General features: G+C 40.6%; 4 protein-coding genes across 4 annotated transcripts; 2 read left to right on the top strand and 2 right to left on the bottom strand.

Annotated features, from left to right (window-relative positions):
* Positions 1 to 15,365: 15,365 nt before the first annotated feature.
* LOC311590811 (pregnancy-specific glycoprotein 22-like) lies at positions 15,366 to 26,412 on the bottom strand (the record flags this gene model as incomplete). The annotated part of the gene is made up of 5 exons (XM_084770069.1): positions 15,366 to 15,649; positions 16,629 to 16,985; positions 18,211 to 18,570; positions 20,838 to 21,197; positions 26,283 to 26,412. The coding sequence occupies 5 exons, from the start codon at positions 26,410 to 26,412 to the stop codon at positions 15,366 to 15,368; spliced, it is 1,491 nt and encodes a 496-aa protein (XP_084626195.1).
* Positions 26,413 to 37,620: 11,208 nt separating this feature from the next.
* LOC311590810 (pregnancy-specific glycoprotein 22-like) lies at positions 37,621 to 44,629 on the bottom strand (the record flags this gene model as incomplete). Its single annotated transcript, XM_084770068.1, has 5 exons — positions 37,621 to 37,895; positions 38,977 to 39,318; positions 40,081 to 40,440; positions 43,118 to 43,477; positions 44,566 to 44,629. The coding sequence occupies 5 exons, from the start codon at positions 44,627 to 44,629 to the stop codon at positions 37,621 to 37,623; spliced, it is 1,401 nt and encodes a 466-aa protein (XP_084626194.1).
* A 13,012-nt stretch (positions 44,630 to 57,641) lies between these two features.
* On the top strand, positions 57,642 to 58,598 carry LOC311590809 (vomeronasal type-1 receptor 4-like; the record flags this gene model as incomplete). The annotated part of the gene is made up of 1 exon (XM_084770067.1): positions 57,642 to 58,598. Exon 1 carries the CDS (start codon positions 57,666 to 57,668, stop codon positions 58,596 to 58,598), a length of 933 nt encoding a protein of 310 aa, XP_084626193.1. The 5' UTR covers positions 57,642 to 57,665.
* An 11,842-nt stretch (positions 58,599 to 70,440) lies between these two features.
* On the top strand, positions 70,441 to 71,361 carry LOC311590808 (vomeronasal type-1 receptor 4-like; the record flags this gene model as incomplete). The annotated part of the gene is made up of 1 exon (XM_084770066.1): positions 70,441 to 71,361. The coding sequence occupies exon 1, from the start codon at positions 70,456 to 70,458 to the stop codon at positions 71,359 to 71,361; it is 906 nt and encodes a 301-aa protein (XP_084626192.1). The 5' UTR covers positions 70,441 to 70,455.
* Positions 71,362 to 72,089: the final 728 nt, after the last annotated feature.

Genomic DNA, 72,089 nt, shown 5'->3' with positions numbered 1-72,089 from the left:
ATTTCTCAGGTAGATGGTGTTGGGATTTGGTGTCAGGGTTAAAAAGGAAAAATTTCACAGAAAAGGAGAGTTCTCCATTTTACACTGAGCTCAAGACTTTCCAGTCATGGTGAACTGCAGCTTTAGCAGCATGGGTTCTGGACAAACAATGACCTATTTTATGGGTGAAATATCTTGGACTCTCCTGACTATCAATTTAAAAGGAGGTTTCTTATCCTTGGCATTGTGATTTTTTTGTTTAAGGTTTTTATGGTGTTACTGCTGCTTGTTTTTTTTTTTGTGTGTGTGTATGACTTCTAGAGGTGAACATGGTCACACGAAGGAGAGTGAGGGCAGAATTGGGAAGAGCAGATGGAGGGTCCTGGGGTTGAGCTGTAAAGGGATTTAATAAATAAAATAAAAATTTCCTGTGAAAAATTAGTAAATGGCACAATAACTAAAATACACCCAGCTTTGGAACCAAGTGTTCCACATATACATCCTGTACTTTCTTTTCTGTGAGAGCCAAGCTTTGAGTCGAGCTTTTTTTGGGAGGCTTGGTATCTCCATCCATCCAATGAAAGTCCTCCTTGGCTAAAGCAGGTGGCAACTACAGGCTCCATATCTCCCTATTTTAGGGATCTGGGCTAGGGTCATTCCCATAGTCTCCCAGGGTCTCAATTGTCCCAAAGATGCTCCCCTACCAATTTAAATTCTCTCCCTAGATCCTGCCAGTCCCATTCTCTGGCCCTCCCCAACTCACCCCACACATGATCCCCACCAACATTACCTTTTCTATCCCCACTCCCTCACAGTTACCTCCTTCAATCTACTTCAGATACCTGCTTTATTTTATTTCCCTTTCCTCCAGGTTTATGTTGAGGTCTTTGATCCACTTGGACTTGAGTTTTGTGCACCATAAGTATAAATTTTTTGCTTACTTCTACATTCAAATAACCAGTAGACCTGCACCATTCGATCAAGGAGATGTCTTTTTTTCGTGGTATGCTTTTGATTTTTTGGGTCATCTTTTGACTCCATCCATCAACCTGTAAGTTTCTAGGCACTACCATGTGGCTTTTACTATTATTGCTCTACAGTTACAGCATGAAATCCAAGGTGGTGATTCCTCCAGACTATTTGGTTGAACAGAACAGTTTTAGTTATTTTTTTTGTCTTTTATTTTTCCATATGAATTTGTTGTTTGCTCTTTAAAGATCTTTCAGGAATTTTGGAGGGAATTGCAGTTAATCCGTCTATCGCTTTTGGTAAGGTGACCAATTTTAATATGTTAATGCTATCAATCTGTGATCATGGAAGACCTTTCCATCTTCTGATATCTTCCTCAATTGGTTTCTTCATAGACATCAGGTTCTTGTCATAGAAGTCTCTCACTTGCTTGATTAGAGTTACCTCAAGATGTATCATTTTATTTGTTGCCATTGTAAAGTGTGTTTTCCTCTAACTTTTTCTGGCCCATCTATAGCTGTATAAAGAAAGGCTACTGAAATTTTTAGTTAATTTTGTCCCTAGCCACTTTGCTGAAGTTTTTTTTGTTAGCTGTAAAAGAATTTTTGGGTCACTTATATATAATGTCATATCATCTGTGAATAGTGATACTTTGACTTCTTCCTTTCCAATTTGTAGTCTTCTAAGATCCGTTAGTTAGTTTATTGCTCTATCTGGGACTTCAACTACTATGTGAAATAGATATGGTGAGAATGAACAACCTTGTCTTGTCCCTGATTTTAGTGGAATTTCTTTAAATTTTCTCCATTGAATTTGATGTTGGCTGATGGCTTTTGATGTGTTCTTGGATTGGCTTATGGCTATTTTCTTGAGTATTTTTTGCAATAATATTCATAAGAGAAGTTGGTCTAAAATTCTCTTTCTTTGTTGCGTATTTGTGTGGTTTATGTAAAACGGGGAACTGTGACCTTTTAGAATTAGTTTGGCAGTGGTACTTCTGTTTCTATATTGTGGAATAGAGTGAGGAGTATTGATGGTAGCTCTATTTCAAAAGTCTGGTAGAATCCTGGGCTAAAACCATCTTCCCCAGAACTCCTCATGGTTGGGAGTCTTTTAAAGACAGATTTTATTTCCTTAGGCTTATTTAAATCATTTAAATGATATTGATTTAACTTTGGTAATAGGAATCTGTCAAGAAAATCATCCATTTCATTTAGATTTTCCAATTTTGTGAAGTACAGGTCTTTTTTTAATGTTCCTTTTTAACATACATATTTATATGATTACACATGATTAAAATAAACTACATATGTCAGGAAGAATCATGAGACAATTAGGAATTATGTAAATGTTACATTCTTAGTGTTTTGGCTACTTGTATTTTGCAAACTTGAAGTAAACATCTTTTCTGTCTTTTTAGGTCTAAATTTGTGAATAAAGCTCAATAAAAGTAAGACCTAATAATTGGATATCCTCAATGTCTGTTATTTTCCCCTTTCATCTATGATTTTGTTTCTTTGAATCTCTCTCTCTCTCTCTCTCTCTCTCTCTCTCTCTCTCTCTCTCTCTCTCTCTCTGTATGTGTTTGTGTGTGTGCACTTCTCTTCTTTTGGTTTTGCTTGTTTGGAATCGTTTATTTCCTTAGTATGGGCTTTTCCTTCTAGTATCAAATTAAGAGTGAGTATATACTGTACTTGTCTTTCTGGGTCTGGGTTACCTCTCTCAGGATGATCATTTCTACTTCCACCCATTTGCCTACACATTTTATGATTCCCTTGTTTTCAATCACTAAGTATATTTTATACCCATCACAATAGTGAATATCAATAACTCGAGTGACAGCACATGAAGGTAAGAATGAGGAGAAAGGGGAACACTCCTTCATTGCTGGTGGGAGTTTAAATCTGTCAACCACTTTTGAAATCCATCTGACACTTTGTCAGAAAATTGGGACTAGAGCTACCTCAAAACCTAGCTAGTCCACTCCTTGGAATGTACCCGAAGGATGATCCAGAACACAACAAAGACATTTGATCAACTATGTCCATAGCATCCTTATTCATAATAGGCAGAGTCTGGGAACAACCTAGTTGTCCCTCAGTGGGAGGACAAATACGGAAACTGTGGTACATTTACTACTGAGCTATGAAAAACAAGGAAACATTGAAGCGTACAGGCAAATGGATGGAACTAGAAATGATCATTCTGACTGAGATAATCCAGACCCAGAAAGACACACATGGCATATACTCATGTATTAGTGGGAATTAGGCCAACCTGGGTGTCCTCTGATAGACTTCTCTCAGTGGGGGATCAGGACAGATGCTGAGGCTCACCATTGGATGCCAAGTGAGGTGGATATGGAATAATGGGGAGATAGAAGGACCCAGGGTTTTCAGGAGCCCCACACAAAGACCATCAAGGCTGGAGGATCTGAACCCAAGTAGGCCTGCACAAACTGCTCTGCCATCCAAGGACAGTCTGTGCAGATCTAGCTGGTGGGAAGCTATTTTTCCATGGTTGTGGAGAGAGTAAGGACTGCCTCTGACATGAACTCTGGTGTTCTCTACTTGACCACTTCCTCTTGGTGGGGAGGACTGGTGGCCCTCAGAGGAAAGGGAAGCAGGCTATCCAGATGAGACCTGATAGGTTGTGATCATATGGTGGGGGAGAAGGTCCCCTTGTGTCACATGTCTAGGAGAGGGGAATAGGCTGAAAAAGGGAGGGAGGGGGAATGGGAAGATACAAGTGAGGGGATAGCAATAGTGATAAAATCTGAATAAATTTTAAAAATAGCTGAGTAGTATTCTATTGTGTAAATGTATCACAGTTCCTGTATCCCTTTCTTTAATTGAAGGACATCTAGGTTGTTTCCAGATTGTGGCTATTATGAAAAAAGCTGCTATGAGTGCAATTAAGCAAATGTCCTTGTTGTATGGTGGAGCATCTATTAGGTATATATCCAGGAGTGTTATATCTGAGTCTTGAATTAGAACTATCCTTAATTATATGAGAAAGGGTCAGATTGATTTTCTAAGTGGTTGTACAGATTTGCACTCCCACCAGCAAAGGAGGACTGTACCTTTTTCACATCCTTCCCAGCATGTGCAGTCACTTCAGTTTTTGATCTTAGCCATTATGATGGGAATCAGATGGAATCTCAGTGTAGTTTTGATTGGCATCTCCCTCATGTCTTAGGACTTTGAACATTTCTTTGTTTCTCAGCCTTTTGATATTCTTCAGTTGAGAATTTTCTGTTTAGTCTTGTACTCCTTTTTCAAATGTCATTAATTATTATTATCATTAAATATGCATTTATCTATTTATTTACATTAATTATTTCATTATGTTTCTTCTTCAACACGTATATTTATATTATTACTCATGAAGAAGATGAACTATATAGAGCCAGAAGAACCATGAGATAATCATGAATTATATGAATGTTACATTCATAGTGTTTTGGCTAATTGTATTTGTGAAGCTTGAAGTAAAGGTCTTTCCTACCTTCTTGGGTCTAAATTTCGGAATAAAACTCAACATCTATCATTTTTCCATCTCTGTTAACTTAAGTCAACTGTCTTGATCTAAAAAGATCTTATCTCCTAACCAACTAAATTTGATTGTAAGATTAAACTATCTGGTCTTCAACTACATCAGAGACTTAATAAGGAATAAAACTTAAATACCTGAGTGAACCAGAAGTGCAGTATATCAGATTCCAAAATGAAAAAATGACTGAGACAGTTACTGCCTGAACAGGCACCCAACACTCTCTGTGACTTTGGAGCATCATCTTCCCCTAGCCCTTTATCTCTGACAGAAATATTTGATGGGCAGGAAATATTGAGGATTTGCTTACTGTCTTGGCAGAGTTTGGCCACCAATCATGCCTGGATTTAAGCTTGCCCACTTTTGGGCATAATTCTGTTAGTGGCAGGAATGAGGGCATTTTCCCCAGTGGCTGGTTAGCTACATTTGAAGCAACCTCTATAAATAGGGTCTTTAATGTGGATCATCTTCTTTGAGGGAGGCTGGGTGCTGCAGGAGTAAATTTGTCTTGTGAAAGAATCTTTAGGAAAATGAAAATGTCTTTAAGTGCCATATTCTATAGGTCTCTGAGGCTTTTGAAGACATTATTGAACTATTTTAACCTTATATATATCTATAAAATCATATCTATCTGTTAGACCTAGGGTATATGTTCTTGTGATAAAATTAGGCTATTATTTGACATGACCATGATTTGAATCAATATACAAAACTCTATACCAATGAATTAAAAATAACTTTCTTTGTAACAGTGAAGCCATTGAGTTAAGAAATATGTTCGACTATCTACCTTTTGTTCTATCCTCCCTCTATATTTCTGCATCTCCCTTTTTTCCTTTTCATCTTCTATCTCCTTAGCTATGAGAGAAAGATAAAGGAAAAGAGAGATGTCCCTGAGTCTAACCTAGTTTTCACTTTGTAAAAGACCAATAATAATCTATAACCACCGCCTGATGAAAATAATCTTCTGTAGACCCAGAGAGTAATTGGAAACATACCCAACTCCCCTTAGAGGAATTGATCCATGATTATGGAAGATCTTCCTTTCTTTTGATATCTTCTTCAATTTCTTTCCTCAGAGACTTAAATTTTTTCATTCATGTTTGTCTTTTGTATAAAAAAGAGATACCATTTTTTGCATTGATTTTGTATCCAGCCACTTTAGTAAAGGGGATTATCAGTTTAGGAATTTCTTGGTAGAATTCTTAGGGGTCACGCATATTTACTATAGTATCATCTGCAAATAGCGATACTTTAACATCTTACTTTCCAATTTGTATCCTTTTTTTTTATCTACTTTAGTTGTTTAATTACTCTAGCTAGGACATCAAGTACCATATATTAAGGAGATACAGAAAGAGTAGACAGCCTGGTCATGTCCCTGTGGAAGTGTCTTAAGTTTCTTCTATTTATTTTCATGATGATGGTAGGCTTGCTTTATATTGCCTTTATTATGTTTAGGTGTGTGCCTTAAAACCCTGATCTTTCCAAGACTTTTAATATGAATGGGTGTTAGATTTTGTCAAATGCCTTTCAGCATCTAAGGAGATGATCATGTGGGTTTTTTCTTTCAGTTTGTTTCAGAAGGATTTCAATGTAGTTTCAACAGTCACACCTCTATGATTGGGATGAAACCTATTTTGTCTTAGTGAATGATACTTTTGATGTGTTCATGGATTGATTTTGTGAGAGTATTTTATTGAGTATATTTTGCAGCAATGCTTATCAGAGAAATTTGTCTGAAATTCTCTTTCTCTGTTTTGTTTTTGGGTGGTTTAGGAATCAAGGTAACTGTGGCCAAAGCCTGACTCACCTCTGCTGGTTCACTTTCTGTGACCCAGATGGGCCAGGCCATAAGCAATGGGCAGAGAAAGAACCAAGCCCTAAGCTTCTCTGGTATCACATAGGCCTCTTCAGGAGATCAGCTAATGTGGTTTGTGGCCCATTCCTGACTCACCTTGGCTTCTGTGCCCCAGATTGGACAGGAAAGTAAGCAGTGGGCAGGCAGAGAGAGAGATCCAAAACTAAAGCTGCTTGGAAGTTCTACAGTTCTTCCCATTATGACAATTAATGTGGGTTATGGCTAATGCTTGATTTAGCTTTGCCTGTTTCTTCTCTGTGTCTAAGGTGGTCCAAACTCATCCATAGTATGCATGTAGATAGGGAGCCAAGCCTAAAGCTGCTTGGGTGTCATGCAGACCTCTTAGTAAAATCACCTAATGCGAGTTGTGGACCACACCAACTGAGCTCTTCAAACCCAGTTTCTATATTGCTGCAGACTGCAGTCAGTGCTAATGCTAATATATCTAAAAAAATTTCTCTTTTTGTAAACTAAAAACATCCATGTAAACTTCAGAGAATTCAGGGAATCATAAGGTTTGAATCCACCAGCATCAAATTCCAGAGAAGTACAGCCTACGTTTTCCCACTCGTCTATTCCTGAGGATACTTCCTCTCTTTCTCTGCCCTAGTCTTGGGATTCCCACCAAAAAAACTACTAGGAATAAATTTCTGAAAGTTCCTGATATAATATTTTACTTTAAGATTCAAAACTGTAACATTTCACCTAATCTATATCTGTCTCCTCACATTCCCACTTGTTTGGCAGACACTGTCCAGTAAACTATCCACTGCAACTGTATTGATTCAGAAAAATTGGCATCATATTCTGTTTCTGATAAGGCTATAAATATCTGATTACTCTCAATACAGTTGTCACAGCTTCAGACTCTGTTCCCTCCTATCCGAATCTTACTAATATCTTAAGCAACCGTAAGAGGCAATCTTGGCACAGTAGTAAGCATGGGTGCTTATAGAATGGGTGACAGACAGGCTCCAACCACAACCATTGCTTTGCCCTGGCCTCAAATCCATGTCTCACATGGGTAAGGACCATGCAGAGATATTTCATGAAACAGAGGTGTCTGTTTTCTAGCTTTTAACTTTTTTTTTATGTTTTTATGTATTTTGCCTGCACATATATAAGTGAAATGCAAGCATCCCTGTTTCCCAAAGAGGCAAGAAGAGAAACTTGGATCCCATGTAACTGCAGTAACAATACGGTTCTAAATTTGCACGTGTGCGCTGGGAACTGAACTTGAGTCTTCTCCAGGAGCATCTAGTGCTATTATCCTCTCAGCTATCACTCCATCACACCCCAGAGTGAGTGTTTTCCAAAGCTGATCTGGCTGGCCGGAAGAGAATGGGTGTCTTTGTCAGATCTTAACCGGGTCATTGGGACTGTAGCTTTCTCTGTATGAGACCACTGTTACTAATACACAAACTCTAAGGGCAATACCTTTGAGGATTATTTCTCTAAAGAAGACAGTGAGGTAAGTTGAGAGGCAAAGGGAAGAGTTCTTTGCAGTTAGTGACTTCTTCAGCAGAGGGAGCCCTATATTAGAATCATGATGTGGTCCGACAAAAAAAAAAAAAAAAAAAAAAGAAAAAGAAAAAGAAAGCCAAATCCTACCACCTCTGTTCAAAGGAAATGACAGTGGCACAACATGAAAGATTCTATTTCCTCCCTTGTACATGGGCTTTGGCGTCCTGATTTCCTGAGAAAGTCTCCGTACATGGATGGCTTAGTTTTAGAGTCAGCCCTAATTGTTCATTTGTTTTCACTTCCTTAACAAAGTCTCTCCTCAAGCTGCTGCTGACCAAGAGTAGTGTCTCTGAAAGCAGCTGCTCCCTGTTCCACAGACACTTGAAAAGGCCTCCAGGGTAGGCACTCTAGATGTGTGTGTGTCTGCAGACAGCTAGCTAGTTCTCCTTCATATCTGCCTCCCTGTGTGATCCACGGAATAGAAAGCCCTATGTTAGAGTCAGGATTTATTGTACGAAAAACCAAAATGAGGCCCTTCACATTCCAGGAGGTGAGACATCTGTACAGTAAATAACACATGATTTCCTATCCAGTAGGTTGTCTGAGGGAGTACTACATTTCCACAGAAATTCTCCAGAGGCAGGAGTTTTTCTCTATCTCAGTCTGCTGGATACAGGGTACATGATTAATGAATGTTCCAATGTGTATAATGTAGCTTTATAATGACCAACGGACCTGACATTGGGACAGGGCAGCTGCCTAGATCAGCAGCATCAGTTACTATCTGGCCTGTGGGATATATTTTGCTAGCCTTAATCCCTAAAGGCAGGAAGTTGTCAGGAGAACCTATGTCCTATCTTACTTACCTTGGGGATCCTTATTGTCCTGTGAAGCCTCAACAATCATCCAAAGCTATGGCTAATAGCCTGGGAAGCTGTGCAACCATGCCTTCCATTGTTGAGACTCAGGGAGAGATGTCCAGGTGACTTAGGCTATCTGTGGCTCTCATTGCAGTACACTGGTGAGTTTCATGAACTATGACATTTAGACACTTACAAATTATTCTATTCTCCTATTCCAACTCAGCACATACTCACCCACAGTAACCTGAAATCTGAGGTCTGGGACAGTGACCTAGAATCACAATGTTGTGGTGGTCCCTCTTCTAATAAAGTTTGATAATTTTTTTCAGCCAAACCCTTCCTGAGTCCCAAAGTACTTTCTCATGGATACATTTAAGATGGGTTCTTCACAATCAGGACTTATTCTAATTCTCTGGCTAAATACCCCACTACACATCCTGATAGTCACACCATGGGAGAGAGCCAACCCAAATGCCAGAGTATTAACAATGCTCTGCTATGCTTGCAGACAGCAGGCTAGCATAGCTGTCTTCTGAGAGTCTCTCCACTCAATAGTGGATCGAAAGAGATACAGATACTCAAAGTCAAGCAGGAAGTATTGTGGAAAGGTGGGAGCAGGAGCTCTACAAGAGGACCCATGGAGACAACTAAACTGGGACCTGATGGGCTTGAGACTGAAGCACCAACCACAGACAATGCATAGACCGGACGTAGGCACTGTACATAGATGAAGCAGATGGGCACCTCAGGCTTCATGTGTAAGAAGAGCAGGGACTATCTCTGACATGGACTCGGATGCCTATTTTCTGATCACTCTCCTCTGGTGGGGCCTCCTCGCCAAGCCACAAAGGAAGAGATATGTTCAGTCCTGATGCAACTTGATGAGCTGGGGTGGGTGTGTCGGGTGGGCTCCACTTATCTGAAGAATAGAGAGGGGGGATATGGGAAGAGAGAGGGAAGGTGCGGCCAGGAGCGAGGAGAGGGGGGCTATGAGTGGAATATATAGTGAACGAATATATAAATTAATTAAAAATATTTACCTAGGCTTGTGTTTTAGAGAGATGGATTGGTCCTCTTTTCCCACATACTCATCAGCCCAGGAGCCCAGAGAGGCTTGTGGAGACTGAGGCACCAACCACTTACCATGAATAAACTGGACTTAGCAACCCTACACAAATGTACACAAATGGACAGGACAGGCTTCACATGGGTCCTCTAGTAAGGGGTGTGGGGAGTTTCTCTGACATGAACTCTGTTGTCTGCTTTTTTTTTTGGTTTTTTGAGACAGAGTTTCTCTGTGTAGCCTTGGCTGTCCTGGACTTGCTTTGTAGACCAGGCTGGCCTCGAACTCACAGTGATCCACCTGCCTCTGCCTCCCGAGTGCTAGGATTAAAGGAATGTACCACCACCGCCCGGCCTTGTTGTCTGCTTTTTAAAAAATCAATTCCCCTTGGTGGGATTGCCTTGTTGGGACACAGGGGAAAATAACACAGTCAGTTCTCATGCAACGTGATGAGCAGGGGAGGGTGGGAGGGCAGGGCTCCCCTTTTCTCAGCAATGGAGGAGAGGAGGGGGAAGAGGAAAGAGCCATGTCACTGAAAATGCTCTATCACTGAAAGAGCTCTATTGGAGAAGCCTCTCTCCCATACGCTCGGTATTCCCTGTGGAATTGATATCCCAAAGGACCAGCTAAGCTTCATTCCTTAGAGACCAGCATATGTAGCCATTGGTGCCTGGATACCCCAAAGGGAAAATGTAGACCCCAAGCTCCAGAATAATAACATTTGGGAAATATTTAGAAACATTATATACTGAATACTGATAGGCTACATCATGTTTTCTTTAAACAGTGGCTTATCTATTCTGAAATAAAAATATAAAAATGGGCCTAACTGCCTTGAGAGGCATGTGTCAAAGATTTTTCCGGTTAGAGACCATGGCTCCTGTGGCACTATGCACCTTAAATTTTCAGAGAAACCAAGGCACTCCTTCAGGCAGTGAAGAATTCAGACCACTTTGCATTTCTCTATGTTCTCTTAGAACAGAGTAAGGGACATAATTTGACATGACAATTACTCTTAGACATCAATCTTCTGTTTCCTAAATAGTTTTCAGATATCAGTGTATCCTGACAACTACAACTGTATTGATCCTGGAAATTGACATTATAGTTTGTTTTTGAAAAGGCTATATGAATTCTGATTACTCTCAATAAAATTGTCACAGCCTCAGTCTTGTTGTGGTCCCACCAACCAAAGCATGATTAATTCCCTGAGCAGCTGTAACAGGAAACCTTGATATAGTATTAAGCATCGGTGCTTATAGCGTGAGGTACAGATAGGCTTGAAACACAACCATTGCTTTGACCTGGCCTCAAATGCATGTCTCACATGTGTAAAGACCATGCCAAGACATTTCATAAAATATAGGTGGATATTTTCTCTCTAAGGATTTTTGGAATGTATGTTGTTATATTGGCTGCATGTATATCTGTGAAACACAAGCATGGCTGGTGCCCAAATAGGCAAGAAGAGGATATAACATTACTTGTAACTGTGGTAGCAAATAGTTAAAACCTGCCATGTATGTGCTGGGATCTGAATTTTGGTCTTGCACAAGAGTGCTATTAGCCACTCTAGCACTCCAGGGTGAGTATTTTCAAAAGTGGATCTGTCTGTCAGGAAGATAACTGATGTGCTTGTCAGAATTGTCTAGGGCTTTGAGATGCTAACTTTGTCCATATGAGACCATTGGCGCTAACTACCAAGGGTCTAGCTACCAATCCCTGTAAGTATTATTTCTTTAAGGAACACAATGAGGTAAAATGAAAGGCTGGTGGTTAAGTTGTTTAACATCAGTGACTGCTTAGCAGAGAGAGCCCTGTGTTAGAACTGCATTATGCTGAGACAGAAAGAGCAAAGATCTGTCCTTTATATTCAAGGTAAATGACAGTGGCTCACAAGAAAACATGATTTCCTCTTTTGTACATGGGCTATGGAGTCCTGGAATCCCGCAGAAATTATCCAGAGGTGGGTGGGCTAGTTTCAGAGTCAAGTCTAACTGTCCATTTGTTTTCACTTGGTGAACAGGATGTGCTTTCAAGCTGCTGATGAATAAGATTAGAATTTCTAAGAGCAGCTCCTCCCTGCTCCACAGACACTTGAGAAGAGCTCCAGGGTAGAGACAATAGATACGTGTCTGCAGACAGATAGACGAGCTTCACATCTGCCTTCCATGGTCTATGTAATTCAGAGCACTATTAGAATCAAGATCTATGGGAAGAATCAAGGCAAAGGGAGGTCTTTTGTATTCCAGGAGGTAAGATACCAGCACAGGAGAAGACATATGGTTTCCTATCCAGTAAGTAAAATGGGAAGTCCTGGATATCTCCAGAAATTGTCCAGAGGATGGAGTTTTTTTTTCTCTATTTCCGTTTCTGAGATATAGGACCTATGAGTGTTGTGATGTCTACAATGTATTGTTAAATATGAACGAGGATCTGACATTGGTGTGTAGGGATGATTCAACACCTGAAAACCCATCAATGTAATCTGTAATATAAACAAATTGAAAGAAAAAAACATAATCATCTATTAGATGCTGAAATGCCTTTGACAAATCCAACACTCCTTTATGTTAAAACTATTGGAAAGACCTGGTATACAAGGCACATACCTAACACAATAAAGGAAATATACAGCAAGCCAATAGCCAACATCAAAGGAAATGTAACAGAACTCAAACCAATTCCACTAAATTCAGCAACAATGCAAGGCTCTCCACTCTCTCCATATCTATTCAATATAGTGATTGAAATTCTACCTAGAGAAATAAGACAAATAAAGTAGATCAAGGTGATACAAAATGGAAGGAAAGAAATCAAAGTATTGCTATTCACAGGTCATATGATAGTATACATAAGGGACCCAAAAATTCTTCCCAGGAGCCCTACAACTGTTAAAAACTTCAGGAAAGTGGATGAATACAAAATTAACTTAAAAATCAGTATTCTTCCTGTATATACAAGATACATGAGCTAAGAAATAAATCACGGAAACAACATCCTTCAGCATAGCCACAAGCAATATAAAATATCTGGGGAGTGATTATAACTAAGCAAGAGAAAGATCTGTGTGACAAGAATAATAAATTTTTGAAGAAAGAAATTGAAGGAAATAACACAAGAAGGAAAGATATCTCATGCTCATGGATCAGTAGGATTAAGACAGTAAAAATGGTCATTTTTATCAACAGCAATCTACTGATTCAGTGCAATTCCCGCCAAAATGCCAACATAGTTCTTTACTGATCTCTAACAAGCAATTCTAACTTTACATGAAAAAAAAAACAAGATAGCTACAATAATCTGGTAGAATAAAAGTACTTCTGGAGGTATGACAATCCCTGATTTCAAGATGTACTGCAGGGAAACAATAAAAATTTGCATAGTATTGGCTGATCAACTGAATCTAGTCAAAGAGTCACATATAAACCGTTGTACTTTTCTCAGAGGTTACTCAGCCTGTCCTCGAAGCTCAATTTGTGAATAAAACTCTCAGGCAGGAGACCACAAACAGGCCTGTATTTCAGCTCAGTGATTCAGATAGACCACAACATAAGCCACTCCAATCAGAGGTTCATGATGACTGACATCAACCACTGATGCCAAAAGAATGAAACATGAATCTAGGAATAAACTCAAAATGATATAGACCCAGGCAGGATTTGCAACGGAGGCACCTCTTTGTTAGTGGAATTTAATGTCCGTTCTCTAATATACTTGGACCCTGTGGAGTGCTCTCTTGAGTTTCAGATGGATACCGATCATGTAACATATAGGAACTAGGGGCAAAAACTTTCTGACATGGGCCTGGTGGACCAGATGTGTTTGTCAAGTGTGCTAATTAGTTTCTGTCACCTGGCACAAGCTAGAGACACCTGTAGAACTATAAGGAATTGCCTCCTCCATCCGCTTGACAACTGGGTATGTTTATGGAGCATTTTCCCTTAACTATTGATTCATTCATGAGAGATCAGCCCACTGTGGATGGTACCATTCCTAGAGAGGGGGTCCTGGGTGATGGAAGAAAAAGCTAGCTGAGCAAACCATAGAGAACAAGCAGTAAAGCATCATTCTTTCATGGACCTTGTATGATTCCCCACAGGTTAGAATCATACAAATAAATTATAACAATAGAGAAAATCCATTGAACCAAACTTGTTTTCTCAAAGTAGTTACCATTATTGACGATCTTTAATTAGATTAACTTTGTTTTTAAAATTTTGCATTAATATAAGAAGTTAAATTTGAGAACTTATAGTCCATTCTTCAAAATACTAAGAATTTCATGAACAATAAATTCTGTGCTAACTGTTGAGTGACCTGGATGAAGCAAAAAACATTACCAGAAGCCCAGAACCAACAAAGATGGAAGTATGAAGAGACACAGAACTGATACTATGAATATTTTATAAGATTGAATCAATAAAAAGATTTGAAAAATTGAACACATTTAATGTTGAAAACAAGAAACAGCTAAGAGTACTAGGCCAGTGTAGTTGGGATGTCCATGGAAACACATAGGCAACTCAGTACTCAAGGGGGACACTGACAACTTTTCCTAAAATATAGGATAGACACAAGGATGCTATTGTGGTCATTTATGACCAATATTCCCTTGGGAGTCCTATAATGCACAATTACTAAAAAAAAGAAAGAAAGAAAGAAAGAAAAGATGGCCAATCAATTGGGAGTAAAATATGTCCTCATACGACATGAACTTCTTTTAAGAAAACCATAAAGATTCTAAAGCAGTTTCTGGAACTTGTGGGCAAATACATCCACATGAGCTGTACACATGGAAACTAGTATTGACCACAAACAATTAGATTCCCTCTTTTGTCACATGTATAGAGATAGAAGTAGGTGTGGCTATACAAATGCTTGGGGAACAGACAATGGTAATGAGCACATAACAATATGAATGTGCATCATGCTCCTCAGCTGTAACTCAAAATAGTTAAAAGGAGAATTCCCATATATATCTCAAAAATATGTATAAAGAGATAAAATAATAATGTGTGAAGTTACACAGTGAATACCAGTCCCAGGAAAGAAAGAATCCAGTCCAGCCTTTTGTCATGAATTTTACATCTGTATTTAAAACAAATTGCAACTCAAAATTATTTAGTAACCAGTTATGTGCACAGTGAGACATGGGCAGTCCCTTCTCATGCCACTATTCCCCACTTCATGTGGATGACTGGTGTTTAAGTAGCATTGGTGTTATGTGAAAATATTGGAGCATATGAGACATGTATATCTCTATGCAAACACTGTAGAATTTTAATAGGGAACACACAGGATTTAGAATTTTGAAGCTCTTAAAATTATTTTTCAGGGATTCTAAGGGATGGGGACATATTTGATCCACAACTTAAGTTCCTAAACAGCTCTTTGCAACTGTATTTACTATATTGATGTTTTTATTTTCCTTAAGAAATCAAACTTCACAGTGTACACTTCTACACATGGTTTTGTCAGGATTACATGCACGAGTCAACATGCTGGCTGTAATTGTAATTGTTGCTGACAATTTTTACCACATAATCTTCCTCTATTTTGTACTCCATCAATAAAAACTGTTCAATTCTGTTGCAGAATGAGAGGAGAAAGTTCAATATCCTGTCACATCCAATCTGATTCCATCACTGGTCTTCGAACTGACTGGATTGGAGGTCTCACACTGATACTCTCCAGCATCATTCAGACTGACAGGATCTATGGTGAGGCTGCACTTTGTAGGAGACAGCGTCATCCTCTCTTTGAGCTGCAGAGTCTGCTTATTGAAGATCCAACGGATGGAGATTCCAGTGTCAGGTGTGAAGCAAGTAAAGACCACAGAGCCACGTACTGTAACTTCAGTGTGGGTGGCTCTTAAGAAAGGAGTTGTCACAAACTCTGCAAAGAAACAGAGGAGAGGGCCAGATGACATTAGTCCTTCAGACAGCTCAACAAGCACCATTGTATTTCACACTTTATAAAGCCAACATGGAGGTTAGTTTATGCTTTTGATCTGCCATGGATGGGCTGTGTGACCTTGACTCAGCCATTATTTTTACCTCAGTTTCTCTGTACTAGGCACATGATGTGACATCATTTCAGTGTTATTGAGTTAATCATAGTTACAGGCAATGGGTTGAACTTGGGGGTGGAGAGCTGCACATCTCAGCATCATATTTTACTATTTACCTGAAGAAGATAATTCCTAAGGCTGTACCCCTGAGGACAAGGAAAAGTATCGAGTAACTCTCTCTACTGTTTGTCCACTTTGGGACACTGACCTTCCCATGAAGGCGCATAAATGTGTCAGAATAATTGACTGGTGGTCTGGAGACCTGTCTAATGAGACTCCAAAGAGGGAGATGCCAAATTAATCTATTTAACCACAGCTTTCATGGGAGTAGACAGCTGGGTCCACACTTTGAGGTACTTGTAGAGCCAGTGAGGATATTTTCCCTGTCAGTTCTAACTGGAAATAAAACAAAATAGTGACAAAAAACTCCCCAGTGTCATCTGGATTCAAGCCAGAAACAGAGATTTGGAACCATGGCTCTCTGATGCTCATTGTGAGGACACTATGGCTTCTTCAAGCAGTGCCTGAATTATTTCCAAAGAAGCTGTCTTGGAACCATGTGCATGGTGAAAGTCACAAGAATCAGTGGTGACTCATATTGCTTCTGCTGAGTTATACCACACACATTATGCTATCTGCAGGCAGAGACAGGTGATGGATTCTGATCTATTGCAGTTTGTCTACCCAATGTGAGGGAACACAATTCAGGTGGGGAAGGAGCAAGTTCATTTCATTCCAGACATTGCAGTGTATGATGTAGGAAAAGCCACACCCATCAGCTGGATGTCACAGAGAGCCACTTACTATATACATGGAGTTGCACATGTGTTACTTCAATTTTGAGATCTTGGCTTAAAGTTTGCAGTGTGTAGAATCCTGCATCCTTCTCAGTGATGTCCTGAAGCAGCATGGATCCATCAGCATACAACTTTTCTCTTTTGGTTTGTGCAGGACCCCAGCTGGTGGAATTTGTGGTTCTGTTGTATCCTGCCATTTTAAATATCTCTGTCCTATTCCCTGATTTGTACCAAGAATATGCTTGAAGATCTGGTGCATTACGCACTATGAACTTAATGGTTTCCCCTATGGAAGGAGTCTGAGGTACTTGGTTAATCATGACTGGAGCAGAGGTGAGAGGGTTACAGCAAGTAGAAACGGAGGCTAGAATAGAAAAAGAAAAGTCATTAGTTGGGGAACATTTGATTGTTGGGAAGGTCATGACCTTTATGCTAGACAGATGGATTCATCACTGATCCTAGCGATGCAGGGGTGGGTGTCTCTATCCTACATGGTGGAGGCAGGCAACATGACCTAAATTTCTTCAGTGCCTCTGAATGTGTCAATTCCTCTGCAAGGAACTCTATTTATTTGTCTTCATGGCTGTCCCATCATTGCCTTCAATCTGGGATTTTACACTCACATCCATGATTCTGTTTGAGATGATGCCTTCCCTGAACTCTAGAGACTGAAGAACTTCACTTTCTGGATTTTAGATTCCAGTTTGCAGTGCTGCTCCAGTCAACCTCTGATTTCACCTACTCATAAGATTGGTGTTTTGGCCTGAAGCCCAAGGACTGTGGGGGGGGGGAAATGACAGCAGAAATCCGATCTTTTTCACACGATCAAGTCTTGAAGAAGGCTTGAATACTAGGAGGACTAGTTTTATGTCAACTTGACACAAGCTAGAGTTCTTTGGAAAGTTAGAGATTCACTTTAAAATCCCACTATCCAATTGCCCTATGGGAAAGACTGTAGCATATTTTAAAATTTAGAGATTAATAAGGAAGGATCCAGCCCACTGTGAGAAGTCCATGGGCTCATGGTCCTGAGTGATAAAAGAAAGAAGGTTGACAAAGTCATAAGGAGAAAGCCAGGAAGCAGAGTTCTTCAATCTTTTTTGCATGAGATACTGGATTGTGTTTATAGTATGCCCATATTTAGAGCTAAAAATCGCCCCAGATTGATATGGACAAGAAAAAAAGAAGACAATATTTATCTGAGTAGAAGAAAGAAATGAGTCCTGGGGGAAATGTACCACATATTCACCTGTAGTCATGCCTGGAATGCGTGAATTTCAGGTACTCACCCTCTGTGATGACACCATGGTTTCCTTAAATACATGGCTAAAAGTCTAGATATTGTACTGATTCTGATATCCTATGCTGAGTTACTTTTCATCAAGTTCATCCTTGGTATGGAGTGGGGGAGGAACAAGACAAGAAAGGTATTTCTATTGCTGTTTGTCTCCATCATGAGTGTTCTGCACCTTGTGCTCAAACCCCAACATAGCTCAAAGGGGAGAGAAAAGGTAGACACAGGGCTTTCATGTCAGCCCTGTGTATCTTTGCCCTCTCCCTGAACTGAAAAATCACAGAAAATCACTTACTGTCTATCTGAAGTTGCACATGCACTACTTCAGCCTTCAGGTCTGTAGTCAGAGTTTTCAGGGTGTAGAATCCAGTATCATTCCAGGTGATGTTCTGAAGCAGCAGAGATCCATTGCTGTACACTCTCTCTCTACCACTATGTGCAGGACCCCAAACACTTAGGTTTAAAGGTATCATGTATCGGGCCACCTCGTCATCCTTGAACGGAAGCACCCCTTTGTACCAAGAAAACGCTAGAAGATTCTGTGGGAGATGGCGAACCAGTAGCATAACACTTGCCCCTTCTGCAACACTTGGTGGGACCGATTCAACAGTTAACTTGACAGAGGTGGAAGGGCGCTCACAGATCCAAAGGGAGGCTAGATTGGGGGAGAAAGAGAGTTTCATCAGTATTGGACCCTTCGTAATGAGCAATCATGGGGCACTGATGCACTTATTGGTGTGTCAATTGCTCAGCCTCATATTCTCCAAGGGTCAACATCGCCTCGGTCACTTTTGTGTAGATCAGTGTTAAGGTGTTGCCTTGCTGACCACATCACCTATACACACTGCATCGTCACTCATTGACCCTTTTTTGTTGTTCTGTTTCCCTTATATTTCCAGTCAACACCTGACTTCACCTTTAGCTTCTTTTGATATTTCTTCCGGTCCTCTAAGACTGGGGCAATATAAAAACCATGATTTTTTCTCATTTTCCCATACATGCCTTCAAAACAATGACACAACTTTGGAAAATGAATAGGTGAATAAGCCAAATGGAGGACCCTGTATGCGTATAGATGTATTTAAGAAACACATAGGTTTGAGAATACACACTTGAATTTTTCCTTTTGCTTTAAAATTTTACATGTAGTAACCTGTTATAACTGTGTGTGAGTTTGTATGCACGGTGTGTCTTTATGCTTTTGGGCAGGAGACCCTGACAGGTGGTGCACCCTAAGTATAGGGATATAATGAGCTTATCTCTGGTTTCTATTGCCTCATCTCTCTTCTCTCTCTTGAATGTCTACTCCATCACAGCTTCCAAGCTCTGCTGTCCTTCTCATCTCTGAGCTGAAACTTCTCCAAGGAAGGAGAATACCCAAGATTCCATGTACTGTGGGTGGGTTTGTGTTCAAATACTTCTGTCTTGTGTTCTCTAAGTATTGCCCAGTCCCTCTCTGCTTCTCTCTTTATGTTTCACTCCTCCAGAAAAAAAATGTAAGCAACACGGTGAATATGCATTCCTGTGCCCTGAGAGAACAGCAGTGTAACCTCAAGCTGACTTATACTGTGTCCTGGCCTTAATCTGTCAGCCCACAATGGGAGTCTCTTTACACAAACCCAGATGGGCATCCAGGTCCCGCTGTGCTCTCTTTCCTCTGGAAACATGATATTTTCTCTCAACAAGGTGAAAAAATGTCTATGAAGCACCAAAGTGACCAGCTGAGTGATATATGAGGAAAGTAACAGAACTATTTTCAATGAAGACACAAGCAGGGTTCTGACCCAGGACAAAGGCCCAGAAATCTATTTGTCAGCATTCTCACAGTCTAGATGTATGGGGGTTATTAAGCAGAGTCCTGGAAGGAGAGGTGGGCACCATGGTCCCATGTAGGATTTCCTGATAATGCTCCCACTTCTTCTGTTTGCTGATATGCATGATGTGTCTGTCCATGTGCTCTTTGGGCTTTTGAGGCCTCAGATTTCCTTCTAGGTTATTGTCTTTGGCTGATCTATCTTTCCCTAAAGAAAAGAGGGAAACTGAACATAATCCAGTCAGTAGCAGACACAGAAAGTAACTTTTATGTCTGAAAAGGCTGTGCTCATGATTTCCTGGTCTGTAGGAGAGGGAGTAGAAGCCTGGTTAAAATGTAAGATCTTGGTTCAGCCAAATACTTCTCCATGTACTGATCACATGGCGTGATTGTGCGCTTACCGATCACTGGGTGAACTTGAGCTCAGTTCATGCCTGAGAAGCTCTACAGTTCAGTAAAGGCTGTTACCATTTGCTTGCCTTAGAGTATTCCCTGATCTAGCAGACCTGTGTCCTCTGTCTCCATCCTTGGGGACACTGATGGGTCTCTGAAGATGATTACAAGGGACCTACTTTAACTATGACTCTCATGTCAGTCCACTGGCTGGGTTCACAAGGTACAGACTTTTGCAACTAACAACCACAGACCCTGCCATCAGAAATTGAAAATCCGCCCTAGTAAATTGCTTCTCAGGGCTACCTGAAGTCAAGTCTGGGACAGAGATCAGCAGTCAGATCTTCCTGGATTCACCTCTCTGTGAGGATCCCATTTTTCCTCAACCAGGCCCAATATTCAGGGTCTTTAACAGGAATATATTAATGGTGAGAATCACAAAATCTAGATATCCTAGAATGGTATTCTTGGGCTGGTATCCTTGGACTTAGTTCCCCACCATGCATCCATGTGATCGCAAGGTGAAGTAAACTAGAGGATTCTGATTACTGCAGTTATTCTCCACCATTTTGTCCTTCACTCAATGGTCAAAGCCCAGGAAGAGGACAGAATGCAGGAAAGAGTTATGCACAGGCCAGTACTTATATTCCTGTGTGTGTGTGTGTCTAGTGTAATTGACCCCACCCAAGACCCAAAGTTCACAAAGAATCACTTACCATATACGAGGAGGAACATGGTCGTTGTTGATGCAATATGTCCACTACTATTTATGGTGCGGAGGGTATAAAATCCAATGTCATTCAGGGTAACATTTTGGATCAACAAGGACCCGTTGCGGTAAATTTTCTCTCTACCACTGTGCGCAGGTCCTGTCACACTCACGTTATATTGCAGTGAATAGAGTGCAATTCCATGGGTCATAATCTTCACCCCTTTGTGCCAGACAAAGGCTATAATATTCTCTGGCAGATTGGTAGTTAGTAGAAGGACGTTTTCCCCGTCAATCACATGGCGTGGGACTGGCTCAACCATAACATAGGCAGTGGTGGGAGAGTGCCAGCAGGTTAAAATAGAAGCTAAAAGGAAAGAGAAAAAAAATAAAACCATCAATATTGAGTGGGCATGTTCTTCCCCCAGTACAGGTGTATGAGTGTGGATGTACACATCCTCCTTGATGGAGGTGAGCATCATACTCTGCATTCCCTCAGACACTCTATGTCTTTACGTTTCTGTGGGATTTTCTGTTCAGGTGTCTCTATGGCTCCCTCATTAAATGTCCCCATATCCCTTGTCACATAAGTAGTTATTGGTGTGAGGAGCAATACTTCTCTGACCTTCTCCTCAAAAGAGTCCTCTCTTTCTGGCCTTTTTCTTTGTTCCTTCTTTGGCTCTAGTCAGCCCATTACTTGGTCATTCAGATAGTCTAACCTGAGGTCCACTAGAACCTGTGCACCATGAAAACACAGATGGTGTTGGCATTTTTGGAAGGCTCTGTCCCTGCAAAAGGCTTAGACAACATGGAGAAAGAAAAGGACAAATATGTATGTAAGGAAGGAAAGAAAGAAGGAAAGAAGGACGGAAAAGCACCTCCATGGTTTTATCTAAACAGTTGACAGGTTTGGTACTAATGACAAAAAGTTTTCTCAATTTTGATTTTTTTTTTTACATTTACTTATGTATTGTGTATGTGTATTTGTGAAGGCAGGCATCTCAGTGTACACATGTGCAAAGAAACTATTTGGATGCAAGTGTTCAAATGTGTTCATCTGCAGATATGTGCCTCAGCACCTGTGTAGAGGACAGCAATGATCCTGCCAGGAGTCTCTTGTTTGCACATACCAGGTGTTAATTGAGGAATGGATTCCGATTGTCACATCTCCTCACTTTGAACCATTTTACTAGCCCTCCTCTGTTTTACTTCTCTTTGCAGAATCACCCATTATTAGACTGCAGAACATGGCAGCCAATATGACTGACTATAAATATGGGTTTGATAAGGCCTTTCACTGTTCATCACCACCTCCTGCCCAGATACTGAGCAATCGGACTTCACATGTTCCCTGCCCTATGACTGCAAGCAAAAGCCTGGGTCCTTCCTGCGAATTCTTTCCTCCACCATGATTCTGATTTTCCTTCCCACTACACAGTCAGAGAGTAAGTGCCCTTACCTGTGAACAGGAGCCACAGCCAGGGAGCGCACCCCTTGCTGGGAAACACAAAGGATGCTTCCATCTACCTTCTAACTGTGCTTCCTTCCCTCTGAGGAGAAGTTCAGCTCCAGCACAGCCCTCAGAATCTGTTGTCCTTCTTCCCTTTGAACTCAGTGTCCTCACAGGCAGAAGCACTTCCTAGAATCCAGGGGACAATAATGTTGGGGCCTGTGTCCAAGCCAGTGCTCTGTTCCTTTCACTCTCAGTGCTGCCTCACATCCCTCTCAAGTTTTCTCTTTTTATGTTTCATCTCCAAGCAACACATTGAGCAACAAAGATTATAAACATCCTGTGACCTCAGAGAACCACAGCTCATCCCAGGGTTGACATCTGCTGTGTTTATTTTTTGGATGTCTCAGACAGAAACAGAGAGGATCATTTCTTCCTATGTGTTCTTGTGACACAGAAACCCAGCTGAGCATCCAGTCTGTCCTGTTTTCTCAATGCTCTGTGAGGGTGACGTTTACTCACATCAGGAAGGATCGAGACATGTATGTGAAGGGAACAGGGTAAGGATCAATAAGGATGAATAGAAATCCTTTATTAATGGGGTCACCAGTTAAAGATCTGATCAAGAAAAAGCAGCCAGGAGCAGTAGGGTGAGTATTTTCATGTTCTCATTGTTAGAAAATGGGTGGCATGTGTGTTCTATTAAGGATTGTAAGCTTGCTCTTTCCACTGAGGATTTCAAGGGATAATGCAGCCTCTTATGTTGGGTGAGACCCTGCCCTTTTTGATATTCCTTAGTCACATTTGACTCTTGTGTAGGTGAATAACTCAAGAGTCTTTCGCTACCAAATTTTCAAAGGTAAGTCATGGGAAATTTTTGTTGATATTTAAAGGAAAGACACTAAATTTGAGGCTGCACCTAAAGTTGGTAACACAATACTTGTGTTTAAATTTTTCCTTGTCCTTGGGCATAGGGAGCTAAAGGGGTCTGCTCTTGAGTACAGAGAACATTGATTCAAGTTCATGTGTAATTTACTCTTCCCTATACACTTTTAAGTTTCTTTCTCTTGCTGTGATTAAAAACACCATGAATAAAAGCAGTTTAGGTAGCAAAGATGATATTTGTCTTTCAAGTCTAGGTTATAGTGTAGAACTGAAAAAAGTCAAAGGAAAAAACATGTTGTTTGGCAGCTCCTTCACTATTTACACTCCCACACTTTGCCTAATGCTAAGCTGGGTTTCTCATACACTGAATGACCACTTGCCTAGGGATGGTGCAGTTCAAATTAGCCTGGATAGTTAATTAGTACGCCTGCATCAATTATGACAATACCTCACAGATAAGTTCACAACCAGACCAATAAAGAGATATACTTGGGTGAAACTCTTTTCAGAGAAGTGAAACACCTCCATTGAATTGGCTGAATACATGATTAACTAAAAGAAAAGATTAGTAACCATCCTAAACACAAAGACAAGTGGGCTGAGAAGTAAATCAAGGAAACAAAACTGTTCACCAAAGCCCCAAATAATATAAAATATCATGGTGCATCTCCAAGCAAGCATGTGAAAGACCTGTATGACAAGAGCTTCATGTCTTTGAAGAAAGTGACTGAAGAGATCCAAGGATAGAATATTTTCCATGATTACTGATCAGTAGAATTAACATACTAAAAATACTCATCTTACCAAAAGCAAACAACAGATATCACACAATCCCCATAAAAATTCAACAATGATTATTTACAGAACTCGAAAGAACAATATTCAACCTTAAATGAAGAAACTAAAATCCCAGAATAACTAACATAATCCTGTACCATTAAAGGTGAACATATCACCATCCCTGATTTCAAGCTCTGCCTCAGAGACATAGTTTTAAAACTACATTGTATTGGCATAAACACACACAGATTGATTAATGGAATTGAATCAGAGACCCAAACATAAATCCACACACCTATGGACACCTGACATTTGATAAAGAAGCCAGAAAGAGACAACAGAAAAGGAAAGCATCTTCAATAAATGGTGCTGCTCTAACTGTATGTCAACATATAGAAGACTGAAAATAGGTCTATGCTTATCACCGTGCACAAATTCAAGCTCAAGTGTATTAAAGACCTCAACATAAAATCAGATATACTCATCCTGATAGAAGATGAAGTGGGGGACTATCCTTGAACGCATTGGCACAAGATACAACTTCTTGAACATAACACTAACTTCACAGGCACTAAGAGTGACAATTCATGAATGAGATCTCATGGAACTGAATACCTTCTGTAAGGCAAAAGACAACAATGGGAACTTGTAGAATTAGAAAATATTCTCACCAACTCCTCCTCTGATAGAGGGTTAATTTCCAAAGAATATAAAGACCTGTTGGGGGTGCAAACTTGTGCAGCCCCTTTTGGAATCAATATGGTGGTTTCTCAAAAAGATTGAGAATCAATGTATCTCAAGACATAGATATACCACTCATGGGCATATACCCAAAAGAAACTCCACCATACCACAAAATACTGGCTCTACTATGTTCATGTCAATTTTATTGATAATATTCAGAAACTGTAAATCACCTAGATGTCCCTTAACTGAAAAATGGATTTAAAAAATGAATTACATTTATACAGTGGAGTATTACTCCACTGTTAAAAAAATGACACCATGCAATTCACAGGCAACTGAATGGAACTAGAAAAAAAAACACCCTGGGCATGGCAACCAAGACCTAGAAATACAAACGTGGTATATGCTCAATTATGAATGGGTATTATCTGTAAAGGAAACGATAATCATACTGTAATTCACATATCCAGAGAGGCTAAGTAACAAGGAGAGTTCAAAGTGGAATGCATAAATCTCTCTCATAAGCAGAAATAGAAAAAATGTCATGAGTGGATGGGGGCAGGTGGGGAAAGGAAATTATGGATCAGGTTTTTTGGGGGGGATGGAAGTCAAAAGTAGTTGGATAGATAACTAGAATTTTGGGCCAATTTGGGAGAAATGTAGAAATCTAGTGCAATGGAAGTTCTCAGAATCCTATCAGGGTGACTCTAGATACAATGCCCAGTGTAGAAGGATAAGGAGTCTGATCCAGCCTTCTCCTACAACCAGGTAAGGTTTCTAATGGAGGAACTAGAATACTAAACCAGCCACAAAACCTTCAACCTACAATGTGTCCTGACAACATCATGTGTTGGTGTAGAGGTGGCACATAAATTGTGGGAGTGGCCAACCAATTATGGTTCACCTTGAAACTCATGCCATGAGAGGGTGACCAGCCTTGGCACTGCCTGAATGAACATAAAATGAGGCTGGATGGCCTGGAGTCCTTGGATAGATCCAAATAAGCAAAGCAAAAGAAAAGTAATGGAATTATTTCTAATAATATTCTTCTAAACTCATAGAGAGGACTCTGGCATAATTACTATTAGAGGGGTTTCATCCATAATCTAATAGAAACATACAGCCAAACATTAGGTGGAATCCAGTGCATCTTCAGTGCCAAAGAAGGGAAGGAGGGATTGTAGAAGTCAGAGGGAACAAGAACAGCATGAGAAAACCTACAGAATCAACAAGACACTTAATTTAAAAACCTGGACTCACAGGTTCTCACTGAGATTGAACCAACAATCAGGGAACCTGTATGTGTATAACCAAGACCTTCTGTTTATATGTTATAGTTTTGTAGCTCGATGTAGCTTCTTGGAGAAGGACAGACCAGCTCTCCTACTGCAAAAGATAATAAGGGGCCTAAGGGGACATCTCCCATTCCCACACAACTACAGAGCCCAAGAGGGATGTGGCAGACTCACCTGTGCCCTTGCCACCAGGGCTAGATTTACGGTGCTACCCAAGCTAGGTGCTGGGATAGCTCTTCCAAGCTGCTCAGGTAAGGAGTGTGTCCAGTTTCCCCAAATTCCATAGACAGTGAGGAGTGGATCCAGCTTTGTGCAACCTTCAGACATCACCATAGCCCCAGGTAGCAGCCCAGACCCGGAACGTCTGCATGACATTTGGTGGTAACGGTAACGTAAACCAGGGGCATCAACACAGACCTCAGCTGCTCCAGAGACAAGGATGCAGACACGACCCTCAGCAGCAGCATGGTCTGGGACTTCACCATGTCCTCAGGTGGCAGCACAGGATCTTCACACCAGGCTATGTGATCATCACCACGCTCACATCTCTAGTTACACCTCTCTTCATTTTGTAACCCAGTTCTGCTTCTCTTTCCCTCCCATATCTCCACATGCTTCACCATATGGTTCCCACTTGCTTGCCCATGTTGAAAGGAAGTGGACCTCCGGGTGTCTTCTGCCCACCCATTCACTATGGGAGTCAAGGTGAAGGGGTTCTCTGGAAGCTTCTCATACTTTTATAGGCGTCTCCATGTTTAGGTTAGGGAAGTTTTCCTTTATGATTTTATCGAAAATATTTTTGGGCCTTTGAGCTGAGCATCTTCTTCTTGAATTCCCTTTTCTTAGATTTAGTCTTGGCATAGTGTCTCATGTTTCCTGGATGTTTGGTGTCAGGAGCTTTTTATATCAACATTTTTCTTTGACTAATGTATCTATTTCTTCCATCATATCTTCGATGCCTGAGATTCTCTCTTCTGACTCTTCCATTCTGTTTGTGATGCATGCATCTGTGATTCCTGCTCACGTACCCAGAGTTTTTAATTTCCAGAATTGTTTCCATTTGTGTTTTCTCTACAGTTTTATTCATTGTGGGTTTTTCCTTTCTGAGTTTTTCTTGGCTTTTAAAAAGTAATTTATTCATTTCCTCCAATTTTTGTTTATATTTTTCCTGAATTTACTTAAGGGGTTTATTGATTTCCTCACTAAAGACCTCAATCACCTTCAAAAAGTTGGTTTTGATGTGTATTTATTGGCCTTCTGTCATGTTAGAGTATTCAGGGTTTGATTGATGGTGGTTTATGGGTTCTGGTGGTGATATTATGCCTTGATTGTTGTTGATATTGTTGTTATTGGTGTGTGTGTGTGTGTGTGTGTGTATTCTTACTCTAATCTCTAGACATTTGGGGTTGGGGGATTAAAGATTTAGGTACCAATTTCTATTTTGTCTTTGTTGTTTAGGTGTTTTGTTACTTGCTTTCTGTTTCTTCTGTGGTCTTCTGGTCTGTGTGGCCTGGGATTCTCCAGGTCTTTTGATTTCTGAGAGTGTATGGAGTCTCGGTCCCAGCTGGAGGCTGGGAGAAGGAAGCTAGGACAGTTGATAAGGTGAGGGGGGATGCTAAGGTAGTGAGAGAGTGAGGGAGTTTAGCCTGCAAGTGGCCTATCTGGACTTCTCCCATTCTGCTTCATCTTTGGAAGTGTTGGGATTCTCAACTCCAGTTGAAGGTAACTAAATGGGTGCAGGGTAGTGTGAGCGTGTGTGTGGAAGGAATGCTAAAATAGTGAGAGAGTGGGAGAGTTAATCAGGCAGGGCTGTATGCCTCGACTTCTTTCAGTCTTTGAGGTCTCTAGTAGAGCAGAGTCTATGCCCCTGTTGGAGGCTGAAGCCCAGCAAATAAGAGAGTTTGGAATTGGAAATAGGACGAGTAGACACTGAGAGAGATAGATAGATAATGGGGACATTTGCAATGTTGGTAGCCTACTGTGGCTTCTCCCAGTCTGTGACATCTCTAGTAGAAATGTAAGCTTCCACCCCAGGCTGGTCTCTGATATAGTAAGGAGTTTCTATCCAATTGGGGCCAGAGATATGGTGACTAGGAGGGTCCAGGACTGGGATAGGGTGGGCAAAGGCTGAGACTTGGGTAGTTTGGTGGTCAGGCAGCCTACCTGGACTTATTTCAGTCTGCGAGATCTCTATTAAAGCAGGGAGTCTATGCCCCTGTTGGATGCTGGGGTGCAGCCATGACAATTGGTCTTGGACATTAATCTTCTGTACTCTTAATAGATGGAGATGTAGTTGTATGCTGGAATCTACAACTGTAGTGTCCTGACAATCTCTACTATATTCTTTTACTGATATAAATCTGATTGCCCTCAATATAATTATTACAGCCTCAGTCTTTCCATTGCCCCTACAAATTGAGTCTTATTAATTCTTCACCAGTTATATAGGTAACCTTTGCCTGGTAAATAAGCACAGACACTTAGAGGTGACACCTCAAACAGAGACCTGAAATATGGATTTTGTTTAAAGTTAAAGATGAGGAACACTTGAATTTTCATGTGGATGTGAGTATAATAAGGCAAGAGAATTAATTGGCGCTAAGAAGATGGGACAGACAGTATTGAAGGAGTGATAATTATTTCATTTCAATGAAGTTTCTTCTAGCTAAGGGAGGCAAAGCGGGACAACATCAGCTGATAAGATTCATGGAGTCCATTAGTAATTTTCAGCTTTCTTTCCCTGAAGGGGGAAATCTTGGTGTCCTAGAACATGGTCCCAGTTAGGAACTATAGCCAGATATTATTTATAGTCACCTGATGGTTGATGGTGAAGCGGGAATGATTGTTATTTTTTTTAAAACAGAAAGATAGAAAATTTTTATTACTCAGAAGTTAAACCTCTGCTTTTTATGTGTTTTAGGTTTTGCGTACTTGAGCATGCGTATAAACTGCTGTAATCTTTTTCCAGTTAAGATTCTTCTATGCATGTTCTCACATGATATTCATAACCTGAGTTATTTAATGAAGGCTATGCAAATCCACCATCCAATACACCATCATTGTCATAATTCCTTCTTCATAATGAATGCCTAGATTTATACATTTTTAACTAATTGGATAGAAAACTGGGTGCCATTGTAAGTTTGTATTTGCTTAATTGGTAATGATGTGTTTGAATATTTTTCTAATGTTAATCATGGTTTTCTTTTTAAATTTTAAACCGCTTACTAACTTTGTTTTTATGTGTGTGTGTGGTAAAGATTATTGTTAAGCAACTGGCCCGTGAGGATTCTAACGCTGTCTGCCAGAAAAACCATCTGTCCATTTTGAAACAAAGGAGATGTTAGGGATTACATTCACCTCTATCCTGATAGTGCATCTTCACATACTCAAGGTTTATCTCTGGCTGTGGTCCTCCAAAGACAGGCAATCCCTCAAATATTGGCATTTGACAAGGAAGTGGAAGGAATAATGATTAACATCTCTACTTCATGTCAAATGTTGGTTGCCAGTGTTTAAAGACAACTAAAAAAGTTTCCTCATGCTTTTATACATCTTATGAATGATAGTCTGCTGCCTGCTAAAAATAATGAAATGTATTACAAAATAAAAAATTAGATTAACCCTTTAAATTTGTATTCCTCATTTAATTTTTTTTTATTTTCGATGAATGCCTCAGACGATGTAGCACTGCTTTTGCTGCATATTTATTTCAAATTGGCATCGTTTTCTTCTAGTAAGCCTATTGTTTTTTTATTCAGAACATGCTATTTTATTGTCTAACATTACCAAGCTTCAGCAGATACCCTTTGCACAAATAATATTTGTAGGTGGGAGGAAAGATGGTAAGGTTTCTAGAGATGCCTCCCTGATTTTTACTTACTTTTGTTTATTAGGCCCCTGCAAACTTTTTAAACACTGACAATGCTCCTGTGTACACTGTCATGCCTTTTCAGGACTTTTGCCAACTGTTTGATATAACCGAATGTAAGGGCCAAAGGTAACCTGTAAGCCTCACTTTCCCAAGGACAGATAACTTCTTGGAATGCTGAGGGCTGTTGCTTACCAGAGACAACAAACCACACATTTTCATTTCCTTTAAACAAAATTGTTTTACTAAGTTGCACTGGATGTTTGATCATGTGTAGACAGGAGGTATGTGGGCAGGAAATACATCTAGTTGTACACTTGCTCCTATTTGGCTATAGTCAGGAAGTATGCAGGCGGGAGATATATGAAGGCATATGCTTTCACCTTATTGAACATGGTGGGAGATACAGTAGCATTGTGGTTTTGTATTTTTAAGCCATCTTAAAATGTGACTTATTGCCATTTTGTGGGCTCCCAGGGAATGGACGGGACCAGAGCCCATCATCCTGGCCAATATTTAAATAAAGGTTGCTTCAAATTAAGCTAAAAATGTGGATCTTGTCTTTCTCTTGTGATTCTCAAGTTTAATATCAAAGCATAGGTATTTCATATTACCCTCGGGGGATCACTCTTTTGTGGAAAGATCTAATGGACAACTTAAACATTACTTAAAAGTAAAGGAGGAGAAATAGGATTCTATGGTTACTCCTCATAATATTTTTCTTCTAGTTTACATACTTTAAGTTTTTAAAAATTGAGCAAGGATAGCTTTACTTCTTCAGAGTGTTTTGGGGCCCCTATGGGAAAAAAATCAGGGTCAAGTTTCATTGGAGGCACATTATGTCAGGTGAGTTGAATGGCCCAGATTTGGCAATTCACTGGAGCTGAGGCTGTGTTTCTGTTTTTCCTCACTCAAAAACTGAAAGACTGACTCAGCCTGTAGAAGACGGACAAAGAAGTCTAAGGTATCTGCAAAGGCTTTAGCTGAAGAAAATGGAGAGAATGGAGTGATGGAGATCTCTAGCCATAAAGAACAGAGTCTGCCTACAAACAGTGGTTCTGATGAAAAAAAATATCAGTGACTGAGGGGAAACGTTTGGTGAAGTTTCAGGCAAAGGGTTTGCCTGCTGAATTGCTGTTCCTTGCTGTCATTGTTGAATGCCTCTGTTACTGCTGAGACATACTGGGCTAAGGTACTCAATTGACCTGTGCTTTATTTTGCTAGTTGAAAAGGGAATAACATTACTCTTTATGTCAACGACTCTAAGAACTTGGGCGCCATTACTACTAATCATATTGTTCTCCAGGATCAGAAGGTCAACTTCACAGAAGGTTGGGCTGCAGTGATACCTGGTTTTTGTTTTTTTACATCTGTTGAGGAATTCCAGCTATGTTTACGTACAGGGTCCCAAATGCATAGGATAGATAGTCATCATGATCAATTTTCAAAAGAAAGGGATACTTCGGTATGTAAAAGTTTCACAAAATGGAAAGCTCCTGTAACATTACCAATTTGTAATCTTATGGCATTCCCTTAAATTCTCTCCCTCCCTGGGAGACATGTGTTTTTTTCCCTAGGCACTGTATCATAAGATACCTTGGGCCCATGACATCATTTTCAGCTATTCCACTCCTGACCCAGGAGCATCAGATGTGAAGAAAGTAATGTTTACAGTCAGGTAGGAGTTTTTACTGTAGGAGGTTTGTCCTACCTTAACTGACATGTACAGACAGGACTATGGCAATTAATTGCTGCTACCAACCACATTTTAGTTGTTTATAGAACGTACCCAGTCACTAATGCAGTGGCTTTAGCTCAAGCCACTACACCTAGATATGTTAATTATCTGTCTATGAATTGTTCACACGGATTACAGATTTATTAAAAAGGAAATTGAAACTCTCTCAAATGTGTAAGAACCATCTTTGATTGCTGTTGGAGATAAGGTACAAAACTTGAAAATGAAATTTTTCTTGAGAAGTCATGCTAATTATTCTTGGATTTGTGTAACTAATGTACCTAACAATTATTCTCAACTTATGTGGAGTCATGTTTGTAGTAACCTTACAAGAATGTGCTTATATGAATATTTAAGTGTTGATGATGAGGTCATCAATTAGTTGATGAAATATTAACTGTTCAACATTCAAAGTTAAAGAAGTTATCCTTCTCCATTGATGCACAAAACCTGGAAAAATTTCTTTCTCATTTTTTTTGTCTGGATTTGGACTTCTAAAGTGCAGTCCATAGAAAAATCTCTATAAATTTTGCTAGTAATACTAGAAAGCAGCTTGGCCTGTAGATTGATTTACTACTCCTTGTCTGCTTTAAAGATTGATTTGCAGACAAGTGTGGTGGCCTAGGCCTTTAATCCCAGCCCTTGGGGGCAGAGGCAGGTGGATCACTGTGAGTTCGAGTCCAGCCTGGTCTACAAAGTGAGCCCAGGATAACCAGGCATACACAGAGAAACTCTATCTCAAAAAACAAAACAAAACAAAAGATTGATTTTCATATCTTGAAATTTAAAAATAAAAACCAGAAACTGTAGGAAACCACTGAATTGGCCTGCCCTAGCTCCTTGAGAGGCATGTGTCATAGGGTTTTCAGGTTGGGGTCCATGGCTTCTGAGGCACCATGTGCCATTCAGTTTCCGAGAAACCGAGGCACTCTTGTAGGCAATAATGTATACAGGCCACTTTGTATTTCTATATGTTGTTTTAGAAGTACTTAAAGCATATATACTTTGACACAGCAATTAAATATTAATCTTGTGTATCCTGTGTAGCTTGCAGATGTCAATGGTCTCTGGTAACAGCAACTGTATTGATTCTGGTAACTGACACTATATCCTGTTTCTCATAGGGATATAAAAATTCTGATTGCTCTAAAACACTTAGCACAGATTCAGTCTCTCACAGTCTCTTCAACATGAGCATGATTAATTCTTTGAAAATCCATAACAGGTAACCTCGTCTCAGTAAATAAGCAATGGCACTTTTAGTATATGTGACAGACAGGTTTGGAAAAGAACCATTGCTTTGTCCCTGGCTTCTAATGCCTTGTCTCACACAGGTGAGGACTATGCAGAGATATTTCTGAAATATAATAGACTGGTTTTTCTTTTCTTTTTCTTCTTTTTAAAAAAAAACTGTATAGCTATTTTAGTTGCATGTATGTCTTTGACCACAAGCAGGCCTTTTGCCCACAAAAGCCAGAAGAGTCCATTGGATCCCCCGAAATTTGAGTTACAGGTGGGTGTGCACTTCTGTGTGTGTGCTGGGAACTGGACTTGGTTTTTGCTACAAGAGCTTCCCATGCTCTTAACCTTGAAGCTGTCTTCCCAGCCCTCCTAGGTGGATGCTTTTAGAGGCACATCTGACTGGTAGAGAGTAGAGGAAAAGAACTTGCTGGAACTCTGAATAGAGGGAAAAGGCGTGCTTGGCGGATCTGGGTTAGGAATATGGGATGCTAACTTTCTCCACGTGACACCACTATTTCCAATACTCAGGATCTAAGGCCAATCAATCCCTGCAGGATTACTTCTCTAAGGAGCACAGTAGGGTAAGATGACAGGGAGATACTGAAATTGCTTGAAATCAGTGACTTCTTCAGCAGAGAGTCCTTAAGTTCAATGCAGTATCTACTAGAAGAGAAAAAGTTAAGCCCTCTCCTTTATGTTCCAAGAGGAGAGACAGGAGGACACCAGAGAACACATGGGTTCCCATCTAGTAGCTGGGGTGGGGAGTACCTGGAATTCTGAAGACATGCTCCAGGGGCAGGTGGATTGGTTCTAGGGTCAAATCAAACTATCAATTTGGTTTTGCTTCCTGGAGCCAGATGTCTCCTCAAGCTGTCATTTAAGAAGATTAACGTCCCACAAAATCAGCTCCTCCCTGCTCCACAGACACCCAAGGAGGCCTCCAGGGTGGATATACTGGATGCGTGACAGCAGACAGATAGCTTGTGCATCACATTTGCAGCCTGACGCCTGTGTGAGCCTCATGTGACCCCTTCTGACACTCCTCCAGCTCACTTGGACTCAGGATTATGAAACAATAATCTGGCGCCAGGACTTCCTAGTGATCTTCCCCCTCTAAGACTCCAGAGTTCTCTCAGCCAGACCATGTGTGTGCCCCAAAGATTTTTCTCAAGTCATATTTATGGTGAGAGCCACACAATCTGGACTTATTCTGATCCTTTGCCTGAGTTACTATAACACACATCCTACTATCAGCCCAGTGGGTTCAGTTAAGAGATTCTAATATTACAGTTTGTCTACCCTATGTGTGTCCTTTTCTAAATGTTCAAACCCCAATAGGGACATAAAATATTGACAGAAAGTATAAATATACAGTCCAGACCAGTGTGGGTGAAGTAAAAACTACCTGACTTAGCACCCAGAAGTTTAAAAAATGCAGACTGTTTATGTGGTGATATACATGTGTTTTGTCTGTTTCAACCTCAACATTTCATGTTTAGGGTTAAAAATTCTATGTCCAGCAGGGTAATGGTGGTGTATACCTTTAGTCCCAGCACTCATGTTTTGTTGTTATCTCTTAGAGGCCTATTCTTCTCTAAAGAACAGGGGGGAAATCAGTGGATCCTCATGGGAGGGGATATGAGGAGAAGCTGGGAAACTATAAACAGGATATGTTCTGTGAGAAAAGAATACATTTTCAAAGGCCATCCCACTACCACACCATGAGGCATGGCTGTAGACAGACAGAGGCCCAACCACAGACATGACATACAATGTGGGAAAGGGAAGACATTCAGAGGCCCAGCTGTTGTGTGGCTTGTCTGGAGCAAGAGCCACTGCAATGTGCAAGTGTGTGGTGGAGAGATGAAAGAGAACGAGAAAAAGAAAGGTTTGAGCATTATGAAATGCTCAAATGAGTCTAACTGGTGATGTGAGGGTGGAGAAAAATAACCTAATATGGGTAGCCTGCCTTGCCACCTGAAGCTATGGTGAAGTCTTACCCAGTGCTGTCACTGAGGGCCAGGGGTCTGGATTTATGTCCATGGCTCATATTACCACTAAAGATCATGTGGACATCCAGGGAATATGTCGATGTCTAAAGGCTGTGCACAGTTAGTCATGCCCATGAGTTGGTGCAGCACTCTAGAGAAGAGGCAGGCCTTACACCTTGCCTAGACAACACAGTAGAGCTGTCCCTGGTGGCATGAGTTCAGGAAATCTGGCCCTGCCACTCATCTCCTGTAAGGTGGTTTGATCAAGGGAGAGGTGCCCTCCACTACCTTGCCACTCACCACCTGTGACAGGCAGGAGTGTTGGCCCCTAGGTCATGAAAGCAGGAGAAATGGCTCTGACCCTCAATGGGTGCAGTACTTGGGAGACCTGTCCCTGAACCTTACCTGGGCAGCATAGTAGTATTGGACCTGTGGCAAGGATGCAGGTGAGCTGCATGAGATGGCACAAGTGCTGAAGAGCTGGCCCTACCATTCATCTATCATGTGCAGAGGCCTTGAACCAGACCACTGACTCATTGCAATGAACATTTGCAACTAAATGTTTGTGGACAAAAGGGTATACTGTGGGAGACACTAGGATACACTACAGCTGCCACATTTAAAGTTTTTTAAATATTGTTTTCTTTTGGTGTCGATGCCGCCCCCGACCAGCAGGAAAGACACCAACACCGGGAACTCTTCTCGCAGCAGTTTATTCAGGATCCTTGACTACCGGAGTGACCCCGGGAAAAGCTCCCACAGAACCTTTATAGTGTGCCTGGTCCTATCAGAGACTGCCACATTGTCGTTCTTGGTTGGTGCGTTCAGATCACGCCACCTCATGCTATGCCTTGTTCGGATCACACCACCTCACGTTACGCCTTCAGGCATGTGCATAAGGGGCTTGCTCAAAGGCGCATTGTGCAGGCGCATAAGGGGTGCATTGCGCCGGGGAAGCAGCAGGGGGCGCTGCTATCTGTGGCTCTTCACATTTTGGGGTTTTGTTTTTATTTTATTTTGAGGAGAAAATTACAAGGTCAGGTGGTGAATACACAGGGAAGAAGAGATGAGTGGAACTGGGTTAAATGATATGAAAACTCATGAAGAATCAATAAAATGTTTTTTTTTTTTTATCTAAAACACCCCTCTATTTTCAATAAAAGGAAAAAGATGGTTCTTGAAAGTGATAATGGAATTGACAGTCTTTAATTAGATTAACTTTGTTTTTTAAAGATTGATATTATTAACAATAGAAGTGACAACACATGATGCCACAAAGTGACAAGGTATAAGGAATTATAACAGGACAGTTTGTACATTTAGACATTAAGGCAATGTAGTTAATTTAGACATTCTAGGTAATCCCACTATATCTTGGGTTCATGGCAAGTTTAAACCGATTTGCCTATATTTATGGTGAATACTAGGATTTGTGGTGCCATCTGGAGTGAAGGATTATCTGAGGCCACAAGTCTGCTTCAAGACTATCCCCTAGTGAGGTATCTGGAGGTCCACAAAGGTATTTATTGGCAGCCATAAACTCTCTAAAATTGTTTTAGATGGTCTAAAATAATTTAAAAATTTAAACTATTTGAATCAAATCAGAAATTCCATAATCAGGGATTAATTCATCTGAATAACAAATGGTACATCATTAACAAGATACTATAGAAAGTTTTCTCAATCCAATCTGGTCAATACCCAGAAAGTCACAGTTCACACCAATGCCAGATGTTTTTTCATTTTGAGTTTTTGAGACAGGGTATCTATGCATAATCTTGGCTGTCCTGGACTTGCCTTGCAGACCAGGCCGGCCTTGAATGTAGCCTTGGCTGTCCTAGACTCAAGTTGTAGACTAAGCTGGCCTTAGACTCACAGTGATCCACCTGCCTCTGCCTCCTTGAGTGCTGGGATTAAAGGCATGCACCAGCATGCCCAGCTCTAATGTCAGATTTTACAGGGATACAGCAGTGCACAGTTGATGAGGTTGTCAGAGGTTGGAAGCAATTCTGGGGTGCATCACAATACAGACCTTGCAAAGTACTGTATCCCTTCCAGAGATCTCTTATGCCTACTGAATTTCCCCAAATCAATGGCTCCTGACAGTGTGTCAGAGGCTGGAAGCAGATTGGGGGGTGTATCATGGAATACACCTTGCAAAATACTGGATAACCTTCTAGAAAACCCACATGCTTAATGAGCACCTTTAACAGGTTGGCTTTTGGCAATATTAACAGGAAAAAGATTCATGTGCAAGGTCTCACTGTGAATGCAACTCGCAATATAAACTACAGTCCTTTCACTGTGGATTTTATATCTGTACATCAAAAAAAACCCTGAGAATAAATTCTATATATAAACCAATTAAATATAAACAGTTCTCTCTTCTATCATCTTTATTTCCCATGGATGACTTATGTCTAGGCAACCTTAATGTTAGATGAGGTAGTAAACATGAAATATGTTTTGGCATATGAGAAGTTGCATTTCTCTCTATGCAAAGACTTACTCATTTTTGCAACAGATTCAGACCATCCAAAAGGTCTAGGCTTCCTCTAAATTAGTTCCTGCGGATTCTTAGGGTTGGCTATATATTTGACCGACAACCTAAGCTCTTAATGCCTCTGAGTTTTGTTTGCTGTTTTGATGTCTTTGTTTCCCTTTGAATTCCTTATCCTGACCTGTACTTGAACACACACATAGCCCAGGATTACAGGCATGACTCACCATGCTGGCTGTACCTGAGAAGTAACTGACTATTTTTCCCACATAATTTTCCTCTATTCCATACCCCATCAATAAAAAAAATGCTGGCCTTCAGCTATAGGATAAAAGGGGAGTCACTCATTCATCACGGCCACCTGACTGGGTAACTGAGCTTTGTGTCTACTCGATTGGTGACCATACACCGATACTCTCCTTCATCCTCCAGCCTGACAGAATCGATTCTGAGTCCGCATTTTGTCGGAGACAGTGTCATCCTCTCTGTGAGCTTCAGATTGTGGTTATTGAAGAACCAACGGATGGAGGTCGCAATGTCAGGTGAAACACAGGTGAACATCACAGATCTGTTTTCTCTGACTGTAGTGTTAGTGATTCTCACAAAGGGCTGTGATGATAGAGGCTCTGTGAAAAAAACAGAGGAAGGGACGAAATGATAGTAGTTCTTCCAAGAGCTCAGCCAGACCCTCCTCAGTTAATACTTGATAAAGCCTCCAAGTAGAAGTTAGAGCTGTGACTACGGACATACCCTGTGTCTTTACCTGCCACCCATGGTCTAGGTGACCCTGATTCAACCACTGTGTTTCCTATGTCTCAGTTTCCATATACTAGAGCACATGATAAATGATCACTGCTATGTCTGTGGGTTAAGACTGGGCATGGACAATGAATGGCCTGAACTTGGATGGGAGAGCTGATCAAATCAGCAGCTTCTGTTATTATTTACTCACAGAAGAAAGTTCCCTAGGCTGGACCCATGAGAAGGAGCTGCCTGGAGTAACTGCCTCCTTCTCTTTCTGCAATGGGACTCTGTCCTTCATATAAGTCTCCTCAGCCCATCAGAACAGTTGGGTTATGTCCTGGCACCTGTCCACTGAGATGCAGGAGAAGGAGATGCACAAGTGATCCACATAATTGCAGCTGTCATGGCTGCACATAGCTGGTTCCACACCCTGTGGAATTTGGACAGTTAGTAAATCCCTGTTTCCTGTCTGGTCTAACAGAAAATCAAAATCCACCATTACAAAGAAAGTGTCACCCAGAGCCCATCCAGGGACAGAGTTTTGGAGCCAGGGCTACTTGGTACTCTCTGTGAGGACCCTGTGGCTTCCTTATGCAGTACCTGACTGACTCCCAGAGTCTCTCTTGGCACCATGTAAATAGTGAGAGCCACAAGAATGTGCACTGAGGCTGATGCCCTTGTGCTGAGTTATCCCATACATATTTTGCTCTGTGGAGGTGGAAACAGGTGAGGGATTCTGATTATCCTCAGTTTGTCTACTCAATGTGTCTTACAGTAAGTGCCCAAACCCCAGTGTGGAGACACAACTCAGAGAGAGAGAGAGAGAGAGAGAGAGAGAGAGAGAGAGAGAGAGAGAGAGAGAGAGAGAGAGAGAGAGAAAAGACACAGCCTTGTCCTCACAGTCCAGTGTATAGAGTAAGATAAGTCATACCCAGCATTCAGAGGCCATAGAGAGTCACTTACTGTCTACATAAAATTGCACATGTGCTCTTTCAATTTTGGAATCCTTGTTTCGAATTTCTAGTGTGTACATTCTTGCATCGTTTTCAGTGACATTCTGGAGCAGCAGGGATCCTCTGGTGTAAATTATCTCTCTTTCACTGTATTCAGTGCCCCAGGTGGTGGAATTCTTGACTCTGCTGTATTCTGCAATTTTAAAGGCTGGGACCCTGTACACGGCTTTGTACCAGGAAAAGGTTTGCAGATCTTTTGGCAGATTATGAACAAGTAGAAAAACGCTTCTACCTTCAGCAGTATACCTCGGCACTGGTTCAATCAAGACTTGGGAAGAAGTGAGAGGGTTGGCTGGAAGGGAAAAGATTACCCATTACGTGAGGATCACTGGACTTGGTGGAAAGATGATGACCTCCATTCTAAGCAGATGGATTCTTCTCTCACCCTAGAGTTGCTGCTGTGGGTGTGTCTACCCCAGTTGATGAAAGTTAGCAACATGACCTCCTCCATTCCCTCAGGCCTTGAAAATGCCATTTCCTCTGCATGGTGCTCTCTCTTCAAGTATCTTCATGGCTGCCCCCCTCACCACCTTTAGTCAGACACTGCCTACACTCATGCACACTGGTTTTAGAGATGATGCCTACCCTGAACTCTACAGAGTTAGATTTTCTCTTTAATGTGCTTTACTTGTTTGGTTGGTTTAGTTTGGTTTTTGGTTTTCAGTTTCCTTTGTGGCTCCAGTCAACCCCTGACTTTACCTTCTAGATATTCTTGCTACACTTTCTGGGGTCGAATGAGGGTCAGGAACAATCTGATCTACAGGGTGCGATCAGTTCTTGGATAAGGCTCAAGTATTAGGCAAGCTAATTTTATGTTAACAAGATCAAAACATAGACTACTCTAAAAGATAAGTTACTTTCCATCAAGGTCTTTCTTGACGCAGGTAGAGTCTAAAGATGGAGTCTGATCCATCTCTAGTGTGTTTTTCTACACTAAGTGTTCAAACCTTCACATAGGGACAAGGTGCAGAGTAGAGGTAGCCATGGGCCAGGCATGACAGTCCTGTGTATCTAAGCCCCACCCAGCACTGAACAATTACAGAGAATTACTTACTGTCCACCTGGATTTCTACATGTGCTTCTTCACTTTTCATATTTGTACCCAGAATCCGTAGGGTGTACAATCCAGCATCGTTCTGAGTGACGTTGTGTAACTCCAGGGATCCATCACTGTACAATTTCTCTCTGCCGCTGTATGCAGGCCCCAACACACTTGATTTACTGGACAATATGTATCGGCCAATCTCAAGGTGCCTGAACACATCCATCCCTTTGAACCATGCAAAACCTCGAATATTTTCAGGGGGATTGTGAATTTTTAGGATAACCTGTCCCCCTTCAGGAGCAATGGGTGGCAGTGATTCAACAGTGGGCTGGGAAGAGGTGACAAGGCGCCCACAGTTCCAAAGAAAGGCTAGAAAGAGAGAGAGAGAGAGAGAGAGAGAGAGAGAGAGAGAGAGAGAGAGAGAGAGAGAGAGAGAGATTATTTTAAATTGGGACCTTTGTATTTTGGTAAGATGAGGCCCTATATCCTGAGCAGGTGTGTACATTACAGAGCCTAGCTGTGCAGATTTGTGCCTCCCCATCCTACTTCGTGTCCCTACACTTGCATTTTCTTTCTTTGGTGCTCTCTCTTCAATTGACAACATGGCCTTGGTTCTCTGCACCCAGATCACTGTTTGCATTTATTGTAGATTGGCACTGAGCTGATGACTCCTCAACTTCTTGCCCTATACACACTGTTGTTATTTTTCTCTTGTGCATCCTATTCACATTTGACTTTCCTTTCTAGTTTTATTTACTGATATGTCTTCCAGTCCATTCCAATTGGGGCCTTGTGAGAACCATAATTTGACTTATTTTTTAATGCTATCTAGAAAAATCTGAGATACCTGTGGAGAATGAATTACTGAATGATGTTGAAGGACCCTGTCTGTTCACAGGTTTATTGAAGAAATCCATAGGCTTGAAAATACAATATTGGATTTTCCATTTGTTTTTATTTTATACCTATTTACAAATTATATTTGTGTGTGAGTTGAATACAAGGACTAATCTCTGTGTGAGGTGGGTGCAGGACACAAAACCTAGGTGGAGATCTCAACTTGTCAAACAGTGAAACAAATATCCACTCAACCATATCACTAATCAGCTTCTTAATTGGGATGTAAAGCTGAGGACGCCATTCTTCAGGATACTGTGCTTATGCTGATTAACTTTGGATAAGAAATAACTTCTACTTCTCTTACTTTTTCCATATTAAAAAACAGCTTGTTGATACCGAGCCTCCATCCAGCACTGTGTCTTCTCTCCTGCAAACTCTGAGACTCCTCTAGGTCCCTTGTCCTTCATAGGAGACTCCAGAGAGTAGGTGAGTCCTTACCTCTCACATACTGTACATTTGTAATCTCCTCAACTGTGAACAGGAGACCCTAAAATGTTGTGCACAATTTGCACAGGAATACAGGGGATGCCTCCCTGGTCTTTGTGACCTGATCTGTCCTCCCTCTGTGGCATGTCTGTTTACAGCACTGCTCCCACATACTCTTGTCCTCCCCCTCTCTGAGCTAAGCCTCCTCCCAGGCAGGAACATATTCCATGCAGGAAAACTTCCCATATTCCCATAATTTGGGGGATGTTCTCTCTTCAACAAAATGTTCTGCCCCACTCTCAGTCCTACTCCATGCACCTCCTGATTACAGAGTGAGTAGGAAGACTAATGAGCATCTTGTGACCTGAGAGACTAGCAGATGACCCTGAGGCTGCCTTCTGCTCTGTCCTGGCCTTCTTCTGTCAGCAAAAAAGGAAACTCTTTGTAACTATATGGCATAAAATCCATCTCTGCACCCAGTCTGCCCTGTGTTCTCAATGCTCTGAAAAGATCAAATTTGGTCTCATCAGGAAGGTGACAGAAATGTCTGTTAAGGTTCAAAGGGAAAAGCTGAGTGATGAATGGGGAAGGAAACAGATCTATGCTTACTGGAGCGAGGAGTCATGATTATGACCCAGACAAAGGCCCATGATTTGCCAGGAATCTCACATTCTGAGTGTTCAGAAGGAAATGACCTGATTCCTGAAAAATGTTAGGAGCTCTTTTATCTCATAAAGTATTGCAAAAGAATGCTCCCAATTCCTCTGCTTTCTTAGCTGTATAAAGGGTCTGCTCATGTGCTCCCTTGGACCTCTGTCTAATGGATTTCCCTTGGCTTTCCTATACTTCCCAATGAAAACACATGAAATAGATATGGAAGATGATCCTTTGGCAGCAGAATAGCACACATATTAAGCAGTCAGTAGGTTTGAGAACATTGTGTCCATGATTTCCACGTCTTCAAAACAGGTGTGGAACACAGCTACCAGGTAAATTCTGTTGACTGTGTTTTCTGAGGCTGCCCCTGATTATCACAGGTGGAACTGCAGCTCATATCTGGGGAGCTGTCAGATGATCAGAGCCTGTTTCCATTTGCATATTGAAGGGAATACCCAAAGAACAAGTACTTGTCAGGGTCTCCTCTTCTTGGGATACTGACCTTCTTGTTAAGTCTCATAAATCCGTTAGGATGGTTATCTAATGTCCTGGGCACCTGTCCAGCTATGCTATCCCTGATATGTCACTGGAGAAGATGACCAGGAGACTGATCCTAACCACAGCTCTCATGGCAGTGCACTGGCTAGTTCCACACAACACAAGACTCTGACCACTTAAAAGCACTGTTCCATGCCAACGGTAAGTCAAAATCCAACCCTACCCTAGTAAACCGTTTCTCAGGGTCACCTGGAATTAAGTCTATAACAGACGTCTGAAACCAGGGTTTCCTGGAGCTCATGTCTCTGAGGATCCCATGTCTTTCTCAGCCAGGCCAACCTTACTCCCCAGGATCTTTCTCAAAGACATGTCCCTGGTGAGATTCTCCCAGAGTCTTTACAGGGGCTATCCTTGGCTCAGCCTACCTACCTTGTGTCCACCTGTCTGCAAGGCAAAAGTCAAATGACCGATTTTCTCCAACATGGGTCTACACTCAGACCCTAACATGGGGAACACAATGCAAAGGGGAGGTGAGCATGCACACACCATGCAAAGAATCACTTACTGTTCACGTGGAGGTAGGTGAATGTTATTGATACAATTTCTTCATGTCTATTAAAGGTTTTTAGTGTGTAGTATCCTATATCGTTCTGGGTGACACTGTGGATCTCAAGAGATCCATTTCTGTACACAGTTGCTCTACCACTGTACATAGCACCCATCACATTTGCATCACTGTTCAGTGCATATAATGCAATTCTGAGGTTCATATCTGTCATCCGTTTGAACCAGGCGAAGGTTATAAGATTATTTGGCAGATCATTAACAAGGAAAAGGACATTTTCTCCTTCAACCACTTGAGGTGGCACTAATTCAACGGTTATTTCATCAGTTGTGGGTGGGTACCAGAAAGTTAAAATGGAGGCTAAAAGAGAAGAGAGAGAAACAATCAATATTGAGCAAATGTGGTCATCATTCAGCTTAGGTGTGCAGGTAAGGGTGTGTCCACCTGCCTTAATGGGGGTTGATAATATGACCTCTCTCTCTGTACTTACCTCTATTAGAAATTCTTTGTTCAAGTGTCTGCCTGGGTCATTCCTCAGTGTCCCTATAGTTGGTGTGAGGGTGCTTCACTGACCTCCTTTTATTGAAGGTCTTCACTGTTTGACTTTTTTCTCTGTTCCCTTTGTGGTACCACTCAACCCCTCCCCCCCCAAGATAATCTTCCAGATGCTCTGACTTTTGATCCACTATAACCAGGGCTATGGGAGGACAGGGATTAATCTGACCCTTTTGGAAGGTTCAGTTCCTGAAAAGACTAAGCGACTGGTAGATAAAGGAAAGAAAATGGAAGGAATCAAGTAAGGAGACAATGTGTCTCCATGAATTTATCTACATAGTTGCCAGAATTGGAGCTAATGACAAAAATTATAGTTAAGTGTGATTTAAATGATTTTTGGCTTTACTTATATATTGTATGTGTGTGTGTTTGTGAAGGAAAGTATCTCAGTGTGCCCATGTAAAGGTGTACTGCAAATCTGTGTGTGGAGGCACATGTCTCAGTTTGAACATGTGCAGGATCATGCCACAGCACCTGTGTGGAGGGAAAAGAGCCTGAAGAGCTCTGTTCTCTTCACCTAACATGTGAGAGGTGAAGATTGAATTTATCTTGTCGTGTCTTCACACTCTAAGATATCTCACTGGCCCATCCTGTTTAATTTCTATTTGGGGATTCACCCTGTTGTGGTTTGGAGGACCAGTCTTCAAAAACATTGCAGCCAATGCAATCAGCTGTGAATGTGTAACATTTCAAGCTTTCCCCCATTTTTCAAAACTTCCTGTCTGCTGAGAGAGTTTCTGGCTGCTGAGCCTTTCTCACTCACTGTACCTTCTGCTCCGTGAAGAAAATTGAAACCCCACATTTCACCTCAGGATCTCATCCTCTTTAAGATACTCCATTCTCTCTCTGAGTTTCCCTCCACCACTACCACCACAGAGAGTTGGTACACTTACCTGTGAGCAAGAACCCCTGCCAGGGTTTACCACACTTGTGGAGAAGCACAGAGGATGTTTGCATTGCTGTTCTCACTGTGCTATCCTCTCACTGAGAAGAACTTCACCTCCAGCACAACACCAGCCTCTCTGCTCTTCTTCCTCCCTCTGAGGTAAGTGTCCTCTCAGGCAGAAGAACTTTCAAGAATCCAATGGCCTGTGAATGGTCTCCAAGCCACTTTTCTATCCATTCCACTCTCAGTGCTGCCCCAAATCCCTCTCAACTTCCCTTTATGTTTTTACCTCAAGCAACACATTGAGCAATTAGGCTGATAAGCATCCCCAATGCCCTCAGGGCCGATACCTGTGGTTTCCTGGCTTTGAGTCTGTCAGCATCAAAAAGGGAGACTCCCTTTTGACTGTGTTCTCTTGTGATACAGAAACCCAGTTGTGTACCCAGTCTTCTCTGGGTCCCCATTGCACTGGAAAGGTGGGATTTCTTTATTCCCAGCAGGAAGGTAACAGAGAGGTCTGTGAGGTCTGGAAAGGAGCTAGCTGAGTGATGACTAGGAATGGAGATCAATCCTTTATCACTAATGTCACCAGTCAAATTTCAGACCTAGGAGAGAGAACAGCTGTGTAAGCAATTTTCTGTTCTCAATGTCGGAAAGAGGTGACTCCTGTGTCCTGGAAAGGATTGGACTCCTTATTTCTTTTTTTAATATATATTTAATTAATTTATTCATATTACATCTCAGTTGTTATTCCATCCCTTGCATCTTCCCATTCCTCCCTCCCTCTCATTTACCCCCTACTCCCCTCCCCTATGACTGTGACTGAGGGGGACCTCTTCCCCCTGTATATGCTCATAGGGTATCAAGTCTCTTCTTGGTAGCCTGCTATCCTTCCTCTGGGTGCCACCAGGTCTCCCCATTTAGGGGATGTGGTCAAATATGGGGCATCAGAGTTCATGTGAAATTCAGTCCCCACTCTTTACTCAACTGTGGAGAATGTCCTGTCCATTGGCTAGATCTGGGTAGGGGTTCGAAGTTTACTGCACATATTGTCCTTGTCTGGACTCCTTATTTCTAAGGAGGGTTTTTAAATCATAATTTATTTACATTACATCCTGATTGTCATTCCCTCACTCTTATCTTCCTGTTCCCACCCATCCTCCCTCTTCCCTAGACCTCTGTCAGGTGAATTCCTACTCCTCCACCATCTGACAACACCCTATTAGGTCTCATCTGGATAGCCTGCATCCCCTTCCCCCGTGTTCTCACAGGGACTCTCTACAAAGGGGCAGTAATCAAATTGCAGGCACCAGAATTCATGTCGGAGACAGTACCCCATTCTTCTAAGGATGATTTCAAGATAACCTTCGAGCATTATTTCTTGACTGAGGTGTGTGCTAGATAAGTCCCTGACTTCTCTGAGCTTCCTGGGTAACATTTGCTCTTTGTCTAAGTGATTCTCCAGTAGTAACATTGTCTTTCCCTATGAAAGAAGAGAAGGCATTTTCAGGTTTCCCAGGTGACACAGGAAGCAGCCCATATGTCAAAGACACAGGAAGCAGCCCATATGTCAAAGAAGATTCTACGGAGAGAGCTCCAGGTTAGTAGAGACAGAAATGCAAATCAGTCTCCTAGGCAAGGTCTTGGCTCAGAGAAACAATTTTTGAGTGTTGAGTGTGTGTCCCTGGAGATCGCTGGGATAACTGGGAAAGTACATATGGTCAACAAATCAGATGTGACCTACCATGATACCTTCAATGTAGGTGGGATGCAGGGCCTGTCATCCTGCTAACTTTACTACTCAGGACTCCTATTTCCATGTAGCATAGAATGAGTCTAGACAGGATTCCCTATTTTTACCGGTAAGTCCTAGACTAAAGTTGAAATAATATGCATCCAGAGGCTGGGCATCCTCTGGAGGAGCCTTGTATTTGGAAATTTTCAGAGAGAAATCCTATGACATTTTTCTTCAGCTTCAAAGGAGATGTCACAATGCAGGGAGCTGTACATGTACGTTCTGGTCCATTGTTGGTGTCTGAACCCTTCCTTCTCTTTTCCCACAGGGTTTCAAGTGGGTCTTCTCTTGAGAACAGAGAATATTGATTCAAATGTATGTGTCATCTTCACTGCTCTAGATTTTTCTTACTATAATAAAAGCACATCAAGACAAAAAACATTTTGCTTGCTGGATCATTCACTGGCTGACTAGCTGGCTAATGCTTAACTGTCTTATACAACCATGGGCCATCTGTTCCCCACAGTGGTCTGAGCCCTCTTGTATCAGTTAAGACAGTCTCTCATACACAAGTACACAGCCTGACCAGATAAGGGTAGTTACTCAACTGAGATACTTTTTCCCCCAAGGTGAATTTGGGCTATGCCAAGCTGACAGTGCACCTTAATTAGGACACTACTTCAAACTGTCAAGTCTTCCTCCACATTGAAGTCCCCCATTCTTTAACTCAGTGTCCCTCTCTGTTGGTTGTGATAACATGTGCTGCTGTACATGGTCTCATGTACCTGGTCCCCCAGAGTCATGGCCCAGCTCAAGAACATCTATCCTGGCTTTCACTTTCTCATTTACAAAAGCCTGAGCTCAGGGAAACCCTGATGTCCACCACAAAAAAATTGTAAAGTATAAATGAAACATCATCAACAAAACCATGGCATCATCCTGACTCAGGACAAGCCTTCCAGGTACATCAATCACTTGCCTCTTCTGACTCCAATTGAATCAGACCAGAAGGCAATCCCCATCTGAGACAGTATAGTAGCTAGTAGTGTTTGCGGTAAAAGAGCATGAGCATGGTTCAAAGCTCTCTGTGGTCTTTCTGGGTCATGGTAAGTATGAAAGCAAATGAAAAGGGTAAGAAGCATGAGTTAGTGCCAGAAAGAAAAATCTACTTAAATCTGAATAAAGCCTCTTTGCCTGAGAAGTCACTCCCTCCTGGGAGAACCCCTGTACACACACACACACACACACACACACACACACACACACACACACACACCATATTCCAAGACCAATCCAGTGTCCCGCAGGATAATCAGAGAGGCAAGGAGAGGAGAAAAATGGATCTGGAATCCTTATGAGAATATTGGATTTGTTTGTGCCCATGGACACTGGCAGGTAATTAATTTCTACTTCTACTCACAAAACCAAGGCTTCACTTCAAACTCCATGCTCACATTTTAATATTTTACTTACCAAGACCTGTAATTATCTCTACTGGGATCTTATCAAGGTCCATGGCTGAGGTCTGGACAAGGAAGATGTAGATTTGCTATCATTAGTAGCTAGGTAGGGGGCAAAGAGCTCTTGGTAGTATGGCTGGCACTTCCCATTAATGAGCTAAGAGTACTGTGCAAGTGGGTGAGAGACTGCATGGCAAGAGAAGTTGAGGTTTCCCTGAGATAGAAACAGATATCTGAAGGGGATATAACTGGGGCACCCAGACCATCTGACACAGACAATAAAGCCACATGTGATGTTAACAGAGGGAAGGGGAAATCCTGGTCTGAAGCAGGCAATGGTCTCTGTGTTAAAACCTCAGTTAAGCAGGTCCCAGCCAGAGCTTGGGTTCAGAATAGTAGAAGAACACTCATGTAGCATGCACAAGGCTATGACCGATCTCAAGCACACACACAGAACAGCCCCAGTGGACACACATGTGTGCCCTGAGACTGAGTCTTGGATGTTGTCTGTGTCTCCATCACCCTGAGCCTCTCTAGGCAGAAGTCCCTCCACCCTGTGGGGCTCGTGGAACATGCCTCCAGAGGAACTGTCATGGAACTACTGAAATGGAACACGTCAAACCCTGGAAATATCAAATATGAGGTTTAAAATCTCATCCTGAGAGTGGAGGTATGGGACAAGGCTCTTTCCTGTTTCTGTGCTATGTGTGTGCTGGGAACTGGACTTGGCTCCTGTAAAAGAGCATCTAGTGCTCTTATCAACGGAATCATCTCTCCAGAACTCTCAGGTCGATGTATTCAGTAGCACATCTGATTGGTAGAAGGTACAGAGCAAGAACTTGATGGGACTCTGGCTCTAAGGCACAGGTGTGTTTGACAGATCTGAAGTAGGGATTTGGAACACTATCTTTCTCCATATGAAGCCACTGTTACTAATATCTTAGATCTAAGGACAACCTCTGGGAGAATTGTATCTCTAAAGAGAACAGTGATGTTTAATGTGAAGGAGATGCTAAAGTTGTTTGAAATCAGTGACTCCCTGAGCAGAAAGAACACTGTATTTGATCCTGGATCTATCTACTAGGAAGGACAAAGCAAAGCCATATTACTCACCTTCCAGGAGGAGTGACAGCAGATCACCAGAGAACACATGATTTCCTATCTGGTATGTAGCCTGGAAAGTACTAGAATTCTGCAGAAATTCTCCAGAGGCAGATGACTTAGTTCTAGAGACATTATCAATTGTCCGTTTGTTTTTATATCCTGGACAAGATGTCCCCTCAAGCTGCTGATGACCAAGATTAACATCTCTGAAAAATAACTCCTCCCACTCTATAGACATCTGAGAAGGCCTTCAGGATGAAGACACTGGATACGTGATTGTAGACAGATGGACCATCTGTCACCTAAGTCCTGTGTGAGCATCATGTGACCTCCGAATTTTCTGTGTCTCAGATTCCAAGTTGATACACACATGGTGTATGATTTTCACATTGTCTATCAGGTAGCCACAAGTATGAATAAGGACTTGACACTGGGGCAGGAAGGAGTCCAGCATTTCAGACTGTCCCATACAGGACTTATATTAAGCCTGGAATTTCTTAACATTTAGAGACTGGACCTCAAATACTATTCCTCACATGTTTAACCATTTTTTTTCTGAATTTTATTTGGGTCCCTACATAGGTATTATTTGCCCCAAATAATCCTGAAGAACCCTTAAGAGAAAGTTTCCCTATTTCCCTTAAAGGGGGTTGGGTAGGTTTTTAATTGCTTTCTTGTGCTATAGATGTTTATTGTCATTGGGAGTTGGTTATAAGCTATTATTGGTCTTATTCAGAGAGAAAACAAGGTTAGACTCAGAAATTTCTCTCTTTTCCTTTATCTTCTTTCTTAGGTATGGAGATGGGGGTTGCAAAGAAATAAAGGGGAATATAGAAATATATAAGGATGATAGGACAAAAAGTGAATTATCGAGTTTACTCTTCAAATAAAGGCCTTAATTGTTACTTACAAATAAGGTTAATTTTAATTCATTGATATAAAATTTTATATATTGATACAAAATCAGTTTAATTTCAGTACATTGAAATAGACTTCTAGCTTAATATTAGTCTTCACATTATATTTCTACTCTAATATGAGGTATTGTACACATACAACCCAACTAATACATGCTTTACTTCCAATATTCTGATAGTGTTACTACAGGTTGTTTAGGATAATTAAGTAATCCGAGTCAATTGTTGAACAGTTCATGATCATGTCAAGTATAGGAATATACATGCTAGGCTTAACAGATTTAATTCTATGGCTAGATAAGACTTTTAAAAACCCCAGATGTTGGGGGATGGCCTGTTGTATTTTGATGCTAATTACATCTTGCTGTCTCTGTGACCCAACTTTTGCTTAATAAAAAGCCATTCCACCTGGGCAGGGCAGAGGAAGTAGGTGGGGCTAAGAGAGAAAGGGATCCTGGGAAGAAGAAAGGAAGGCCACAAGGAGGAAGGAGAAAGACCCAAAGGGAAGAGAGGAAGGCCACCATGGGTTAGCTGGAAGAAAAGCAACTGGCCAGCGGCGTGGATGGAGAATCCAACCCAAATGAAGAACATCAGCAAGTATTTGTGATTATTGATGGGAGGTAGCTTGATAGAAGTTATTGGAAACTGATGGCATGGGATTGAGACCGGTATTTTATACCTGCCCCACTATGGGATGTAGTTTAAGGTACTGGCATCTGCCCTGCCCCAGGTTAACAAATGCTATTTTAAAATATAACACATGTCTGTGTCTTGATTGATTGCTAGTGGGTTAGGAAGTACTGGTGTAATAATATTTATCGGCCATTTTTAGGTCATACAGGTAAATTAACAACAACAGAGGGGAACCTATACCTGATGTTCTACTGGAGCACTTGTGGTGATCTTGAGAATCGATGATAAATATCATTTAATTTTTATACATAAAATTAAGATAAGGATTATGAATTTTGGAAAGGTTTAACTAGATTTATATAAATAATTTGTGTCTCAGTCTTTTAGGAAATGCATATGGTGTCTACCTAGGAAGCTCTCGCTTTATCTAGTATTGTAAAACAGTATCCATGTGATAAAACCCTAGGTTGAGGGCCTGGAAGGAGGCCTCCATGATTAAAAGTTCTAGATGTTCTCCCCTAAGACCAGAGTTCAGTTACTAGCATCTGTAACTCCAATTCCAAGAAATCTGATGCCCCCTTCTGGCTTCCGTGGGCACTGCACTTGTGCATAAACCCACACAGAGATACAGAAAAACACACATAAACTAAATTACGGATAGTTACTTTAATATCACAGCTTTGTGATACTGTGCACTACTATATTTGTAAAGAGAAAGATTGTAAAACAGATTGTATGGCTTGATCGCTGTTTATATTTCTCATTTGGTAGCCTACTTGAGTTCCTGCCATAACCAAAGTACTAGAAAATAAGAGCAGAGTTTCAGCTATGTAGGAACTGGCTCACCCTTTCCATGTTTAATGAGTTCTGTAGGTGTTTTCTTCAACAATATGGTCTTGCTGTCAGTTTGTGGATAGCCACTTATTTTTTTTGGCACCAGCTTTGGTGGCTTATGGATTTTATGGGATCTGTTTCTATAACAGTTCAGTTGGATACAACAGAGTTTTTGAAGTATCTTCATTTGGTGACAAGAGATGACTAGTTGGAGCTTAGTCTCCCTCATTCTTTGAGGACATTATTAGGATCGCCTTAATAACCTTTTAGGTAGTTTCCACTGCACTAGTTTTTCATACCACCCTTAAGGCCACCTCCACAAAATGGAACCCATACCTGATACTGCTTGGGTCACCAAGAACCAGAGACTAAATAGTCCAGAGACCTAGGGTAACACCTAAAATCAGACTGGTCTAAAACAAGAAAAAGTGGGGCCTACCCTGAATGCATTGGTGCAAAAGACAACTCCAGAATGACAACTGCTCAGGCTCTAAGATTAACAACTAACAAATGAGACCTCCTGATATTGAGAAGATTCTGTAAGGCAGAGGATACTATCAATTGGACAAAACTATTGCCTACTGATTTTGAAAAAAAATCTTTATCCACCCTACATCTGACAGGGGGCTAATATGCAAAATGTATGATGAATTCAAGAAATTAAACACAATCCTCTGGTTCCTTCTTCCCAAATGCCCATATCGTGGTGTCAAGTTATCAGAAATGTTGCCAGCACAGTATATATTTTTTCCAGTTTTGGATTTGTCACTTCAGCTGTTACCATTCATCACTGAAAATAAAAATGAGTTCACAGTCTTTCATATGACCCATTTTTCCTGTTTATTCTATGTTTTTCCTGAATATTATTCTCTAAAATATGATATTCATGTACTTTTGAATTCTTAAACATTTTGGTTTTATATTAGTACCAGGCTTTCACAGACATATAATGTAAGGTACAAAAATCATATAGTAGCTAAAACAATTATGTTACAACCAAGTGTGTTGCTACATGCCTTTAATCAACATACTCAGGAGGCAAATACAGGTAGATCTCTAAGTCAGGAGCCAACATGAATTACATGCTGAGCTCCAGGGCAGTGAGTGTTACAGAGTAAAACCTTTTTGTAAAAATTACTATAAAACAAATCAAATAATATTTAATAATGATATGATGAATCAATATGAACCCAAAATTAACCACATGTTGTTGTATTGTCTCAGGAGAGGTGTGGTCTGTGAACTCTCAAACTGTGAACTGACAAACAGGAGTAGATCTGCTGAACATAAATCTTATGATATAATAAGCATTATATGGTGCTGCTTCTTCAATCAGCTACATAGTAGTTTTATATATTATATTAATTACTTTTCTATTTCAGTGATAAAATGTCATGACCAAAACAGTTCATAACAGAAAGATTTTAATTTGGCTTATTATGTTAATAGGGTTATAGCCCATGATGATATCATGAAAAAAAAAAGCCGAAAACTCATTTATTTACCCACAAAATGGGAATGAAGAGAGTTTAAAAACCTTCCTCCAAGGGCAGACCCCCTATACATTTCCAAACCGTTCTAATAATGGGGAACAAAGAACTAAAACATATGATCTCCTGGCGCTGTTCTCATTCACACCACTGCATACATTTTGCTGAAGCTTGTGGAAAGTGAATAATTCTCAGATAATGAATCCAGCCATATAAACCAAAAGAGAAATATTGAGCATCTCACTGCAAAGTTGCTCTTGTGACTCCATCATAGGATTCGAAGACTTGAAGGAGGCTGTTTAAAAAAATATCATCCTCCTCAGCTTCTCCATGTTGCCAACCCAAAATTTGTAGTGCTAATTACTGCAGCATCACATCAATTTCTACTCTATAGGCAAGGAAATTTCATCCCCTCCCTAAAACTGTTATGCAAATGGTATGAATTATGAGCCTCCTTTGGTTTATTAGAACCTTTAGAGGGGTTCAACAATATTCCTACCAAATGTCCCATATAAGCTCTAGAAAGCCAGACATGCCATTTCTTCCCTGTCATATTGCAGTTAGAGTTACCAATTCACAATTTGGACAGATAAGAACAGGAAATACACATTACCTATGCAGGTTAGAATAAAGAGATACTAAAGGAAAATAATCAGTTTTTCTCTATGCCAAAATAAAGCATGTTTGTAGGCTTATGGGAAACATCCCATCTTCAGATGTCAAAGATGCCAAAAATGGTTGGTGTCCTCAGTCCCTGATGTGGTTCTTAAATGATTCTGGGTTTCCACTTTAGAGGGGGAAAAAGTAGTAGTAAAGTTTAAGAAAAGAAATCATCTTTTATCCAAGAGAGTACACAGTCTGATCTGGTTGGAGACAATCACCTGGCCAAGGAATTATATCTCAAGAAGGAAGAGCAAATCCTTGGAAGGTGGGCTCACCATAAGTCATGCTAAAAAGATGGGAAGAATAATGATTTGCTTCATCAAATATGCTAATTTTCTTCCCACATTCCTACCCCTAGCACAGGCTCTTAGGACAGCTGTGCTCGTTGGAAACACTCTTCTTTCTATCTCTGCTCTAAGCTTGCTTATGCTAACACGTGGCGTTGTTTAGACTTTCTCCAAGTCCTGCTCAGCACAATTTGGCTCTCTGCCCCTGTGTGGCTAAATTCCATGCTTAACTTACGGTTCTTACTCTTTTTAAGTGATTGTTCATTCCCCTTCTTTGAGAAGCTGTTGGCATTTACAGCTTGTCTTATTTTATTGTTTTTCCTCTAAATTCCAATAAAATAATTCATTGGCCTCTATTTGATACATTCTTAATACTTTTATTAGTGAAATTATCAATTCCATGAAATAACCCCCGATTTTCATTCTAGAATCTGGTTACCATAAAGACACCACCCAAAATTGTAGTTCCAATGGCGTATACACACATGAATTTACTCACATAAGGTAATACAGGTAATTTTAAGAATAAAATATTATTGGAAGTACACTACTGAATTCTAATCCTCTGTATCTTAGCATTTGTTTCCCATTGTCTGCCTTTCCATTGTCCTTTTATGATGTTGCAGAGGGGAGGGGGCGGGACTTACCCAATCAAACCACTCCTTCCAGGACACACTGTGGAAATCATATCCTGCTTTGGAACGGCTGTTGAAATTATAGGTACTCAGGTCTCATGCACCCGTTGTGGGTGCTGGATAGCCAAGGATCCTCAGTATAGTCCCTGGAGATACTACAAGACAAACCTCCTGACACCCACCATCTTAGATTCTCTGGTGATTTTGTCCTATGGTCAAATTTCACTACCATGAGCCTCAACCACTTCCTTTACCTAAGTAGATGTTCTTTAGATTCTTTACATCACTCACTTTTCAAACCTTTCCTATCTGTCTTTGTCTCTGTCTCTGTTTTTGTCTCTCTTTCCATCTATCTATAAATCTATCTGTATCTGTATCTCTCTCTCTCTCCCTCCTTCTCTCTCTCTCTCTCTCTCTCTCTCTCTCTCTCTCTCTCTCTCTCTCTCTCTCCATAGATGCATGTACCATGGCATACATGTGGAGAGCAGAGGACAACTTGTGGACTCTGTTCCCCAATTATACTATGTGAATCAAAGAAAACACTGAAGTTCACAGGACTCAGATAATATGGTAGTTTTATTTTTAGCTATTTAAAAAGAATCTTAGGTTGTTCCACTGATTCCCACGTGTGGTTACCTTAGGTAGTCTCTAGTCTCAGGGAAAGCTCAGCCTTTGACCTCACTAATCTAGTCCACAGAGATATTGTCGCAGTCAAAGATTTTGAATGCACTCTGGGAAGATGAGATCTATGTTCGACAGGTGTGGAAAAAAACACTGTCACAGGGCCTGGTTAAACACGCTACATCTCTTAGCAAGACTTTGGTGGTGACTGAAGAAATTCAAAGTTCTAAAAGGTCTCTTGCACTCTCTCTGTCTCTGTCTGTCTCTGCCTCTCTGTATCTCCCTGTCTTTCTCTCTTTCTGCCTGTCTGTCTCTCTTTTTCACACACACACACGCACATGCACACGCACACGCACACGCATATGAACATGCCCACAGAGATGGGGGGGGGGAGAAGAGAGAAGAAAATATAGTTTCTAAGATTCTAAACCAGTAGGTTTCCATGACTCCTTTATAATATTGTATAAATGGGCCACATTATCATTATTCATTCATCAACTAATGGACATTTAAACTGTTTCTATTTAATGACTTTTGTGAGAGCAGCAGTGTACATGGATGGTTCTCTATATTAGTTAATGATTTTTCAATTCATGTCCTTGCTTATATGTACATAATTAATTCCTTATGTAATTATATAAGAATTAGCTCAGTCTACTATGCTTCTAATAAGGCTCCAAGGGGTATCAGAAAATGAGTCATGATCTTCCTCAAAACAAATCACATTGGAATAACCCAAAGAAACCTAGGCTTCAATTTGATTTGTCAGACTAAACTGTCTTTGCACACATGAGAAAATAAAAGATTCCAGATCAGAAGTCTTTATGCAAGAGTAAAAATGTAAATGAGCCCCCTTTAAAATACATCTAACAAGTCCCTTGAGCTATTCTGGAGGACATGTCTCCACACCCGAATACAACACCAATTCAAAACTTAGACTTTCCCAAAGGAAACATGGAAAACTTCTAACTTCTGTTTAGATGCTGATTAAGCTCTAACAAACTATTGTGCATCCTCAGTAACTACCAGAAAGTAAAAATAGTGATTTGCTCTGGGGATAAATGTTTTTCTTTCATTAGATGTATTCTAACATCCCCATACAAACATGATAAATAACACTACATATTACATAGCAATAGACTCTCTGAGGGATGTCTGGTGCAGGTCCTGTCCCTTTATGAGCTCTTGTACCTGGCCTCATTCTGTGACTTGCACAGCACTTCGTAGAAAATATGGGACAGGTAGGCATTTCCTTCTATCTGTCATAGGAAATAGATGCCCAGGGAAGCTCTTCAAATGGAGCGGAAGTCAGGCCTATGTTTCTGCAGTAACTGTTCATGATTTTGCCTTCATTCCCATGAACAACACTTTCCTTGCTGTGACTGGGCAGGTGGGATTCTTGCTCCTGTATATTTCTCCCTGAAGTTCTCCTCTAACCTCTACATTTCACAGTGTCTTCTGAAGCCAACATTAATCATTAGAATGGTTTCTTTTTGTCTCAGTGGTTTACCTAATTATCTTCATGGTTTCCTCAGTCGGAAGAAATGTCTATTTTAAGGCTCAGAACTCTCAGAAATGTTCTTTAATGTGATATCTATATGTAAGATTATAGTCATTTAGCTGTCGTATGGAACTGATTTTTCCTATGGAAAACAAAATAAAACAAGAAAGTGGCAAGCTAAATGATAGTTTTCAAAAGCTGAATTTCAAATAACCTGTCTGGGCAAAAACTTTAATAGTGATAGCATTAATGTTTTTGATTGTGAGTAATGAAATTTGGAGATGTGTCAAGTACATGTCCAGCTGATTCCTTAGAAAAGCAAATAAAAGATATACTTGGGTATTCCAGATTTTTTCCATACATGTGATTTTTGTGTAAAAATGAGGTTACTCTGCATTAACAGAACACTAGTGACTCAGAAATATTTTGTGTGTTATCATTATGGTGAATAGTATAAAATATAGCAAAACTACATGGATTGTTTTGGGGAAATATACATCAATAACATTCTTTTATGAAGTATAAATTTTAAACTAGTCATATTTTTAAAGATATATGCATTTATATTTTATGTGCACTGGTGTTTTGCCTGCATGACTGACAGTGAAGGTGCCAGAACCCATGAAACTGGAGTTATAATGGTGAGCTGCCATGTTGTTCCTGGGAATTGAATCTAGGTCCTTTGGAAAAGCAGTTAGTGTTCTTACCCACTGAGCCATTTCATCAACTCTGTTTTGCTCACACGTAGGATAGGAAATACATGAATGCAGTGTCATAAATGTGAGTGGAGGGCATTAAATTCAGAAACATTGCTCTAATGACAATTTGTATTTCTTAACATATTGCTATAACGTTATAACATTGTGGGAAGACATTGAGTTCTAATGAAGCTAACATGCTCTGCTGTCTATGAATGTTCACAAATAAATGTGAAGAGCCCACACTGTGTTAAAATGTGTGTCATGCTGTTCTCCAACAGAGAATGAGATGCATTGCATACATACTTCCATCACAAAGCAGAAGAAAGTAAAGTAAGTATATAATAAAGTAAGTATACAACGAATTACTGTCCATGCATTGTTTTCAAGATGTGGCTCTTATAAATTAGTGTTCTCATTCTCTGGAAAAGGCTCCAGGTCAACTCAAAATTTCAGACAGTTGAGAACACTCTGGAAAACAGCACTGTCCAAACTTACCATTACTCCATTGTCCAGTGAAGCCATCTCCATGTTGTCTCAGAATGAAACCCTGCAAACCACAGAGGAAGTGGCTTTTCAGATAATTTTGGCTTCCCAGGTTGGGATTGGGACTGTGTCCAACATCCTTCTTTTTATCCATAATTTCTCTCCAATCTTGACTGACTCTCAACTGAGGCCCATACAGATCCTTCTTATGAACCTCGCTGTGGCTAATGCCTTCCAACTCCTCCTTTTTGTGGATCCAGATGATTTGCTTGATTTTGGTCCAAGGAAGCTCCCAAGTGAGAGAGTGTGTAAAGTTGGATACTTCTTCCACCTGTTGGCTCGAAGTACAAACATGTGCTCCACCTGTGCTCTGAGCACCTACCAGTTTGTCACCCTGGTTCCTAGTAGGGGTAGGGCAATGCTGAAACTAAGAACCTCCAGAGTCCTGGGTTATTCTTGTTACAGTTGTTGGCTGTTCAGTGTTTTATATAATGCTTACATCCCAATGAAAGTCAATCGTCCACAAAGCACACACAATGACATTAATTCTAAAAGAAAGTGGGTCTGTTCAACCTCTGGTTTCAGTGTTGCCATGAGCTTCTTGCATTTTGCTCATGATGCTGTGTTCATCAGCATCATGGTGTGGACAAGTGTCTCCATGGTGACTCTCCTGAAAAGACATCATGATAGACTACAGTACATTCACACTGCCAACCAGGACCACAGAGGCTATGGTGAGACAAGAGCAACCCGTACTATCCTGATGCTGGTGGTCACGTTTGTGAGCTTTTATATTCTAGACTGTGTATGCACTTCTTTTCACATTTCTTTTGTGGACTCCCGTTTCTTGCTGAGACATATAGCTAAAGTTTTATCTTCAAACTTCCCCACCATTTCTCCCTTACTGTTGATCTTAAGGGATCCTAAGGATCCTTGTTCTGTGCTATTCAGTTGCTGGAAACCACACCCCAGGTGACAAACACAGATGATAGCTTTGCTAACAGCCATCGATATCCTATGCTATAAGAATATGTTGAACATCTTCCTTTATGAACCAAACGTGGTGTCTCACTACTGTAATCTCAGCACTATGGTGCATGATGTGGGTAGATTGCAGTCTACGGTAGTTCCTACTCTCGCTGGATATCCAGCTGCATTTCTGATGTAAAGAAACTGTTGCACAGCTCCATGACCTCTGAGGATAGAAACAAGGCAAGAGAAAAAAGCCAGTCACTACAAACACTCAAATTATTTTAGGAAATAATTGCTTTGTTCTTGATATGTGAGAAGATCAAATATACTCCAAAGTCTATATTCTTGATAATATTTTGCTTCTAATGATATGGTTGTCCAAATAAAATCATTATACTTATTTGAAGGGTTTCCAGAACATTTACCTCAAATTCATGGGACCAATAACCCATGTTTAACTGTATGTTTCCTGACATAAATGTCAGTTGAAAGCACAGGTGTATGCTTTTCCTAGAGCAGCATAAGATACACAAACAATAAATGATATCTTATCCTTTTTTCTGGGTCATTTTCACAAATACTCCTCCCAAGTGCCAGCATGTTTACTAGGAAAACTAATGTGCATGATAGCTTGCTTCTCACACATCCAGGATATTTGATTTTGCAAAAAAAAAAAAAAAAAAAAAAAAAAAAAAAAAAAAAAGACTTGTTTCAGGTTAGAATATCAGGGAAAGCATAGAAGCGTCAGTTTTTGGCCTTATCACTGAGTTTTTACATTTCACCATTGAAAATAAAATTAAGCTTCTGTTTTTTTATTAGACCTATGAGTCTTTTTTGAGGTTAAAACTCATTTAATGGCCTCTATATTCTAGTCTTAGCTACGAGATTCTAATTCTGTCCAGTACCCTCTCTCAGTGGAGTTCCAGGAGGCTGTTCATTTTACCAGCATTGCTGATTCAAAGTTTTTCTTTGCAGGTGGGTTTTTGTTCATAATTAGAATTAACGTAGAAAACATTTAGAAATAAATGGAGTAGAAGTACTAAGAATAAGTAATTAACTATAGTGCCCAGGGAAATATGCCCTGGTATTTTTTACCATATTCATAAAACATTAAAATCAGTCATAAAATGGTAGAAACAATTTCCTGATAATGTGCTTTTTAAACTATTTTCTGGCTCCCTTTCCTTCACTCATTTGCATAGGGGAATTTTTTTAGATTTTTATTTTTTTTAACACATAGATAAAATACACTACACACAGCAAGAAGAACCATGAAACAATCAGGAATTTCGGAAATGTTACACTCATAGTGTTTTGGTTATTTGTATTTGGCAACCTTGCAGAAAATATCTTTCCTATCTTGGTGAATGTACAATTCTGAGCTGGGCATGGTAGTGGACATCTTTAATCCCAGCACTTTGGAGGAAGGGGCAGTCAGATCTCTGTGAGTTTGAGGCCAGCCAGGCCTACAAGTGAGTCCAGGACAGCCAAGGACTACAAGAGAAACCTTGTCTCGAAAGAAAAAAATAATAAAATTCTGAATATAAATCAATACCTATCATATTTCATCTCTGTCTGCTTAAAATATCTATCTAGACCTAAAAACATCTTACCCCCTAAACAACTAAGCTTAATTGTAAAACAAACTCTCTGATCTTCAACCCCATCAGAGACTTGAAAGGGAATAAACATTACCTGAGTAAACAGGAAGTGCAGGTTAGCAGCTTCTAAAATTAAAAAAAAAATGACAGAAACAGTTTATTGTCTGAACAGTCACCCAAAACTCTCTACAATGTTGGAGCATCATCTTCAGCCTTCTGGCCCAATATATCTGACAGACATATTTGTGGGGCGGGGAATATTGAGAAGTTGCTTACCCAGTGTTGAGTTTGTCCTTTGACTCTGTCTGCATCCAAGCTTGCTCACTTCAAGACAGAATTCTGTCTGTGTTAGAAATGAGGACATTTTGGCCAGTGACTGGTTTGCCACATTTGAAGGCATCTTCATAAGAAGGTTCTTTGATGCTCATCATCTTCTTTGAGGATGTCTCAATGTTGCCAGGAGTTGACCTGTCTTGTCAAAGAATCTTTAAGATAATAAAAAAATCTTTAAACACCATATACTGTAGGTCTCCTGCAGGTTTTTGAAGAACTTATCTAACTATTTTATTTTATATATCTATAGAATTATATCTATATGTTAAACCTAGGATGTAGAATATTGCGATAAAGATAGACTAGTAATTGCCATGACCATGATTTGATCAACTAACAATGAACTTGTATTACTTAACTAATCCTAAACAGCCTGCAATACCACTTACAAAGTATTGGAAGTAAGCCTTGTATTATAATTGAGTTGTATGGGTACAATAACTAATATTAGAGCATAATCTTACATTTTAATTCTAAGCCAATGTATTGAAATTAAACTTATTTTGCATAAGTATTCAAAAATATATACCAGTGAATTAAAAATGACCATATTTGCGAGTAAAAGTTAAGGCCTTCAGTTGAGGAGTAGATTCGATAATCTACTTTTTGTCCTTTCATCCCTAAATATTTTTATATTCCCCACTTCTTTCTTCTCAATGCCTATTCCATACCTATGAAAGAAAGACAAAGGAAAAGAGAGACAACCCTAAGTCCAACCTCATTTTCTCTCTGAATAAGACCAATACTAACTTAGGATGAACTCCCACGGAAAACAATTATCTGTAGCCTAAAAGATCAAGCAAAAACCTTCCCAACCCCTTTAGGGGTAACGAGGCATCATCCTGTTAAGGTTTCTTCCAGCTGATTTGGGGCAAATAATACTTTTTATAGGAGCCCAAATAAAATTGGGGAAAATGGTTAAACAAGCCAGGAATAGTATTTGTGGTCCAGTTTCTAAATGTTGAGAAATTGCAGGCTTAATAGAAGTCCCATGTGTGACAGTCTGAAGTGCTGGGCCAATTGGGACCTCAAAATTTCTTTGAAGCTGTCCTCGTAGCTGTCCTGTTCTGATGAGGAACAGCAACTGAAGTGTTAGGTGCTGACACGTGAAGGATGCAGGATGTCAGCGTCCAGCACGCTGGGAGGAATGAATCCTGTTGGGTTTGATCTGGCGACTGTGTCTGGTTCCTTTCTTCTGAAAACATAAATTCTCACAAGCCCTATACGGTCCTAAAATGATAAGTGTATGAGGGTGTGTGGGATTCACAGAGCAATTAAAGCTGGTTCTCTGTACTTTGTATGAGCAGAGGAAAGACATATACAAATCGTTATTCGTGCCATATGAAAAATGACATCTAATAAGAAGTCACAGAGATTCTGTGACCAACTAGAGGCATTGTCTATTCGTGGACATTCATATCTCAGCCAGTCCAAAAGCTATTCCCGTGTATTGGGATTCACAATATAAGACACTTGCTTGTTCTGCAGTTTGAATTCTTTACATCCTGATTATAGAACTCTCCCTCATCACCTCCCAATCCCACCCTCCCTCTCTCCATCATGCCCACCGTCCCTCTCTCCATCATCCCCTCTCCCTCTCTCTCACCTAGTCCTCAGAAATGGGAGCCCTCCTCTCCTAACAACTGAATTCACTCTATCCAGTCTCATCTGTACTATCTGTGTCCTCTTCCTCTGTGGCCTGACAGAACCACCCTGCCAGGGAGAAGTGATCAACCTTAGGAGGCCAGAGTCTATGTCAGAAGTAGTCCCTACTCCCCATATTGTGGGACCCATAAGGAAATTGTGCTGTCTATCTACTACATCTGAGCAGAGGGTCTAAGTCCACATCATACACCGTCCTTGGCTGGTCTCTGTATTGTAGTGTGGTTATCCTGTACTGAAGTGGCTAATATCTGCTTATGAGTGGGTATATACCATGCATGCATTTCTAGGTCTGGGTTACTTCACTCAGGGTGATTGTCTCTAGTTCGATTCATTTGCCTGCAAATCTCAAGGATTTCTTCTTTTTGATAGCTGAATAGCATCCCATTGTGTAAATGTACCACAGTTTCTTTATGCATTCTTTGGTTGAGGAACATCTAGGTTGATTCCAGATTCTGGCAATCACAAGTAAGGCTGCTATGAACATAGTTGAACAAATGTCCTTGTTGTATTGTGGAACACCTTTCAGGTATATGCTCAGGAGTGGTATGGTTTGGTCTTTGGGTAGGATTATTTCCAGTTTCCTGAGATATTGCCAGATTTATCTACAAAATAGTTGTACAAGCTGCAATCCCCCAAGCAAAAGAGGATTCCGCTTTCTCCACACCCTCACTAGCATGTCCTGTCATTTGAATTTTTGATCTTAACCATTCAGATAAGTATAAGATGGAATCTCAGAGTCATTTTGATTTGCATTTCCCTGATGACTAGGGATCATGAACATTTCTTTAAGTGTTTCTCACTCATTCGATATTCCTCTGATGAGAATTCTGTTTAGATCTGTACCTCATTTTTTAATTAATTGGGATACATGGTTTGGTGGTGTTTACATTTTTAAGTTCTTTATATATTTTGGATATTTTCCCAGTCTGTAAGCTATTGTTTTGTTCTGTTGACTGTTTGCTTTGCCTTATAGGAGACTCTCAGTTTCATGAGGTCCATTTTGTTAGCTGTTGATCTTAGAGCTGGAGTCATTAGTGTTATCTTCAGGAAGTTTTCTCCTGTGCCAACGAGTTCAAGGCTCTTTCTCACTTTTTCTTCTAACAGATTTAGAGTGCCCAGTTTCAAGTTGAGTTCTTTAAGCCACTTGGACTTTAGTTGTGTGCATGGTGATAAATATGGATGCTAGAAACCCACAGATGCTGATATTTTTGTGAGCCAAGGCTTGCTCTGCACCCCAGAATTTCAGATGCTGCCCACCAACCAGTCCTGTGGTGTGTGCCTAGTCTCATGATGGCTGTTTGGAAACCCAGAGCTTTCTGGGTCAGATCCACTTGTTTTTCACACTGTGGTGTCTGCTTAGTGCTAGAACCCACAGGTGCTAGCGTTTTCTAGAGCCACAGCTGTATCTGTGCTCCAGGATTAGACAGGTATGTGGTGCTAGCCTTCTGAGGCTGCCTGCCTGTATTAGTGGGGACTGGAGACTTTTCTTTATTTTTTTCTGGGTGGATGGAGCCTGGACCCAACCATATTCCACACAATTTAGACCTCTCTCATGTCTGGATTACTGGTACTGGTGTTTTTTGTTTTTTACTTTTAAATTTTATTTTATTTTATTTTTTATATTTTATTTTATTAATTTATTCATATTACATCTCAATTGTTGGCCCATCCCTTGTGTCTTCCCATTCCTCCCTCCCTCTCACTTTCCCCCTACTCCCCTCCTCTATGTCTGTGACTGAGGGGGACCTCCTCCCCTGTATATGCTCATAGGGTATCAAGTCTCTTCTTGGTAACCTGTTATCCTTCCTCTGAGTGCCACCAGGCCTCCCTATCAAAGGGACATTGTCAGAAATGGGGCACCAGAGTTTGTATGAAAGTCAGACCTCACTCTCCATTCAATGGTGGAGAATGTCCTGTCCATCAGCTAGGTCTGGGTAGGGGTTCAAAGTTTACTGCCTATATTTTCCTTGAATGGTGTCATAGTTTGAGCAAGACCCCAGGGCCCTGGGTACTGGTGTTTTAAAGTTCTCAGATCAGTCCTTAGGTTGCTGAATAATCACCGCTGTCCTGCTGATCAAACAAAGTGTGTGTTAAGCACTGCCATCTTGGATCCAAGACTTATGAGACTTTCCCTGCTTATTCTGTCTTTTTCCACATGGTATTATTTCATTGTCTTTTTTTTCTCACAATTGATTTTGTAATATTATATTTTTTGATATTTGTGGTTTTTCATTATTAAAATGACCATTAAACAATAGTGTTCCAAATGCTAGCCAGAGAAGCTGGTAGGCTAAATCCAAGCCTTTACTTCTCCTTCTCCTCCAAATAGTTTCCACAGTCTCAACTGCACATTTGTAGCACACCAGCTGCAGTCTTCCTTCCACCCCACTGCACCTATATCCAGAAGATCCCACAGATCTTCTATTCCTAACCACCCCATGTCTGTTGCTCTGTTCCATACTCCTGCTCCACCAGTCACTCCCAGGGAACCCAGAGTCTACTCCTGTCAGAAAAGCAGGTAAGCTAACTGCAGACCCCCAACTCTCCCTCCATGCCTCCAAGCAGAATTGCCCAGTCTCATCCTGAGTTCTGCACATATAAACTAGGTAATTTTCAGGTGCGTTGTCCAAGCCTATCATTATTAGACTCGACATGAAGTCTGTTGCCCATCCTACACCACCAAGATCCTTGCATAATCACTGGTCATGTAAGAAAAGCCATCATTTACAGTCTCCATTTTTACAGAGAATCTAAATCTTATTCTTGTTAACAATTTAGGGGTTAAGTGTTTCCAGCAGAGGTGACTGTCTTTATCTTAAGACATAAAGATTTCCCAAATAAAAACAGTTGATAACATGATCATCCATCCAGATGAGAGTGTGATCCATCCATCTAAATCCCTCGGCCATTAACTTGAAGAAGAAGAAAGACGTTTTAATTAATTTGTTGATGAAATAATTTATTTTCTTTATATCCTGTCCACAGTTTTCCTTCCTCCTCTTTTCCCAGTCCTTTCTGAGATCTTTCCTTTACCACCCCCATCTATTCTTCCTTTGGTTTTCTTCAGAAAAGAGGGGAAATCTGCTATCATATCATCTTGCCGTACAACAAGGGGCATCATCTCCTTTTGAACTAGATGAGAAAGCCCAGTGGTGTGGGGGCATTGCTTGGCAGGGTCGAAGTCCTACCTCCTCCTGTTAACCTTTCTAATACATAACTCCCATTTGATCCCAGCAGGGCTCCTAAGTCCCATCTGATAATAGGTACCACAGATATCATCCTGTTTTGATTAAAAACTTCAAGGCCACCTCCAGATTACCAAGAGCTGTTAAGATATTTACTATAAACACATGCAATATTCTAGGGCGTCCCCTTATTACAACCCTCAGTTCTACTCCTTACAACTCCCAAGGCTTAAAAAATGCCAGATTCTTGCACTGGGGTTCCCTTGCAGCCTTTTCTGGTCAGACCCTTTGTGGTTCTTTTAGTCCTTCCTGTCCATCCTTTTGGTGTTTTGGCTTTTGGTTCAGCTTAGACTCCCCCTTCTACACGAAATTCACAAGGTTTAGAATGCACAATAAGGCTTAGCCCCTGCCTTTCTGGCTATCTCTCTTTGGTTGGGGTTCCAGTGGCTGCTCTTGGTGCTTTCCAAGCCCCAGCTTCCTTCTCTGCTTGTGAGAAGCATTAGGGGCCCTAATTGCACAGAGAGGTGTCAGAACCAGGATTCTCTCTGCTCGGAATCATGAATCCTGTAAAACCCTGTACTCCTTCCAGGACAGTCGCTGCAATGCTACATCTAGTCCCATGGCCTAGGATGCAGTGACACCCACCCTAGTTAGCCTGGTTCTCTAGGACTTCTGTTGCCTCAGAGCTTTTCACAGAGCACATTACTTCCCAGTGTACCCAGGCCTCAGATTCTATGGCAAGCAAGTTTCCCCAAAGCAGGAAAAAACAAGGCTAACCCAGTAGGTTGAAAGGGTCCCAAAGGCAGGCAACAGAGTCAGAGGCAGCCCCTGTTCCTGCTGTTAGGAGTCCCCACATCAAAACCAAGTTATACAGCTATTACATATGTGCAGAGGGGTGTAAGTCAGTCCTATTCATACTCCCCTGGTTGGCAACTCAGTGTCTGTGAGCCCCCAAGACCCCAGATTAATTGATAGTGTAGGTTTCCTTGTGGTTACCCCTCTGCTTCCTACATTCCTTCGTTTCCCTCTCCCTCAGGCTTCCCAAACTTTTCTTATTGTTTGTCTGTAGGTCTCTTCATCTGTTTCCATCACTTGCTGGGTGGGTGATGTTGGTTATGCTATGCTCCTGTCTACAACTATAGCACAATATCATTAACAGTGTCATGGGTGGGCTCCCTCTCATATTATAGGTCTAAGATGAGGGTTCTAAGGGGGGGCTTTTCTTTGATATTTCTGTTGCATGACATAATAATCGATTTGATTGTGGTTTTGCTATTTACACCCACTTAATGCCACAGGCATGTCTATTATCGACCATTCTCTGGAATGTACCAGACAGAAAAGATTGTTGACTGACTTCAGATTTCTATGGGATCCTCTGGGGAATATACAAAGCCTTACACTTATACAATATCTACACTAGTACTATATTGTTTAAATACCTGGATGTTTTTTTTAGAGTGGTAAAGAAACCTGGCAAGGCTCACCACGTTGTAAAAGACTTAGTAGATTATAAAAGAATGTAAAAAGATTAAATGATGTGGTGCACAGATCACGTGTAACTGTGGAAACTGACCTGTAGCAGGAGTGATACTGACAGGTGCCCAAATGTCAAAAGTATCAATCTTAAGACTGACAGGAATAAGGACTGCTTCCTATCTGTTCTGTGCCCACATTCCCTGCTTCATATTATCTTGCAACCCCGACCTCTGCCAACCTTGAGGAACTCATGAAGGCTGGAGACCAGGACATGTCCAGCTGTCATCTGGAATTCCTCTCAATGCAAACAAAGCATTCCCAGCAGCTTAACTCCAGCCAATGATGTACACTCACAAGAAAATCCTAACCACTTATCCCCAACCCAGTAAACAGAGCTGTATCCAAGTAAAGGCTGTCAACGAAAGGGCTGTATCACTGAAAGAGCTGAATTGGAGAATCTTATCTCACCACCACCACCACTAACAACAACAACACACAGCACTCATTGCAAAATTGAGACCCTGAAATCATTCTCCGGTGATTTTGTCCTATGGTCTAATTGTACTACCATTAGCTTCAAACACTCTCTTCACCTAAAAACTTTTGTTTAGACTCTGTCCACCACATGGTTTTCAAATCCTGCCACTTTGTTTATTGAATCTCTGATCTCTCTCTCTCTCTCTCTCTCTCTCTCTCTCTCTCTCTCTCTCTCACACACACACACACACACACACACACACACAAACAAACAAGTGAAAAAGACACTGATATAGACACAGATAGCTATAGAAGAAAATGTAGTCTTTAAAAGTCTAAAGTAGTAGGTTTCCATGAAGCTTCTTAATAGGATTTTAGTATTATTAGCTCTCCCAATACTCTCTCCTCTACACTGGCTTTCCAACACTCCACCCTAATGTAACTCTATGTGTTCCATTACCCCCTGTAATTCCTTAAACAACTGTGTTCTTGTAAAAGTCCCTTAATCATATTTTCTTTTACCTAACTCCTGGTTTTATGAGGTTATTCAAAATGAAACACACATAATTCAAGATTCAAAGCTAATGTCTACACACTAGGAAAGTAAGCAATGTTAGCATTAAGTTGTGGGTAACATATGCAGAATGATTGCTTCTCAACCATCCATTTACCTACAAACTTCATCATTTATTGTTGCTTACCAGATGAATAAAACTACAGGGTATAAATGTATCACATTATTATTGTCCATTTATCACCTGATGGACATTTAAGCTCTTTCTATTTCATGGCTATTATGAATAGACTGACAATGTAAATGGGTGGTTCTTTATACCTGTTAATGATTTCTCAATTTATATCCTTGTCTGTATGTACAGAATTGACTCTTGACATATAAAATTCTATAGAAAACTGCACAGCCTATTATACTTAAAATAAGGCTACATGGGTAAATTTGAAATGAGTAATGATTTTCCTCAAAACAAATGAGATTGAAATAAGCCATGGACTCATGGGCTAAACTCTGCCTTCCATAGTTTGATTTGTCAGACTAAAATGTCTTTGCCACACAGGGAAAATAAAAGTGAACAGATCACAAGTCTCTCTGAAAGGGCTTGACGGCAGCTCAAGAGTAAAAGCTTAGGAAATACATCTAACAACTCCCTTGATCTATTCTGAAGTGCAGCTGTTCACACTTGATGACAACACCAGTTCAGAACTTATAGTCTCCCACAGGAAACATGAAAAGCTTTTTCTAATTCCTGCTCAGCTACTCATTAAAATCTCACCAACTCTTGGGCATCGTCACCAATGCCCAGAAAGGTAAAATGGTGATTTGCTCTGGGGAAAAAGTTTTTCTTTCATTACTGGTATCCCTACACCATCAACTAAACATGGTCAATAACAACACAAATGATACAGAAATGAACTCTCTGAGGGATGTCAGATCTAGGCACTGCCCCTTTCTGAGCTCTCATATCTGGCCATGTTCTGTGATCTCCCCAGAACGTCATGGAAAACATGGGAGAGGTAGGTGTTTCTTTCTATCTGTGTTGGGGAACAGATGCCCAGAGAAAATTTTGAAATGAAGAGGAAGTCAGGGCTGTGTTTCTTCAGCAACTCTTCAGGAGCTGGCCTCCATCCTTATGAGCAACTCCTTTCTTGCTGTGACTGGGCAGGTGGGATGCATGCAACGTAGGTTTCTCCTTGAAGTTCTTCTCTAACCTCTACAATTCACAGTATCTTCTGAAGCCAACTGTAATCATTATAATGGTTTCTTTTTGTCTCAGTGGTTTACATAATTATGTTCATGATTTCATTAGTCTGAAGAAATGTCTATCTCAAGGCTCAGCACTCTTGGAAATGTTCTTTAAGATGCTATCTCTATGTGAGATGACAGATTTTTAGCTGATGTATGGAACTACTTATTCCTGTGTAAAACAAAAATAAACCAAGAAAGCAGTAGACTGAACATGAGTTTTCAAAAACTGGGTTTCAAATAATCTGGCTGGGCAAAGACTTTAATGGTGATGCAGTTAATATTTTTGGATGGTGAATTATGAAAGCTGGAGATGTATCAAGTATGTGTCCAGCTGATTCCTTAGAAAAACAAATAAAATTAAGAAATTTAAATGATACTCTTGGGTCTCTCAGATTTTTTCCTACACAGAGTATTTTTGTGTTAAATGAGGTTCTTCTATGTGAACAGAACACTAGTGATTTTTTTTCAGAAATATTTTGTGTTCTATCATTACGGTGAGTAATGTAAAAATGTATCAAAACTTCATGGATTATTTTGGGAAAATAAACTTTAGTCATAATCTATAATGAAATATAAATCTTAACTTAGTTATATTTTTAAAAGCTATTTATTTATATTTTACATGCATTGGTGTTTTGCCTGCATGCATGACAGTGAAGATGCCAGGACGCACGGAACTGGAGTTACAGACAATGGTGAGCGGCCATGTAGTTGCTGGTAATTGAACCCGGGCCACCTGGAAGAGCAGCTTGTGATCTTATCCAGTGAGCCGTATTTCCAAATCTGTGTTACATTTTTAAAAGATGTTCTTGTTTTATTTTATGCAGATTCCTTTTTCTCACATGTATGACTGGACATATATGAATGCATGAATAAAGGTGAGAGGATAGAATTAAACTCAGAGTCAGCTCTCCAACAAAATGTTTGCATTTCTTAACATATTGTTATGTAATGAGGAAAGACTTTGAATTCTAATAAAGCAAAAAAAAAATGCACTCCTATCTATGAATGTTCATGTATAATTATGCGGATCCTATATGGTATTAAAATGTGTGCCATATTGTTTACCAACAGAAACAGAATTGCATTACACACATAATTCCATCATGAAGCAAGAGAAAGTATAGAAAGAATGCAATTGATATTTTGGATTATTGTCCATGCCGTGTTTTTCAGACATATCTACTTTAGTGTGATAAATTTGTACTTGCTTTTGTGGGAAAAGAAAGGACTGCAAATGAATTGAAAATCTTAGATGGTTGAGGACACCCTGGAAGACAGCATTGTCCAAACTGATCATAATTCCACTCTTTTATGAAAGCCATATCCATTCTGCCTCAGAATAAAACCCTGCAAACAATGGAGCAAGTGGCTCTTCAGATCCTTTTGGCTTTCCAAGTTGGGCTTGGGACTGTAGCCAACATTCTTCTTTTTGTCCATAATTTCTCTTCAGTCTTGATGGGCTCACAACTGAGGCCTGTACAGGTCCTTCTTATGAACTTAGCTGTGGCTAATGCCTTCCATCTCTTCCTCTATGCAGATCCAAATCATTTTCCGGTTTTTGTTCCAAGGAAGCCCCTAACTGACTGCTCATGTAAATTTAGATACTTCCTTCACCTAATAGCTCGAAGCACAAACATGTGCTCCACCTGTGCTCTGAGCACCTACCAGTTTGTCACCCTGGTATCCAGCAATTCAGGTAAAGCAATGGTCAGAGGAAGGACTTCCAAGGTCTTGAGTCATTCCTGTTACAGTTGCTGGCTCTTCAGTGTTTTATATAATGCTTACATTCCAATGAAAGTCACCGGTCCCCAGAACACACACAATGAAACTGATTCTAAAAGCAAGAGGGTCTGTTCCACATCTGGTTTCCATGTGGGCATGGGCTTCTTGCGGTTTGCCCACGACGCTTTGTTCATTAGCATCATGGTCTGGACAAGTGTCTCCATGGTGATTCTCTTGAACAGACATCATCAGAGACTGAAATACCTTTACACCGCCAACCACAACCATAGAGACTATCCTGAGGCCAGAGCAACCCACACCATCGTGATGCTGGTGGTCACATTTGTGAGCTTTTATCTTCTAGACTGTATTTGTACTTCCTTTCACACTTCTTTTGTGGACTCTCGTTTCTGGTTGAGAGATATTATTAAAGTTTTAGCTTCAAACTTCCCCACCACTTCTCCTTTACTGTTGCTCTTAAGGGATCCTAAGGATCCTTGTTCTGTGCTGTTCAGCTGCTGGAAATCACACCCCAGGTGACAAACACAGATGGTATCTTCGCAAACAGTCATCAATATCCTATTCTCTAAGAATATGTTGAACATCTTCCTTTATAAACGAAGCATGCTGGCTCACTACTGTAATCTCAGCACTATGGAGACTGACGTGGGTAGATTGCTATGCAATCTATGGAAGTTCATACTCTAACTGGAAATTCAGTTACTTTTTTTTTTAACATAAAAACCCTGTAGCACAGCTCCCTGGCCTATGACAATCGAAAGAGGAGAAAGGAAAGAAACCCATTCACTACAAATATTCGACTTATTTAGGAAGTAATTGCTATATTTTTTGATATGTAAGAGGATCAAATATTTCCAAAAGTCTGTTATCATTTTTTGCTTTTACTAGTGTGTTTGTCCAAAGGAATTCATTCTACTTGTTCAAAGGATGTCCAGAATATTTACCTCAAATCCATGAGGCTAACAACCTGTGTTTAACTGTCAATTGTATGACATAGATTTCAGTTGAAATCAGAAAGTCTTGCTTCAGGTTGGAATATCGGTGAAGGCATAAGAAGCTTCGTCTCTTGGCCTTATCAGGTGAGTTTTTACTTTTCACCATTTAAAATCAAATCTAAGCTCTCAATTTTCTCCTAGACTCTGAGTCTTTCCCTGCTTATTTTGCCTTCCTCCGGATGGTATTATTTTACTGTCTTATTTTGGCACACAATACAATTTGGAGTACTTTAATTGTTAATTCACCATATT

This window comes from Acomys minous, assembly GCF_964271855.1.
Source record: "Acomys minous genome assembly, chromosome: 20".
Lineage (NCBI taxonomy): Eukaryota > Metazoa > Chordata > Mammalia > Rodentia > Muridae > Acomys > Acomys minous.
This window is presented reverse-complemented; position numbering and strand designations above follow the sequence as displayed.